The 65,062-nt window shown below is 42.7% G+C and overlaps 1 protein-coding gene and 1 pseudogene across 1 annotated transcript in view; one reads left to right on the forward strand and one right to left on the reverse strand.

Annotated features, from left to right (window-relative positions):
• The window catches only part of SAGE1 (sarcoma antigen 1), an 18,746-nt gene extending 510 nt beyond the window's left edge, over window positions 1-18,236 (reverse strand). The window contains exons 1-10 of the mRNA XM_064384244.1: window positions 18,150-18,236; window positions 14,027-14,157; window positions 11,587-11,673; window positions 10,754-10,902; window positions 9,971-10,111; window positions 8,797-8,937; window positions 6,832-6,972; window positions 1,006-1,146; window positions 384-758; window positions 1-20 (exon numbers count right to left, since the gene is read on the reverse strand). The exon at window positions 1-20 is cut by the window's left edge and continues 74 nt beyond it. Coding sequence (XP_064240314.1) covers window positions 1-20; window positions 384-758; window positions 1,006-1,146; window positions 6,832-6,972; window positions 8,797-8,937; window positions 9,971-10,111; window positions 10,754-10,902; window positions 11,587-11,673; window positions 14,027-14,157; window positions 18,150-18,236 — 1,413 coding nt within the window. The remainder of the gene's footprint in view (window positions 21-383; window positions 759-1,005; window positions 1,147-6,831; window positions 6,973-8,796; window positions 8,938-9,970; window positions 10,112-10,753; window positions 10,903-11,586; window positions 11,674-14,026; window positions 14,158-18,149) is intronic.
• A 21,643-nt stretch (window positions 18,237-39,879) lies between these two features.
• On the forward strand, window positions 39,880-53,613 carry LOC105713790 (sarcoma antigen 1-like; annotated as a pseudogene).
• The last annotated feature ends 11,449 nt before the right edge of the window (window positions 53,614-65,062 follow it).

Consider the following 65,062-nt stretch of genomic DNA (forward strand, 5'->3'; position numbering starts at 1 on the left):
AATCAAAATTCTTTCATAATCTGAAGATATTTAAAAAATTTTTATTTCTACAATTATAAAAATGAAATATACCTCAACCTTAGTGCATCTACTACCACAGTATACATTTTTAATGGGCTACAATGTTACATAGTGTTTGTGTTTTGCATGTTTAAATCACAGCATCTGTATATGACTAAGGAAACTATCATGAACACTAACAAAAAAAACACTTAAGCAGATGTATTAGAAATTTTCAGTGAAATTAAGGAGAAGCCATGCTAACCTATATACAGATCCAATTCAGCCAAACAATGAGCTCAAGAGGCAGCATAATTGTGTTCTAAATCATAGAATGAGAGACGTCTCAGGCTTTCATTGATAGACATTCTTGCACTGCTTACCTTGCCCAAACCTTTGAACTTCTTTCATTAATTGATGTTTTATATCATCATTAATTTTCTTTGCCATGTCAGGAGATATTTGTGGCGTATTTGGCACAGTTTCCACTGAAGACATTGCTGTGACTGGTGAGTCACCTGCAGAGACACTGTTGTTTTGGGTTCCTACCACAAATTTGTTACTATCAGGTTTGTAAAGCAGCTTATTTTTGCTGAGACTAGTGAAGTTGTAAGATAAAGAATCCAATGGGTTGGGTGGCATACGATCTCCTGTCATATTTATAAGTTCTGGTGGAGCAGAATCTGACAGGAAGCCACCAGGCGGGGTCTGACCATTTTCTATCTCCTCCTTCTGGATATCGTGAATGACAGTAGCATCTGAAATCCAAATGGAAAAATTGAGCTGCGAGGTAAGTGCATTATGTCACTCCCACAGGTATATCCCTCTGATGCTCAGTTTCGAAGAAGTTATGTCAGAAAGCAGGAGGATATACAAGGTGGTGATACCAGACCCCTCAGACTAAGCTCAAAAGAGACATTACAACAGAACCACCTGCTTCCCTGCCGGACACTATGCATGCATACAGAAACCAAGTAGAACAGTACAACCAATACACAAACATACACAGATCCCTGGTACTCCTGGATGAAGTACCAGCTCCTGACAGATTACTACGCCCTGGTGGAACCGCTGACGAGGAGTTATCAGGTGCTTCTTGGCCATTATTCATCTTCTTCTCATGGACATTGTGAGAGGTGGTGGCATCTGGAAAAAAAATGAAGAGGTCGAGCTGTGAGGTCAGTGCATAATGACAACCCCACAGGTATATCCCGCTGATGCTCAGTTTCTAGAAAATTATCCCATAAAGCATGAGGATATACCAGGTGGCAACCAGGGAACCCTGGAATTGAGGCAAGAAAAGATAATACCGCAAAACCACCTTCTTCCCTTGATGACACTATGCCCGCATATGGAAATCAAGTAGGACAGAACAACTTATAAGGAAACATACACAGATCCCTGGTACTCATAGCTGGAATGCTAGCCCCTGTCATATTAATAAGTCCTGATGGAAGAGTTGACAAGAACTTTTGAGTTGCTGGTTGGCCGCTTTTTATCTTCTCTCCATGGACATTGTGAGTGATGGAAGCATCTGGAAACCAAATGAACAGGTTGAGCTGTGAGGCAAGGGCATTATGTCAACCCCCAGGTATATTCCACTGAGGCTAAGTTTCAAGGATATTATACCATAAAGCAAGAGATGGTGTGCCAGGTGACGATCTGAAAACCCTCAAACTGAGCTGACAAAAGATAATACAACAAAACCATCTTCTTCCCTTTATGACACTATGCATTCATATGGAAACCAAGTAGGACAGTATAACTAGTAAACAGATCCCTCGTAGTCATGGCTGTAATACCAGGTCCTGCCAAATTATTAAGCCCTGGTGTAACAGTGGGCAGGAAGTTATCAGGTGCTAGTTGGCTGTTTTTTATCTTCTTTTCAGCAACATTGTGAGTGATGGTAGCATGTGGAAACCAAATGAAGAGGTTGAGTTGTGAGGAAAATACATGATGTCAATCCTGCAGATATATTCCCCTGATGCTCAGTTTCTAGGAAATCATTGCACAAAGCAAGAGGACATGACAGGTGGTGTTCTGAAAACTCTAAATTCAGGTCACAAAAGATAATACAACAAAACTGCCTCCTCCCTTTCATGACACCATGCATGCATATGGAAACCAAGGAGGACAATCCAACTTCTAAGTTAACATACACAGATCATTGGTACTCATGGTTGGAATACCAGCTTTTGCCATGTTAATAAGCCCTGGTGGAACAGCTGACAAGATGTTATCAGGTGCTTCTTGGCCATTTTCCATCTTCTCTTCATGGACATTATGAGTGACAGTAGATCTGTGAGGTCAGTGCATTACAACAACCCTGCGGGTATATCCCTCTGATGCTCAGTTTTTAGGACATTATCTCATTAAGCAGAAGGATATAACAGGTGGCGAACTGAGACCTCCCAAAATGAGCTCACAAAAGATAATACAATAAAACGACTTTGTTTGATGTATGACCCTGTATGAATATGGAAACCAAGTAGGAAACCAAGTAGAAACAACTAGGAAACATACACTGAGCCCTGGTACTCGTGGGTGGAATACCAGCTCCTGATACATTAATAAGCCCTGGTGTAATGGATAACAAGAAGTTATCAGGTGCACTTTGACCATTGTCCATCTCTCCATGGACAATGTGAGTGACTGCAGAATCTGGAAACCAAATGAAGAGGTTGAGCTGTAAGGTAAGTGTATTATGTTAACCCTACAGGTATATCCCTCTGATGCTCAGTTTCTAGGAAAATATTTCATGCAGCAGGAGAGGATATGCTGGGTGGCGATATGAGAACACTCAAATTGAGCTCACGAAAGAAGGTACAACTCAACAACCTTCTTCCCTTGATGACACTGTGCATACATATGAAAACCAAGTGAGACAATCCAACTTATAAACAAACATACACAGATCGTTGGTACTCATGGCTGGAATACCAGCTGCTGCCATGTTAACACGCCCTGGTGGAAAAGTTAACAAGATGTTACTAAACTGCAGTTGGGCATTTTCCATCCTCTAATCATAGACGTTGTGAGTCGTGGTAGAATCTGGAAACAAAATGACGAGGTCAAGCTGTGAAATAAATGCCTTATTTAAACCCACAGGTATACTCCTATGATGCAGAGCTTCTAGTAAATTATTGCATGGATCAGGAGGACATGATGGCAGTGTTCTGAGACCCCTCAAATTGCGCATAAGGAAGATAATACAACAAAACCACTTTCTCCCCTTTATGACACTATGAGTGCATACGGAAACCAAGTAGGAAAATCCAACTAATAAGAGAAGATACAGAGATATATGGTACTCATGGCCAGAATACCAGCTCCTGCCATATTAAAAAGCCCTGAAGGAATATTTGACAAGAGGCTATGCAGTTGTGGATTCGCCATTTTCCATCCTCTCCTCATGGACATTGTGATTGACTACAGCATTTCAAAACCAAATGAAGAGGCTGAGCTGTGAGGTAAGTGCATTACATCAACCCCACAGATATATCCCTCTGGTGCTGAGTTTCTAGGAAATTATCAAAGAAAGAAGGGGTGGATATGACAAGTAGACATCTGATACCCCTCAAATTGAGGCTAGGAAACTATATACAACAAAATTAACTACAACCATTCATCAAACTATGCCTGCACAGGGAAACCAAGTAGCACAGTACAAACAAGAAGCACACATACACAGATCTCTGGTCCTCCTGGATGAAATTCCAGCTGCTGCCATATTACCAAGCCCTGGTGGAGCAGCTGACAAGACGTTATCAGGTGCCGGTGGGCCGATATTTATCTTCTCTTCAAGGACGTTATGAGTAACTGCAGCATCTGAAAACCAAATGAAGTGGTTGAGCTGTGAGGTAAGTGCATTACGTCAACCCCACAGGTATAATATCCCTCTGATGCTCAGTTTTGAGGAAATTATCAAAGAAAGCATGGGTGAATATGTCAAGTGGACATCTGATGCCCCTCAAGTTGAGGCTAGGAAAGCATATGCAACAAAATTAACTTCAACCATTCATCGAACTATGCCTGCACAGGGAAACCAAGTAGCACCGTACAACCAAGAAGCACACATACACAGATCTCTGGTCCTCCTGGATGAAATTCCAGCTGCTGCCATATTACCAAGCCCTGGTGGAGCAGCTGAGAAGACGTTATCAGGTGCCGGTGGGCCGATATTTATCTTCTCTTCAAGGACGTTATGAGTAACTCCAGCATCTGAAAACCAAATGAAGTGGTTGAGCTGTGAGGTAAGTGCATTACGTCAACCCCACAGGTATAATATCCCTCTGATGCTCAGTTTTGAGGAAATTATCAAAGAAAGCATGGGTGAATATGTCAAGTGGACATCTGATGCCCCTCAAGTTGAGGCTAGGAAAGCATATGCAACAAAATTAACTTCAACCATTCATCGAACTATGCCTGCACAGGGAAACCAAGTAGCACCGTACAACCAAGAAGCACACATACACAGATCTCTGGTCCTCCTGGATGAAATTCCAGCTGCTGCCATATTACCAAGCCCTGGTGGAGCAGCTGAGAAGACGTTATCAGGTGCCGGTTGGCCGATATTTATCTTCTCTTCAAGGACGTTATGAGTAACTGCAGCATCTGAAAACCAAATGAAGTGGTTGAGCTGTGAGGTAAGTGCATTACGTCAACCGCACAGGTATAATATCCCTCTGATGCTCAGTTTTGAGGAAATTATCAAAGAAAGCATGGGTGAATATGTCAAGTGGACATCTGATGCCCCTCAAGTTGAGGCTAGGAAAGTATATGCAACAAAATTAACTTCAACCATTCATCGAACTATGCCTGCACAGGGAAACCAAGTAGCACAGTACAAACAAGAAGCAGACATACACAGATCTCTGGTCCTCCTGGATGAAATTCCAGCTGCTGCCATATTAACAAGCCCTGGTGGAGCAGCTGACAAGACGTTATCAGGTGCCGGTGGGCCGATATTTATCTTCTCTTCAAGGACGTTATGAGTAACTGCAGCATCTGAAAACCAAATGAAGTGGTTGAGCTGTGAGGTAAGTGCATTACGTCAACCCCACAGGTATAATATCCCTCTGATGCTCAGTTTTGAGGAAATTATCAAAGAAAGCATGGGTGAATATGTCAAGTGGACATCTGATGCCCCTCAAGTTGAGGCTAGGAAAGCATATGCAACAAAATTAACTTCAACCATTCATCGAACTATGCCTGCACAGGGAAACCAAGTAGCACAGTACAACCAAGAAGCACACATACACAGATCTCTGGTCCTCCTGGATGAAATTCCAGCTGCTGCCATATTACCAAGCCCTGGTGGAGCAGCTGACAAGACGTTATCAGGTGCCGGTGGGCCGATATTTATCTTCTCTTCAAGGACGTTATGAGTAACTGCAGCATCTGAAAACCAAATGAAGTGGTTGAGCTGTGAGGTAAGTGCATTACGTCAACCCCACAGGTATAATATCCCTCTGATGCTCAGTTTTGAGGAAATTATCAAAGAAAGCATGGGTGAATATGTCAAGTGGACATCTGATGCCCCTCAAGTTGAGGCTAGGAAAGCATATGCAACAAAATTAACTTCAACCATTCATCGAACTATGCCTGCACAGGGAAACCAAGTAGCACAGTACAAACAAGAAGCACACATACACAGATCTCTGGTCCTCCTGGATGAAATTCCAGCTGCTGCCATATTACCAAGCCCTGGTGGAGCAGCTGACAAGACGTTATCAGGTGCCGGTTGGCCGTTGTTTGTCTTCTCTTCAAGGACGTTATGAGTAACTGCAGCATCTGAAAACCAAATGAAGTGGTTGAGCTGTGAGGTAAGTGCATTACGTCAACCCCACAGGTATAATATCCCTCTGATGCTCAGTTTTGAGGAAATTATCAAAGAAATCATGGGTGAATATGTCAAGTGGACATCTGATGCCCCTCAAGTTGAGGCTAGGAAAGCATATGCAACAAAATTAACTTCAACCATTCATCGAACTATGCCTGCGCAGGGAAACCAAGTAGCACCGTACAACCAAGAAGCACACATACACAGATCTCTGGTCCTCCTGGATGAAATTCCAGCTGCTGCCATATTACCGAGCCCTGGTGGAGCAGCTGACAAGACGTTATCAGGTGCCGGTTGGCCGTTATTTATCTTCGCCTCACAGACATTGTGAGTGACTGCAGCATCTGAAAACCAAATGAAGTGTTTGAGCGGTGAGGTAAGTGCATTATGTCAACCCCACAGGTATAATATCCCTCTGATGTTCAGTTCTGAGGAAATTATCAAAGAAAGCATGGGTGAATATGTCAAGTGAACATCTGATGCCCCTCAAGTTGAGGCTAGGAAAGCATATGCAACAAAATTAACTTCAACCATTCATCGAACTATGCCTGCACAGGGAAACCAAGTAGCACAGTACAACCAAGAAGCACACATACACAGATCTCTGGTCCTCCTGGATGAAATTCCAGCTGCTGCCATATTACCAAGCCCTGGTGGAGCAGCTGACAAGACGTTATCAGGTGCCGGTGGGCCGATATTTATCTTCTCTTCAAGGACGTTATGAGTAACTGCAGCATCTGAAAACCAAATGAAGTGGTTGAGCTGTGAGGTAAGTGCATTACGTCAACCCCACAGGTATAATATCCCTCTGATGCTCAGTTTTGAGGAAATTATCAAAGAAAGCATGGGTGAATATGTCAAGTGGACATCTGATGCCCCTCAAGTTGAGGCTAGGAAAGCATATGCAACAAAATTAACTTCAACCATTCATCGAACTATGCCTGCACAGGGAAACCAAGTAGCACAGTACAAACAAGAAGCACACATACACAGATCTCTGGTCCTCCTGGATGAAATTCCAGCTGCTGCCATATTACCAAGCCCTGGTGGAGCAGCTGACAAGACGTTATCAGGTGCCGGTTGGCCGTTGTTTGTCTTCTCTTCAAGGACGTTATGAGTAACTGCAGCATCTGAAAACCAAATGAAGTGGTTGAGCTGTGAGGTAAGTGCATTACGTCAACCCCACAGGTATAATATCCCTCTGATGCTCAGTTTTGAGGAAATTATCAAAGAAAGCATGGGTGAATATGTCAAGTGGACATCTGATGCCCCTCAAGTTGAGGCTAGGAAAGCATATGCAACAAAATTAACTTCAACCATTCATCGAACTATGCCTGCACAGGGAAACCAAGTAGCACAGTACAAACAAGAAGCAGACATACACAGATCTCTGGTCCTCCTGGATGAAATTCCAGCTGCTGCCATATTAACAAGCCCTGGTGGAGCAGCTGACAAGACGTTATCAGGTGCCGGTGGGCCGATATTTATCTTCTCTTCAAGGACGTTATGAGTAACTGCAGCATCTGAAAACCAAATGAAGTGGTTGAGCTGTGAGGTAAGTGCATTACGTCAACCCCACAGGTATAATATCCCTCTGATGCTCAGTTTTGAGGAAATTATCAAAGAAAGCATGGGTGAATATGTCAAGTGGACATCTGATGCCCCTCAAGTTGAGGCTAGGAAAGCATATGCAACAAAATTAACTTCAACCATTCATCGAACTATGCCTGCGCAGGGAAACCAAGTAGCACCGTACAACCAAGAAGCACACATACACAGATCTCTGGTCCTCCTGGATGAAATTCCAGCTGCTGCCATATTACCGAGCCCTGGTGGAGCAGCTGACAAGACGTTATCAGGTGCCGGTGGGCCGATATTTATCTTCTCTTCAAGGACGTTATGAGTAACTCCAGCATCTGAAAACCAAATGAAGTGGTTGAGCTGTGAGGTAAGTGCATTACGTCCACCCCACAGGTATAATATCCCTCTGATGCTCAGTTTTGAGGAAATTATCAAAGAAAGCATGGGTGAATATGTCAAGTGGACATCTGATGCCCCTCAAGTTGAGGCTAGGAAAGCATATACAACAAAATTAACTTCAACCATTCATCGAACTATGCCTGCACAGGGAAACCAAGTAGCACCGTACAACCAAGAAGCACACATACACAGATCTCTGGTCCTTCTGGATGAAATTCCAGCTGCTGCCATATTACCGAGCCCTGGTGGAGCAGCTGACAAGACGTTATCAGGTGCCGGTTGGCCGTTATTTATCTTCGCCTCACAGACATTGTGAGTGACTGCAGCATCTGAAAACCAAATGAAGTGGTTGAGCTGTGAGGTAAGTGCATTACGTCAATCCCACAGGTATAATATCCCTCTGATGCTCAGTTTTGAGGAAATTATCAAAGAAAGCATGGGTGAATATGTCAAGTGGACATCTGATGCCCCTCAAGTTGAGGCTAGGAAAGCATATGCAACAAAATTAACTTCAACCATTCATCGAACTATGCCTGCACAGGGAAACCAAGTAGCACAGTACAACCAAGAAGCACACATACACAGATCTCTGGTCCTCCTGGATGAAATTCCAGCTGCTGCCATATTACCAAGCCCTGGTGGAGCAGCTGACAAGACGTTATCAGGTGCCGGTGGGCCGATATTTATCTTCTCTTCAAGGACGTTACGAGTAACTCCAGCATCTGAAAACCAAATGAAGTGGTTGAGCTGTGAGGTAAGTGCATTACGTCAACCCCACAGGTATAATATCCCTCTGATGCTCAGTTTTGAGGAAATTATCAAAGAAAGCATGGGTGAATATGTCAAGTGGACATCTGATGCCCCTCAAGTTGAGGCTAGGAAAGCATATGCAACAAAATTAACTTCAACCATTCATCGAACTATGCCTGCACAGGGAAACCAAGTAGCACAGTACAACCAAGAAGCACACATACACAGATCTCTGGTCCTCCTGGATGAAATTCCAGCTGCTGCCATATTACCAAGCCCTGGTGGAGCAGCTGACAAGACGTTATCAGGTGCCGGTTGGCCGTTATTTATCTTCTCTTCAAGGACGTTATGAGTAACTCCAGCATCTGAAAACCAAATGAAGTGTTTGAGCGGTGAGGTAAGTGCATTATGTCAACCCCACAGGTATAATATCCCTCTGATGTTCAGTTCTGAGGAAATTATCAAAGAAAGCATGGGTGAATATGTCAAGTGAACATCTGATGCCCCTCAAGTTGAGGCTAGGAAAGCATATGCAACAAAATTAACTTCAACCATTCATCGAACTATGCCTGCACAGGGAAACCAAGTAGCACAGTACAACCAAGAAGCACACATACACAGATCTCTGGTCCTCCTGGATGAAATTCCAGCTGCTGCCATATTACCAAGCCCTGGTGGAGCAGCTGACAAGACGTTATCAGGTGCCGGTGGGCTGATATTTATCTTCTCTTCAAGGACGTTATGAGTAACTCCAGCATCTGAAAACCAAATGAAGTGGTTGAGCTGTGAGGTAAGTGCATTACGTCAACCCCACAGGTATAATATCCCTCTGATGCTCAGTTTTGAGGAAATTATCAAAGAAAGCATGGGTGAATATGTCAAGTGGACATCTGATGCCCCTCAAGTTGAGGCTAGGAAAGCATATGCAACAAAATTAACTTCAACCATTCATCGAACTATGCCTGCACAGGGAAACCAAGTAGCACAGTACAAACAAGAAGCAGACATACACAGATCTCTGGTCCTCCTGGATGAAATTCCAGCTGCTGCCATATTACCAAGTCCTGGTGGAGCAGCTGACAAGATGTTATCAGGTGCCGGTTGGCCGTTATTTATCTTCGCTTCACGGACATTGTGAGTGACTGCAGCATCTGGAAACCAATAGAAGCGGCTGAGCTGTGAGATAAGTGCATTATGTCAACCGCACAGGTATACCCCTCTGATGCTCCGTATCCCGGAAATTATCTCATAAAGAAGAGGGATATACCAAGTAGCAGTCTGAGAACCTTAAGACTGAGGCCAGGAAAGATAGTACAACAAAACTGCATTCTTCCCTCATGACGCTATGCATGCATATGGAAACCTAGTCGGATAGTATAAATGAATAAGCAAACATACACTGATCCCTAATCCTCATGGCTCGGAGACCAGCTCTAGCCAAGTAAGTAAGATCTGGTAGAAATGTTGACAAGACGTAATTAGGTGTTGGTTGCTTCTTTCCCATCATCTCTTTGCAGAAATCTTGAGTGACAGTAGCAGCTGAAAACCAAACGAAGAGGTTGAGCTGTGAGGTAAGTGCATTATGTCAACCCCAGAGATACATCTCTCTGATTCTCAGTTTCGAGGAAATTATCAAAGAAAGCAGGAGCGAATATGCCAAGTGGCCATCTGATATCTCTCAAATTGAGGCTAGAAAAGCATATACAACAAAATTAACTTCAACCATTCATCGAACTATGCCTGCACAGGGAAACCAAGTAGCACAGTACAAACAAGAAGCACACATACACAGATCTCTGGTCCTCCTGGATGAAATTCCAGCTGCTGCCGTATTACCAAGCCCTGGTGGAGCAGCTGACAAGACGTTATCAGGTGCCGGTGGGCCGATATTTATCTTCTCTTCAAGGATGTTATGAGTAACTGCAGCATCTGAAAACCAAATGAAGTGGTTGAGCTGTGAGGTAAGTGCATTACGTCAACCCCACAGGTATAATATCCCTCTGATGCTCAGTTTTGAGGAAATTATCAAAGAAAGCATGGGTGAATATGTCAAGTGGACATCTGATGCCCCTCAAGTTGAGGCTAGGAAAGCATATGCAACAAAATTAATTTCAACCATTCATCGAACTATGCCTGCACAGGGAAACCAAGTAGCACAGTACAAACAAGAAGCACACATACACAGATCTCTGGTCCTCCTGGATGAAATTCCAGCTGCTGCCATATTACCAAGCCCTGGTGGAGCAGCTGACAAGATGTTATCAGGTGCCGGTTGGCCGTTATTTATCTTCGCTTCACGGACATTGTGAGTGACTGCAGCATCTGGAAACCAATAGAAGCGGCTGAGCTGTGAGGTAAGTGCATTATGTCAACCGCACAGGTATACCCCTCTGATGCTCCGTATCCCGGAAATTATCTCATAAAGAAGAGGGATATACCAAGTAGCAGTCTGAGAACCTTAAGACTGAGGCCAGGAAAGATAGTACAACAAAACTGCATTCTTCCCTCATGACGCTATGCATGCATATGGAAACCTAGTAGGATAGTAAACCAATTGCACAAAGGTACACTGATCCCTGGTACTCTTGGATGACACAACAGCTGCTGCCATATTAATAAGTGCTGGGGGAACAGTTGGGAATATTTTATCAGGTACTGCTTCGGCATTTTTGATCTTCTCCTCACAGACATTGTGAGTGATCGTAGCATCTGGAAATGAAGTGAAGGGGTCAGTTTTGAGTTATGTGCATTATGTTAACCCCACAGGTATATCCTCCTGATGCTCACTTTCTAGAAAACTATTTCATAAAGCCGGAGGGGATATTGCAGATGGCCATCTGAGAACACTCAAATGCAGCTCACGAAAGACAATACAAAAAAATGACCTTCTCCCATTCAGGACACCAGGAATCCCTATGAAAACCAAGGAGGATAGTACAAATGAATAAGCAAACATACACTGATCCCTGGTACTCATGGCTGGGAGACCAGTTGTTGCCGAATAAGTAAGTCCTGGGAGAACAGTTGACAAGACGTTATCAGGTGCTGGTTGGCCGTTATTTATCTTCGCTTCAGAGACATTGTGAGTGACGCTAGCATCTGGAAAACAAATGAAGAGCCTCAGTTCCAAGACAGGTGTGTTTTGTCCCATCATCCCACAGAGAGACAGCTATGTATTAATCAGTTTCTATGGAATTACTTATTTCATGAAACAGAAGGATTTACCACGTGGAAAGAGATATCAGGTCAGATTACACAATAAAACTACCTATGTATCTCTTGGCACAATGATTGTATGCAGTAAGTACGACAGTAGAATAAACATTCACAGATTTCTTGCACTCATCATTTTGTATCATCTTGCTGCCCTTTACAATTCTCATTTGATATCATTTTTATAGTTCACCTATAAATGCCATGCTGTGCGCAGCACGAAAGCCAGATTAAGTGAGCCCTCATTAACCTGCCTCCTTTCTACCTCAAATATTCTGAGAAAATAGAGGTGGCTATTGGATTTGAACACTCTTATCTCCACTCCATCGTCACACATCCCTGGTTTTTATGTGATTCTACAGATCCTCCCCTTTTGTCTAGAAAAAGTAACATTCTTTTTACTCCACGTCTACCACCTCTTTCATTTATTCATCTTCTGTGGTAGACAGCATGTCAGGAGCTGGGGATCAGCAGTAAAGAGGACAGAGAGCAACAGTCCCTGCCCTTGTGGAACTCATATCCCCATGGGGCAGTCAGACAGGACATACACAATGAGCAAATGAAACAAGCAGCATTGAGCTGGTGTTGGGGAAGTAGTCCACAGGCCTGAGGGAGACAGCAGCAGAGGGAGCCTCAGGGGCTCTGGCTCCTCGGGCAGAGCCATCTGAAGAGGTACCATTGGACAGGGCTTGGAGGAAGAAGCAGAGCCTCCTGTGCAGAGGCAGAGGGAGAGTTCCAGACTGCGGTGAGACCAAGGGTAGGGGCTGGAGTGGGAATGGATCGGGCACTACAGGGTGTTAGACAGAGGCAGAGAGAGCCGGGAGGAAATGGATGGGACCCGTGTTAGGAGAGGGTGACAGAGGCCAGGCCGTGCAGAGGCTCGCAGTCCAAACCTGGTTCACGGTCTGTTCTGAGTGCTTAGGAGACTTGAGGATGGGTTTTCAGGAGGGACATGGCATGATGTGATTTACTTGCTCATATAATTAGCTACAGGGTTAGAGAGTATGCTACAGAAGAGGGAAGATTAGAAACACAGAGCTAAGAAGATATTGTACTACCTTGGTCAGTGATCACGGCAGTGTGCACTGGAGGGATAGAGGGAAATGGTGGGATGCAGAGTTTATACTGGGCATCGACTGCTGGACTTGATAAGAGATTGGAAATGAGAGAATAATAAAAGAATCATAAGAGAAATCATAAGTGACTTTAAGTATTTTGAGGTGAAGTACTAAGTAAAAGTACACCAGGGGTGTTCAGGAGGTGTTAGGCAACCGACTATAGGAGCTGAGTGCTGCCAACTCTTCCTGATTCTGGTTCAGTGACCTTATGTCGACAGCTTGAACTAGGCCATGGTGGGATTATTTGTACTGTGGACAGCTGAAAACTCTAAAACCAGGACTTCTGAATCCCCCATACCTGTGAACAGCTGCTTCTTACACCTTTGTGGATGTTTCACCTAATGGACAGTGTCTTTAACTGAAATAGTGAAGGCTGCAAGTAAAGTATTTTTGGAGAGAGGGAGGTCAGAAATTTGAACATGCAGAGCTGGTTGAAATTTAGATGCCTATTAGACACCCTATAGAGATACCACACATGCAGTTGTTTATGAGTTTGGATTTCAGGAGCAAGTCGTAGTCTAGAAGTATAATGGTGACAGTTCTTGTAGTGTGAATCATTTAAAATTCTAAGACAGCATGGCATCACCTAAGGAGATAGTATATTGAAGAGAAGAGAGGCTAGGATCAAGCTTTGGTGTCCTGAAATATTTAGAAATGGGAAGGAAGAGGAGAAAAACAAAAAGGAAAAGGAAAATGAGCCCTTAGTAACAGAGTGAGAAATCCGGGTGTCTGGGGACCCAAGAAGTTTTCCATGCAGGAGGGCATATAACTGTGTCACATTATGCTGAGAAATTGATGTCAAAGTGCAGCAAACACGGTGACCTTGATGGCAGTATTTTCATTGGAGTAGACTAAGAAGAAGCCATACTGCACTGGGTTAAAGAGGAATGTGAGGACAGGCAGAAAGTGAGCAGACCCATGCTCTTGCTGTGCCCACCACCTCCTTCTGCCTCAGGAACCTGCTTTATTCATCTCACGCTTGCAGCAACTCCAAATTGTTGCACTTAATTAGAACCTTGCCCTTCCACTTGCAAATGTGCTCATAACTGTTCATCCCTCAAGGACAAGACTACAAACGTCCTTTGACATGATTGAAGTCCAAAGATTGGATTCTCCCTTAGCTTCCTGTTGGTGTAACCACAGGGACGTACTCTGCCTTCTGTTAGAAGAAGAGTGTCTCTTGGATTTTCTGGAATGTTTCTTTTTCCTTCGATGCCCTGTTGCAACCTGATTTACTTTGTCACTCCTCGTTTGCTGAAAAACATCATTGAACATATTCCATTAAAGACAAATACAACCATTGCAAAGTCACAGTCTTCATATGCATACACAGCCATGCATGTAGATCATTAAGTTTTAGCCAAAGGTCAAAGATTCATCATCACACACGATGCTCGCAGAAAAGGCAAGCCAACTATAATGTAGTCTCAGTGAAACAAGGGAAGGCAAAATATAAGGTGTTATCCAAAGTCAAACATGGTACAGTCATGATTAATCAGAGTGCTTGGGGAATGAGTGGCTTTCATCAACCAAAGCAAGAAACGTGGTTATCTCTCTAATATAGTACACGTAATTGTCTCTCAGCCCTTGTTAGGGGACAAAAAAAACAAATACCATTTTTATTTTTTAGTTGTTTAAAGTTACTTATTAACAAATACTGATTCATACTTTATTAGATAATATATGTAGACAGTGAAAGGTAGGATAGATTGAAAAGGTAAATTTTCCCACCTCCAACCTTATGGAGACTCAAATATGTTCACCTTGGAGCCAGGCAGCGGTAGGAGGTGCTTTGAAATATTGGTGGTAGATAAAACATGAAACTGAAGGATATACTAGTTTAACTAAAAGGTCCTGTCATCAAAGGATAACCCAAGAATATGCTCCTGCCTACTTAAAAAGTACTATTTGGTACTATTTCTACTGAAACTATACCAAAAAATTGAAAAGGAGGGACTCCTACTACATTTTAGGAGACCAGCATCATCCTGATACCAAAATCTGGCAGAGATACAGCAACAACAACAACAACAACAACAACAAACACTTCAGGCTGGTGTTCCTGATGAACATCGATGCAAAAATCCTTAATAAAATACTGGCAAACTGAATCGAGCAGCACATCAAAAAGCTTATCCACCATGATCAAGTTGGCTTCATCGCCAGGACTCAAGGTCAGTTTAGAATAGGTAAATCAATAAATGTAATTCATCACATAAGTAGAACTAAAGGCAAAAACCACATGATTATCTCAATGGATGCAGAAAAGGCCTTTGATAAAATTCAACATCCCCTTATATTAAAAGCTCTCAATAAACCAGGTATTGAATGAACACATCTCAAAACAATAAGAGCCATATACGACAAATTCAAAGCCAATATCATACTGAATGGGAAAAAGCTGGAAGCATTCCTCTTGAAACTTGCACAAGACAAGGATGCCCTTCCTCACCAGTCCTATCCAATATAGTATCAGATGTTCTAGCCAGGGCAATCAGGCAAGACAAAGAAATAAAGGGTATTCAAATAGGGAAAGAGGATGTGAAATTATCTTTGTTTGCAGATGACATGGCCCCATATATAGAAAATCCCATCATCTCAGTCCAAAAGTTTCTGAAGATGATAAGCAACTTCAGCAAACTCTCACGATATAAAATTCATGTGCAAAAATTGCTAGCATCCCTATACACCAAAAACAGGCAAGCAGAGAGCCAAATCATGAATGAATGAACTCCCATTCACAATTGCTACAAAAAGAATAAAATACTTATGAATACAGCTAACAAGGGAAGTGAAGGACTTCTTCAGAGAGAACTTCAAACCACTGCTCAAAGAAATCAAAGAGGACACAGACAAATGGAAAAACATTCCATGCTCATGGATAGGAAGAATCAATTTTGTGAAAATGGCCATACTGCCCAAAGTAATTGAGAGATTCAATGCTATTCCCATTAAACTACCATTGACATTCTTCACAGAAGTAGAAGAAACTATTTTAAATTTCATATGGAACAAAAAAAAAAAAAAAAAAAAAGAGCCAGAATAGCCAAGACAATCCTAAGCAAAAAGGAGAAAGCTGCAGGCATCATGCTACCTAACTTCAAACTATACTATGGGGCTACAGTAACCAAGACAGCATGGTACTGGTAGAAAAACAGATACATGGACCAATGGAACAGAATAGAGAACTCAGAAGTAAGATCACACAACGATAACCATCTGATCTTGACAAACCTGACAAAAATAAGCAATGGAGACAGGATTCCCTATTTAATTAATGGTACTGGGAGAACTGGCTAGCCATATACAAAAATTGAAACTGGGCCCCTTTCTTATGCCTTATACAAAAATTAACTCAAGATGGATTATACATTTCAATGTAACATCCAAAACTACATAAACCCTATAAGAAAATCAAGGTAATATTATTCAGGACATAAGCTCAGGCAAAGATTTCATGACAAAAATGCCAAAAGCCATGGCAACAAAATAAAAATTTGACAAATGGGATCTAATGAAGCTAAAAGGCTTCTGCAGAGCAAAATGAACTATCTTCAGAGTGAACAGACAACCCACAGAATGGGAGAAAACTTTTGCAATCTGTCTATCTGACAAAGGTCTAATATCCAGAGTCTACAAGAAACTTAAACAAATTTACAAAAGAAAACTAAACAACCCCATTAAAAAGTGGGCAAAGGACATGAACAGACACTTCTCAAAAGAAGATATTCATGTGGCCAACAAACATATGAAGAAAAGCTCAACATCACTGATCATTAGAGAAATGCAAATCAAAACCACAATAAGATACCATCTCACGCTAGTCAGAATGGCGATTATTAAAACGTCAAAAAACTACAGATGCTGGCAAAGTTGCGGAGAAAAAGGAACACTTTTACACTGTTGGTGGGAATGTAAATTACTTCAACCATGTGGAAGACAGTGTGGTGATTCCCAAAAGATCTAGAGGCAGAAATATAACTTGATCCACCAATCCCATTACTGAGTAGATACCCAAGGAAATAGAAATCATTCTATTATAAAGATACATGCACACATATGTTCATTGCAGCACTATTCACAATAGCAAAGATGTGGAATCAACCCAAATGGCCATCAATGATAGACTGGATCAAGAAAATGTAGTACATATACACCAGGGAAACACTATGCAGCCATAAAAAGGAATGAGATCATGTCCTTTGCAGAAACATTGATGGAGCTGGAAGCCATTATCCTCAGCAAACTAATGCAGAGAAAGAAAACCAAACAGTGCATGTTCTCACTTATAAGTGGGAGGTGAATGATGAGAACACACAGACACATCAGGTAGGGTAACACACACTGGGTCCTTTCGGGAGAGGGGTTGGGGGAGAGAGTGCATCAGGAAGAATAGCTAATGGATGCTGGGCTTAATACCAAGATGATGGGTTGACAGGTGCAGCAAACCACTGTGCCACACATTTACCTACTTAACAAACCTGCATATCCTGCACATGTACCCCAGAACTTAAAATAATAGGTGAAGTGAAAAAGAATATGCTCCTGCATTAAATAGGAAAGAGTATCAGCATATATTTAATGAAATATGCATAATATATATATATAATGTAATACACAAAATGTATATAATCTATAATTTTGATTTAAAAATTTTCCAAAGCATTTTCACATCCTATAAAAGAGGAGCTGAGAATGTGTGAAAACATTTTTACTGAACATTTACTACTCTCCAGGTACTGTTCAAAATGCTTTACAAGTATTAACTCAATACTTGGCCAATCCCTATAAGTGAGGTGTGATTCTTGTCTCTGGTGTTATAAAAGAGAAATAACTGCACGGAAAATTAAGGAAGAGTCTAATTAATTGAGGAGTGGGAGAGAATATAGACTCTGGAGTCAGAAAGATATGCGTTCAAACCCTGGCTCTATCTCCTATCATGTGTCACATGGGGCAAGCCATTTGACCACTGTTAGCCTTGATTTCTCATTAAAGGGGAGATAGTAATACACATCTACAGAACAACTATCATTAAATGTGATAAGTAAAAACATCAGCTCCTAGTACAATGAATCCACTCTTGAACCAAAAAGTTCCCATTTTACGTTCACATGAGAATTCCTGTGTCATATTCTTACCTTTTAAATCAAGAGAATTAACACATATAGTTTATATTCATCTTTCCAATGAGAAAATAATTATACTAAGAATGTCACAATTAGGGCAGAAATAGAAAGTTATCTTACCTGGCCATCATTTGTAAGCACATAGACAACAGTATGAAGTTTTTCAGGTGGAGTTGGCTGACTCGTTTGAAGTGGAGAAACCAGCATCTGCAGATATTCCTGATAATTACCTATGTGTGTTACTAGAACACTTTGATTTATACCTGGAACATAACTGGCACATAAATTGGCACTATACAGCTGAAATATATGATCCTCCTGAGAGCAAATGATCACAGACTGTCTTAGCAATGGGTGCCTTGGTACCAAACAGAGTTTAGAATCTCCTATCTAGAATCTATATCATGTTCCGTGATCTATAAATCTCACTTTATCTAAGTGATGACTCAGTCCACCATCACTACTTCCTGCAGGTTCACATCACTAGGTTAAACAACTCCCTTAGGCCTCCAGCTCAGTTTGAGAACAGACTGACCTTCCTTATGCCACCATCCTGACTAAAAATCTATAATTCTAAATATTAATACTTAAATATTTAGAATGCCACTTTTCACAATTCCACAAGTTCATCTTTTCAGGCATAAAGGAGAAGTATGTATTAATGAGCACATACACTTTCCTAGTTGTCCTACCTGCCCATCATTTGTAAACCCATAGCCAACTGTATGAAGTTCTTCAGGTGAAGTTGGCTGACTCATTTAAAGTGGGAGGAACCAGCATCTGCAGATATGCATCATAGCTAACCATGTGTGTGTGACTGGAACACTCTCATTAAAAACTGGAACATAACTGGCAAAGAAATCGACATTATTCTCCCCATTGGAAGGGTGTAGGCTTCATGGCATTCTCTTATCATCCAGGGAACGCTGAGTAGTGGGACTAACCCTCTTTGGATGACTTGCTTAAATCTGTAGATATTTTTCCCTGGAAAAGCATACTTACACACAGACTTGGTGTACAATTTCAGAACTGTGACCAGCCTAAGATTTGATTAGATTAGTGGACAGGTGACCCCACACAAAATCACCAAATTAGGAGTAAAGAGAGTTTGTAAACTGCTGCCAATTATCCTGGATACTATCAGTTTTGTGATTTCCATATAAACAAGGAATTCTCTGCCAAACTCACAGCAGTAAGCAGTGTGATATAGTATTTGTGTGTGCAATCTATGTAATCTGACATACCTAGATTCTGTCACTTTTCCAACTGGTTAAACCTGAAAGAGCTACTTAAATGCGCACCCTAAGATTCTATTTCCATAAAATGGGCATAAAACAGTACCTAACTCATGGTGCTCTTATAAGGATTACCAGAGATAAAGCACAAAGGGGATAGTGTATGTACTGGTTGATACATACTTTTAAGCTTGAAAAAAAAATAAATTTGTGGGATATAGTGAAAATGGGAATTCTAAATATTAAAATATTAAAAAACAAACTGCTCATGCATAAACACCTTCTTACCAACTAGACTTCATATTTTTAAAATTAATAAAACCTGGTACAAAAAACTTGTCTGGTTTCAGCATACCAAATTTCCTTCTGGTTAACTGGTCGAAATGACTACTACTTGCAATATCATAAGCATTTCTATATGTTTAAGGTTTCAAATCCTCCTTTATGAAGCAAACCATTTGTTATTCCTGAAGTTTTAAATTGATGTATTTAATACAAGCAAGCAGAAAGAGGGGAATGATGAAAATTAGAGAAGAAAATCAGTGAAATAAAAAAAATCAATGAAATCAAATACTGATTCACAGAATAGTTGAAAAAAAAAAAAAAAACAACTAACTATCTTTTAGCTTGACTGACCAAGAATAAAAGAAAAGACTACACAGATTACTAAAATCAAGAATGAAAGAGGGGTTATGAATACTGACCTTACAGAAATTAAAAGGGACCAGGCACGGTGGCTCACTCCCGTAATCCGAGCACTTTGGGAGGCCGAGACCGGCAGATCACCTGAGGTCAGGAGTTTGAGACCAGCCTGGCCAACATGGTGAAACCCTGACTCTACTAAAATACAAAAAATTAGCCAGGCGTGATGGTGCCACCTGTAATCCCAGCTACTCAGGAGACTGAGGCAGAAGAAGCGCTTGAACCAGGAAGGCGGAAGTTGCAATGAGCCCAGATCGCGCCACAGCACTCCATCCTCAGCGACAGAGCGAGACTCCATCTCACGTGCACACACACACACACGCGCGCGCGCGCACACACACACACACACAAAGAAAGCAAGAAATTTAAAGGAATACATTATGAACACCTTTATGCCAACAAATTAAACAACGTAGGTAAAATAGAAAAATTCCTAGAAAACAAATTACTGACTCAAAAAGAAATAGAAATTTGCAATAGGACTGTAGCATGAAAAGGTATTTAATTAGTAATTTACAATCTCCCCACAAATGGAAGACAAGCCAAGGTGGTTTCGCGTGTAAATTCTATCAAACTTTTTTTTTTTTTTTTTTTTTGAGATGGAGTTTCGCTCTTGTTACCCAGGCTGGAGTGCAATGGCGGGATCTCGGCTCACCGCAACCTCCGCCTCCTGGGTTCAGGCAATTCTCCTTCCTCAGCCTCCTGAGTAGCTGGGATTACAGGCGTGCGCCACCATGCCCAGCTAATTTTTTGTATTTTTAGTAGAGACAGGGTTTCGCCATGTTGACCAGGATGGTCTCAATCTCTTGACCTCGTGATCCGCCATGTTGACCAGGATGGTCTCAATCTCTTGACCTCGTGATCCACCCGCCTCGGCCTCCCATAGTGCTGGGATTACAGGCGTGAGCCACCGCGCCCGGCCCTCAAACATTTAAGGAAGAAGTCAGATCAATACTTAGCAAAGGATTCCAAAAAAATAACAGAGGAAGGAACACTAATTCATTCTATGAGGCCAATATTACCCTGATATCAAGGCTAGACAAACATATTATAAGATATATTTTCCCGTCAGCTCCAAATTCACCCTTTTATCCCATTGTGTGAGGTTCCGCGTTCCTCTGCCTGTGTCCGCCATACAGTTGATACCGAAGGCTGCGGGTAGAGAGGGTCAGAGTGAGCGAAGTGAGGAGAACGCCGCGCTTCCTGGTTCTTCCGGTTGGCGCCTGCAGTCTCGCAGTGCGCGAGGCTTCACCTCGGGACTCTAGCGCCCCCAGCGGGTTCCCAGTGTTCGACTGGGGCGCGGCTTCCCTTCCTTCTGTATCCCTCCAGCCTTACCAGATTGCTGCTTCTGGTGGGATGCCTCCAAATGAGCATCACTCCCAGGAATCAGAGGGGGCGCACTTCCCATAACTCCCAGAGGGCAAGTTTCTAGAAAGTTCCAGCAGTGGGGAGGCGCCACAACTTCTCTGCCATTTTGTGAAGTGCCGCTGCTGCTCCTCCGGCAAGGTCAAGACTTAAGGACTTTACGTAAGTGGGCAGTTTTTCCCTGGATGCTTTAATTTTTCCCCAGAAGGTGTCCTTTTTCCTGGGAAAGCCTCTTTTCTGGGGTGTTCTTTGTCCGGCGAGTGGTACGGCTCCCTGGGTGATGTGGCTCTGCTCTGTGGACACCACCGTGGGCGACTGTGTCAGCCGTCGGGGAGTCTTTTCTTTGGGCACCCTGTCTCGGTTATGTTGTGGTGCTGGGGAGCTTTTCTTGGGGACTCCCTCTCGGTGACGTGAGGGACTTTTCCTGCTGCAATGACCTGAACCCAGGGGTGGGGACCCTACCTTGGTCACCTGTGTCAGCTTCGGGTGTGGCGGTGTTTCTTCCCCACTAGGCCACGACCCTGCGGGGAGACTCTGCCTTAGGGACTCTGTCTGTGCTGGGGTCAGGATGGCTGTTCTGTGGACACATGATTGCCGCCCTGTGGGGTCACTCTCTGTCACAGGCTTTATCTCAGCCCGCGAGAGACTCTTCGTTGGGTGCTGATGTTGGCCATGGGGCACATTTGTCCTTGGATGTTGCTCACATTTATCCCCTATGGGGACGCCTACCGGATGCTTTCTCTTGGTGCTGGGTTTTTAAATTATTATCTCTGGGTGTTGTCTCTCGGTGCCGCGAGGGAGTGAGGTGCTGTTTCTTGGATTATCTAAGCCTGTGGTGGGACTCTCAGAGCTCTGTGTCAGCCATGAGGGAGGCCACCTGACCTTGGGAGCTCTATCTTGCCCCGGGTTGGGGTGCTTTTCTTCCCTTGGTTCTCAGTCCTGAAGGAACTCTTCCCCCGGGAACTATCTGACCTTTGAGCCATACCCATCGGGTGTCTGTGTGGGAAACATTTCTGTCCAGAAATGTTTGAAGGTTCCAGATGCGCACACTCGGTGTGCAATTAATCTTTCATTCCAGCCACTCTGATGGGTGTGCAGTGATCTCTCCTTATGTCTACATTTGCAGTTTTGTGCTCATTAATGAGATTGAGGACCTGTTTTTTTTTAAGTGTTTATTTATTGAGTTTTGATTGTTTTTTGAGATGAGGTCTTGCTCTGTTACCCAGGCTGCAGTGCAGTGGCACCATCTCGGCTCACTGCAACCTCGACCTCCCAGGCCTTATCCATTCTCGTGCCTCAGCCTCCCGAGTTGCTGGGACTACAAGTGCCACCAAGTCTGGCTAATCTTTGTATTTTTTGGTAGAGACGGCGTTTTGCCAAGTTGCCCAGGCTGGTCTCGAACCCCTGGGCTCAAGTGGCCTCTGCCTGCCTCAGCCTCCCAAGGTGCTGGGATTACAGGTGTGAGCCACCGTGCCCAGCTATTTATTGATTATTTTTAGAGCACTTTTTAAATGTGTTTATTCGTCATTTAAATATGTCTTTTACGAAGTCCCTTTGCAGGTCTTTTCCTCCAAATTTTATTGAGATGTTTGTATTTCAAAAATGGATTTGTGGTTTACATATATGTTCTGGGTTTCAGTTACACACATACACACAGGCATATATGTACATGTATTAAAATACACATACAATTTTAGTATCTTCTACAAATCTGTTTTGCTTTTACACTATCTCAATATTGTGTTTTCACAGATTCTCTTAATTGTATTAATCAGTCTCTTGTTTAGGGCCGGTGCTTTCTATTATTTTAAGAATAATCTTTGCCTCGCCCAATGCCATGATCATAATATTCTAAGCTGTCTTCTAGATCTCCCATTCATCTCAAACAAATTTTCATGGAATGGAGTAAGGTCATAGTCTGGGTATATTTTATGTGATTATTAAAGTCATATTTGAGTATGACTCTTATGAATGAGTACTCAGCTGTTTCCCGCACATTTTATTGCAATGTTTATTTTTTAAAATTGATTTGTAGTTCTGGTTATATTCTGGATTCCACTCATTTTTTTGTCAGATATATACATATATATGATTAATGTATATTTTTATATATAACCTATCCTATATATTATATAATATGTAATCTACAGATATGCTTTGCTTTTTCACTCTCAAGACTGTCTTTTGAGGAATAGAAGTTTTACATTTAATTATGTCTAATTAAACAACGTATTCTTTATTGTTAGTGCCTTTTTATCCTAATCAAAAATACCTTGGCGTATTCTAAAGCTGTAACGCTAATATCTTATGTTTTTTACTGGATTTACTATCCATCTTTAGTAATGTTTTCTGGAGTGGGATGGGGTAAGAGTCAAAGTTTGTATTTTCCCTGCATTTATGAAGTGCATTTATTAAAAGCACTAGTCTTTCCACAGTGTTTTAGAGGAGCTCTTCTGTGGTAAATCTAGCTGTTTTCCATTTCCAGATTATTTCTGGCCTCTGTGTCCCCTTTAGTGTATTTGCCTGTCATTGCTCCAATACCATACTGTTTTAATTACTCTACCCTTATAGTAAATCTCATGTTTAGTAGTGTATGTCTACAAACTTAGTTCTTTTTCTTAAATATCGTCTTAGCTTTCCCAAATATATATATTTTGAGACAGAGTCTCGCTCTGTTGCCAGGCTGGAGTGCAGTGGCACAATCTCAGCTCACTGCGACCTCCGCCTCCCTGGTTCAATCGATTCTCAGGTCTCAGCCTCCAGAGTAGCTGAGACTACAGGCACGCACCACCACACCCAGATAATTTTGTATTTTTAGTAGAGATGGGGTTTCACCATGTTGGCCAGGATGGTCTTGACTTCTGGACCTTGTGATCTCTAGATCTCTACACCTCAGCCCCCCAAAGTGCTGCGATTACATGCGTGAGCCACTGCCTCTGGCCAGCTTTCCCAAATCTTTAATTTGCATAAACTTAAGACAATTATCTGTTTGTCAATTTTTAGAAAAATTTTTGTTAGCATGGTGGAATTTTAAATATGATTGCTATGTCATTCTGAAAGAATTAACAATAATGCCTCTTAATACTGTCTTTGATTCCATGGAAAGAATATTTTTCTCCATTTACTGCAGTCTTGAATTTCTCTCAGTGATGTGTTATAATTTTTGTGTAGTGCTCTAGCACATCCTGATTAGATTTATTTCTAAGTATTCGATGTTTTTTTACTGTTGTAATGACATTTGAAATTTTATATTCTAATTATTTGTTGCTATTAATTATAAAGAAATACCATTGATTTTTATTATGTCCAGTGACTTGAGTAAATTTGCTTATTAACCATAATGATTTTATACTTTTACATTTTCTATGTACAGAACAATGTCATCTCTAAATAATGACAGTTTTATTTCTTTTCAGATTTTAAACCTATTCATATTTTCCTGATGTTACTGCACTTTTTAGAACCTCCAGTAAATTGTTGAATGGATAGTGGACATATTTGTCTTGTTTTCAAACTCAGGAAGAAAATCCTGATATTTCGCTATGAAGTATGGCATTTACTATTTTTTGTGTGTGTGCATATGCTTACCAAAATAAGAAAGTAGCCCTTTTTTTCTAAGATGCTGATCGTTTTTATCATGAATAGATTTTAAACATTGACCCATCTATAATAATGATCATGTGATGTTTCCCTGTATTTTTGTTGTTTTAATGTGGCACATTACATTTATTGATTTTCAAATGCTAAATCATTCTTGCCTTTATACAGTATACTCCACCACGGCTGATGGAGTTCTTTTTAAGTACTATTGCATTTTATTTGCTAACCTTTAGTTTAGAATTTGGGAGTCTGGGTTCAGGGGTGATCTTAGCTTGTAGTTTTGGCTTGATCTTGTAGTTTTTCTTTCTTCTGATGTCCTTGTCAAATGTTATCAGGTTTGTATCAATCTCCTAGAATGAGGACAAAGATAAGGAATTATTTTTCCTAGCAAGTGTTGATGCAGATTAGTTTATCCATCTTCAAAGAGGTAATAACATTTTTATCTACTTTTGTTCGATGAGAGCTGCTTATTCCACGAGCATTCTGATTGATTCTGGTTGTACCATTTTTCTTCTTTTTCTTTCTTTTTTTTAATTGTATTTAGGCTCTGGGGTACATGTGCACATCCTGCATCCTGCAGGATAGTTGCATAGGTATATATATGCCATGGTGGTTTCCTGTCTCCATCACTCCGCCCCCCATGTCGCCTAGATCAGGCATGTCTCCTGGTGTTATCCCTCCCCATCCACCCCTCCCCCTTCGCTGTCCCTCCCCTCCCCTCCACCCCCTCACCTAGCCCTGTGAGTGTTGTTCCCTTCCCTGTGCCCAAGTGTGCTTATTGTTCATCACCCACCTGTGAGTGAAAACATGCGGTGTTTGGTTTTCTGTTCTTGTGTCAGTTTGCTGAAAATTGTGGTTTCTAGATTCATCCATGTCTCTAACAAGGACACAAACTTGTCGTTTTTTATGGCTGCATGGTATTAGATGGTGTATATGTGCTACATTTTTTTTTTGTCCAGTCTATCTTCGATGGGCATTTGGGTTGGTTCCAGGTCTTTGCTATTGTAAACAGCACCACAACGAACATACCTGTGCATGTGTCTTTATGATAGAATGATTTATAATCCTTCGGGTATATACCCAGTAATGGGATTGCTGGGTCAAGTGGAATTTCTATTTCTAGATCCTTGACGAATTGCCACACTGTCTTCCATAATGTTTGAACTAATTTACACTCCCACCAACAGTATAGAAGTGTTCCTTTTTCTCCACATCCTCTCTGGCATCTGTTGTCCGCAGATTTTTTGATGATTGCCATTCTAACTGGCGTGAGATGGTATCTCAATGTGGTTTTGATTTGCATTTCTCTAATGACCAATGATGATGAGCATTTTTTTCATATGTTTGTGGGCCGCATATTTGCCTTCTTTTGAAAAGTGTCTGTTCATATCCTTTGCCCACTTTTGAATGGGTTTGTTTGTTTTTTTCTTGTAAATCTGCTTTAGATTTGTCTGACGGGTAGATTGCAGAAATTTTTTCCCATTCTGTTGGTTGCCACTTTACTCTAATGATTGTTTCTTTTCCTGTGCAGAAACTCTTAAGTTTAATTGGATCCCATTTGTCTATTTTGGCTTTTGTTGCCATTGCTTTTGATGTTTTAGTCATGAAGTCCTTGCTGTGCCCTATGTCCTGAATGGTGTTGCCTAGGTTTTCTTCTAGGGTTTTTATGGTGTTAGTTCTTATGTTTAAATCTTTAATCCATCTGGGGTTAATTTTTGTATAAGGTGGAAGGAAGGGGTCCAGTTTCAGCTTCCTGCATATGGCTAGCATGTAATCAAATGGAATTTCCCAACAGTTTTCCCAACACCATTTATTAAACAGGGAATCCTTTCCCCATTGCTTGTTTTTGTCTGGTTCATCAAAGATCAGATGGTTGTAGATGTGTGGTGTTGCTTCTGAGGCCTCTGTTCTGTTCCATTGGTCTATATCTCTGTTTTGGTATCAGTAGCATGCTGTTTTGGTTACTGTAGCCTTCTAGTATAGTTTGAAGTCAGGTAGCGTGATGCCTCCCGCTTTGTTCTTTTTGCTTAGGTTTGTCTTGGCTATGCGGGCTGTCTTTTGATTCCATATGAAGTTAAAGTGGTTTTTCCCAGTTCTGTGAAGAAGATCAATGGTAGCCTGATGGGGATAGCATTGAATCTGTACATTACTTTGGGCAGTATGGCCATTTTCACAATATTGAGTCTTCCTAACCATGAGCATGGAATGTTTTTCCATCTGTTTGTGTCCTCTCTTATTTCCTTGATTTGGTTTGTAGTTCTCCTTGAATACATCTTTTACATCCTTTGTTAGTTGTATTCCTAGGTATTTTATTCTCTTTGTAGCAACTATAAATGGGAGTTCACTCATGATTTGGCTCTGTGTCTGTTATTGGTGTATAGAAATGCTTGTGATTTCTACACATCGATTTTGTATCCTGAGACTCTGCTGAAGTTGCTTATCAGCCTAAGGAGGTTTCGGGCTGAGATGATGGGTTCTTCTAAATATATGATCATGTCATCTGCAAATAGGGACAATTTGACTTCTTCTTTTCCTAATTGAATGCCCTTTATTTCTTTTTCTTGCCTAATTTTTCTGGCTAGAATTTCCAATACTATATTGAATAGGAGTGGTGAGAGAGGGCATCCTTGTCTAGTACCAGTTTTTAAAGGGAATGCTTCTAGTTTTTGCTCATTCAGTATGATATTGGCTGTGGGTTTCTCCTATATAGCTTTTATTGTTTTGAGGTACGTTCCTTCGATACCTAGTTTATTGAGAGTCTTTAGCATAAAGAGCTGTTGAATTTTGTCAAAGGCCTTCTCTGCATCTATTGAGATAATCATGTGTTTTTTATTTTTGGTTCTGTCTATGTGGTGAATTGCATTTATAAATGTGCCTATGTTGAACCAGCCTTGCATCCCAGGATGAAGTCTGCTTGATCATGGCGGATAAGCTTTTTGATGTGCTGTTGGATTTGGTTTGCCAGTAATTTATTGAAGATTTTTGCATCAATGTTCATCATGGATATTGGTCTGTAGTTTTCTTTCTTTCTTTCTTTTTCTTTCTTTTTACTTAGCATGCATTAAAATTAGGTTTCTTTTCCTGAAAACAGAGTGTTTGTTGAGACTTGGTAAATCTTGGCTCACTATTAAAAGTCAAACTAATGATTGAAGTTCTTGATTGTATTGATATATGCAGACTGTTTGCCATTTTCTGATTGTTAGATTTTTGTCATGAATGGAAAATGTTCATTGATGTTTTTCAGGACACAATGATGGATTAAAGCAGAGAAGTTTGCTGCAGAACCTCAAAATGCATTTAAACATCCCAGGGAATGTGAGAGTTCTTTATCCCAGAAAAGGCAGAAGATGGCCCTGTTGGTAAGGAAATGAAGAGTAGGAGATGGTCTTTTTGGAGGCTCTGCCATGTCTAAAGAAAAGAGTAAGTAAGCCTGTCCTCACGTCTTCTTCATGCTATATCCAGTGCAGTCGGTCTCCTGCCTGTTCCCCTCCACTGAAACCATGCTTGTCAAGGTCAACAGTCTTGCCTGGCATTGCCATTAATTTCTCAGCAGCATTTGAGAGTCGTTCACTGCTTCTTCATGGAAAGTTTCTAGGATTTCCATTTTCCACAATCTTCTTTTAAAATTTCTTGTCCTTATTGGTGAATCCCTATTTTTTTTTTTTAAGATGGAGGTTCTCTCTTGTAGGCCAGGCTGGAGTGCAGTGGTGCCATCTTGGGTCACTGCAACCTCCGTCTCCGGGGTTCAACTGATTCACCTGTCTGAGCCTCTCGAGTAGCTAGGATTATAGGCACCAGCCACCACGCCCAGCCAATTCTTATATTTTTAGTAAAGATGGGGTTTTGCCATGGCAGCCAGACTGATCTCAGACTCCTCACCTCAGGTGATCCACCCACGTCAACCTCCCAAAGTGCTGGGATTACAGGCATGAGCTACTGCACCCCATCACTCTGTTTTTCTACCTTTCTTTTTCTTCTCTTCTGTAAATACTGCAAAAATTTCTGAATCCCAGCATTTCTCTCCTTCTTTTCCACTGTGCCATGATCAGTCACTGAGCTACTGTGACATCTCCATGTTTCCCATTATTGCCCCCATCTAACACACACCCTCCAACCCTGCATCGTGTTGGCATGTAAATGACATCGTGTCATGTCACTCCTGAAAACCCATCCTCAACTCCCCTAAGCACTCAGAACAGACTGTAAACCAGCTTTGGTCTGCGAGGTTCTACGTGGCCTGACCTCCATCACCCTCTCCTAACACGAGTCCCATCCATCTCCTGGCTCTCTCTGCTTCTGTCCTTCACCCCATAATGCCCAGTCTATCCCCACTCCAGCCCCTACCCTTGTACTCACTGCAGCCTGGAAATCCCCCTCTGCCTCTGCACAGGCTGCCCCACTTCTTCCTCCAATCCCTGCCCAAGGGCACCTCCTCAGAAGGCCCTGCCCAACCAGCAGCAGCCCCTGTGGCTCCCTCTGGTGCTGTCTCCCACAGGCCTGTGGACGGCTTCCCCACCATCAGCCCAATGCTGTTAGTTTCATTCGCTCATTGGGCACGTACTGTCTGACTGCCCCATGAGGATGTGAGCTCCACAAGAGCAGGAAATGTTGCTCTCTGGCAGTTTACTGCTGATCCCCAGCTTCTGGCATGCTGCCTACCACAGACGATGAATAAATGAAAGAGGTGACAGATCTAGAGTGAAAAGAACGTAACGTTTTTGAGACAAAAAAGAAGGATGAGGAAGATCATACACTAAAATGGATTTTTGGTGATGGAGTGCATATAGAACTTTCAGCACTAATGGCTGCCTCTATTTTCTCAGAACATATTTGATGTAGAGAGGAGGCAGGTTGAGATGTATCCAAGTTGTCTGGCTTCCAGCTCAGTAAAGCATGGCAGGTTGTATGTCAATTTGAGAAGTCATGATGTCAACTGAGACTTGCTGCTTTCGCCTAGTAAAGCATAACAAGCTGACACTAACCCATGAGTACCAGGGACCTGTGAATGTGTGTTAGAGTTGTACTGTCTTACTTGGTTTCCGTATGCATTCATAGGGCCAGAAAATAAGAGGTCGTTTTATTGTATTATGTGTCCTGGCCTCAGTTCGTCAGACCTGGGGTTTCCCCCGGTACATCCTCCCAATTATAAAATAAATAGTTCCCTAGAAACTGAGAAGCACATAGATGTACCCAGAGGGCTGATGAAACACACATATCCCACAGCTCGACTTCTCAGTTTGGTTTCCAGATCTGTCATTCATGATGTCTATGTGGAGGGTAAAGAACGTGGTGAAACTCCAACTGATGACTGTTTGTCAAAATTTGTTTCACCAGAGCTTAAGACAGGAGTTGGTATTCCACCCAGCCAATTGAATTCTCGGATTGATGACTTCACTGGCTTCAGCAAAGATGGGCTGATGCAGAAACCTGGTAAAAATGCACCTGTAGGAGTCATTGTTACCAGCAGTTTCTCTGGAGATGACCTAAAAGTCACAGAAATACTCCCTTTTTCAAGAATCCAAAAAAAAATTAATGCTGGAATAAAAGGCAAATTAATGAATGAAATTCTACATTAGTTTGGATGAAGTAAGTAATATAAGAATGTCTGTTTCCAAAAAAAAAAAGAAACTCTAGGAAGTCTCTCTTTTTATGATTTAGAAGATGTGCATGTTATCTGCTGAGGCTCAGTCTTTGCCAGAGTTGAGATTGCATATAATTTACAGTGGTTTTTCTTTTCTTTGACTAAAATATAGTACACCTTCTCTTTTTCTTTTCTTTCTTGGTTATTGTTTACAAGAGTTTCATTCCTATGTATATGCAGGTGTTTTTTATTTTTTATTTAGTTTTTGTATGAGCTGGCATCTTTATTTAAGCATTTAAAACATTTAGCCTATGAAGCATGATTGCTGAGGTATAGTTTAACCAAGATTCACTTCTATTCTTCCTTATAATACTGAAGTTTTTTTTTTAACATCTTCAGAACGTGAAAAAACAAAACAAAACAAAAAAAACCGTGAAATCGCCTGAAGGACTGCAAGCGCCTGTAGAAGTCAAGGGACGCTATTTTGAATCCATCATCAAGGAAGCAGTAAGGTGGGTAGAACTAGGAACTGCTCAATTTCTTTAAGTACTTGTGCCCAACACAGAACTGGGCATGAGCATGGGAGAACAGCCCGTGCCTCAAATTTCTCAAACCCTGGCCTTCACTCATAGTTACGGCTGTCTCCACAGTTAGGTAGGTTAATGTTATCTGAATCTAACTCATTCTCCCAAGCCTATGGAGACTTCCCTTCTCACCATAGTCTGAGATGGGCATTGTCCCTCAATTGACATCCTTTGTATTTGCTATATTACCTCTTTTTAAAAAAAATTGTGTAGGTATGTAGCAGATGCATATATTTCTGGGGTATATGACATATTGTGATACAGACCACAATGTGTAATATTTAAACACATCAAGGTAAATGGGGTATCTATCACCTCAAGCATTTATCCTTCATGCTACAGATAATCCAGTTATACACTTTTCATTATTTTTTAACGTACAATTAAATTATTACTAACTACAGTCACCCTGTTGTGCTATGACATACTGCATCTTATTTATTCTATTTATCTACCTATTTGTCATCCTTACTTTTCCCCACCCACACTAACCTTCCCAGCCTCTGGTAACCATCATTCTACTCTCTATCTCCATTAGTTCAGTTGTTTTAAATTTCTGCTCCCACCAATAAGTGAGAACATGTAAAGTTTGTCTTTTTGTGCCTGGCTTATTCCACTTAACATAATGACCTTCAGTTCCATCCATATTACTGCAAATGACTGAATCTCATTTTTTTTTTATGGCCGAACAGCACTCCATTGTGTATATGTACCACATTTTCTTTATCCATTCATCTGTTGGTGGACACTTAGGTTGCTTCCAGATCTTGGCTACTGTGGACGGTGCTGCAACAAACACGGGAGTGCAGTTATCTCTTCGGTTTACTGTCTTCCTTTCTCTTGGGAGTATACCCAGCAGGAGGATTTCTGGATCACATGATAGCTCCATTTTCAGGTTTTCGAGGAAACTCCAAACTGTTCTTCATCGTTGTTGTAGTAATTTATATTCCCACCAACAGTGTATGAAGGTTCCCTTTTCTCCACACCCTCGCCAGCATTTGCTATTGCCTGGCTGGACTACCTCTTACCATGCAGATACATTTCTGTCTCCATGCTGACTGTTACTTCATCCTTCTATCTCCCACAGTGCTTCCTACAGCATAGGTTCTTTGGCTCTCTTTTGGTTAATGACACATCTCTTTCTTTTCAGTTATGTGAGACGAGATTTAATTCAGCACCTTGAGAAGAAACTGGAAGAAATGATTTCTGGCTACTTTTCAAAGGAGGGTCATCACACCCCAAATGCATGATCTCATTAATGACTGAGGAGAAAAAGGGATCAGATTGCTGTTTTCTACAATGGTGGAGGATATTGCTGAAGCCTCCTAGCGTGTATTGGTGAATAAAATTGCCTTCCAGAAGGTAAAATATTTCTATTAGTAAAAGTTGGTCTTTTTCCCTAAGCATTTCATTTGAAAGGATAAATTGTTAGTTGGTTGATTTTCCCACCCATGCTGGTAGATACTGTAAGGCCGGTTGCCTTGCCAGGAGCATGAACACACACCCCGCCCCCTCGCTGGGAGCTCGAACGCTCCCTCCTGCCTCGCCAGGAGCTCGGACACATCCCCTTCCCTCGCGGGGAGCTCGGACACAACCCCCCTTCACTGGGAGCCCAGAAAAAAAGCCCTGCCAGGACCTGCCCGATACCATTTTGTCCCATCCGGGCCCCACTCCCTGCCTACCATTTTGTCCTATCTGGGCCCCACTCCCTGCCTACCATTTTGTCCTATCTGGGCCCCACTCCCTGACATTTTGTTCCATTCGGGCCCCACTCCCTGCCTACCATTTTGTCCTATCTGGGCCCCACTCCCTGCCATTTTGTTCCATCCGGGCCCCACTCCCCACCATTTTGTCCCACTCACCTTGGGCACAACCAATCAAGTGCCTCCACTCCCTATAAAACCCCACGTCTTGAGAGGAGTCCGCGCAACTTCTCCAGCCCCTCCTGACGGACTGCAGAACCTCGTCCCGGAGCCTGAATAAATTCCTTCACATCAGATCTTCTTGTGCTGGCCCCAGTTTCTTCTCTTTAAGCTTGGCAAGAACAGACCTTACAGATACTGTTAACCCATTTGGTAAATACTATTACAGTCATGGTTTCTGCAGCAGCCCACATTGTTGTAGCTGGTATTTATAACTGCCTTCTTTCACTAGCCATTTCTCATTCCCTTTGCCCTGGGGAAAGCATGTCAGCTGGTCATGGTGCCTGCCTGGCAGGATGACTCAAACCTTCATTACTGAAGAGTCTGAACAATTAGATGTCCTGCCTGGATGGGGTTGCTGTAATTTTCCATAAACTCTAATCACAAAACACGGGAGAATTAAGAAGCTGTCTAGACATATAAGACACGCTCTTTCTTAGCCCCTAGTGTAGTAGGAGCCCCATCTCCCTTGATTGTCAGTTTCCATCACTCCAGCCAGTAGTGGACCTCCTCCTTTGTCTTTTGGTTGAGAGGAATGAACAGTCCAAAGTGGTCAGCTTGCAGACACGACTTTTATTTGTTGTTGTTGTTGTTTTGTTTTGATTTTGAGATGGAATATCCCTCTATCACCCAGGCTGGAGTTCAGGAGTGCAGTGGCGCAATCTCAGCTCATGGCAGCCTCTGCCTCCCAGTTTCAAGCGTTTTTCCACCCTCAGCCTCCCGAGTGGCTGGGACTACAGGCATGCACCACTCTGTCTGGCTAATTTTTGTATTTTTATTAGAGACGGGGTTTCATCATGTTTGGCAGGCTGGTCTCCAACTCCTGACCTGAGGTGATCTGCCCACCTTGGTCTCCCAAAGTGCTGGGATTACAGGTGTGAGCCACTGTGCCTGGCCAGACACAACTTTGATTTCAATGGAATCACTTTTGGTTCCCATGCTGAAAAAAAGTCTCAATGTGTAAAATGTTCTCTAGTCCAGCAGAGCCAAAAGTTTTCTTCTTTACAGCAAATTTTGCTTCTTGAGCATAAGAGGCAACATTTTGCTGCTAGATACCCAGGAGTAATAGTGAGAGGAGGCCTGCATATTGCCTCCTTCATTCTTGAAGTCATAGATGTGGCTGTGGGAGAAAGAGTTCTATATATTTGATGCTGGAATTCAGCTTTGTCACTTTCTAGATTGTCAGCCAAGGCCCACAAGGCCCTGTCACAAAGCTGCAACTACAACTCAGGCTCTGAAAGGTCCTCCAATATTCTATTGAGCCAGCCACTTCAGGATGGTGAAGAACATCAGGAGATGAGTGAAATCCATTAGCATGACCCCATTGCCATACTTCATTTCCTGTAAAGTGGATTTCATGTTTAAAACTGGTAAAGTGTGGGATACCACGATGGTGGATACAGCCTTTCCTAATACCACAGTGTTGGTTTTCTTGAAGTACCATGGGTAGGAATGAAAATCCATATCCAGAAGAAGTGTCTATTTGAGCAAGATCAAAGTGATGCTCCTTCAATTGTGGAAGCAGACCCAAGTAATCACAGTGCCACCTGGAAGCTGACTGACTACTCTGGGACATGGTGCCATATTGGGTAATCATTGTTGGTCTCTGCAGCTAGCAGGTTGAATAGTCAGCAGTTACTGTAGTGACATGGACCTGGTAAATGAAAGTTCATGTTACCAAGCCCGTGAATAACCTCTATCTCAGCCACCATAATCATGATGCACCATTACTGCTTAGAAGATAGAGGGGTGCACCTAAGAAGGTATGGAAGTGGCTCAGGTAGCTTAGAGTGGCCTCAGCAAAGACTGCAAGTATATGGTTACCTCAGTTCTATAACTTTAAGAAGTTAGACCTGCCAGTAACCTAAATGAGCTTGAAGACAGTTTGTCTCTGAGTCTTCAGTCAGCAGCCTGGTTGATACTTTGACTTTGATTTTGTGAGATCCTAAGCAGAGAAACAAATCTGGATTTCTGATCTACAGAACTGCTTATATATTTGTGTTATTTTAAGCTGCTAAATTGGGGATAATTTGTTTTTCAGTAGTAACTAACTAATACATGTGCTGCCTGCATATTCTGAAGTAACAAATGAAAATGAGGCATAATGTATTTTTTTTTTCTAGTCAGCTGGTCACAGGGAACCCCACGTGAGACCACGTTGCAGGATTAGGGAAGCTTCTCTTTTTCTGGGCACCAATCCATGCTAGCAGGGTTTCAGTCACTTGTCGATGGGTCACGGTACTGAACAACATTGAAGTATGTGCTAAAACAAGCATCTATTATGCAACTCGTTTCTGTGCTCCTTATTTGGTGGTATGAAAGCCAAGATGTAGGAACTTGCTGTTGACCTTATAAGTGCCATCTTGACATGTGGGCCTACTAGATCATTAAACATTTCACCCAGTTACAAGGCCCCTCATTTTGTTTTATCAGCATAAAGTAAAACTACACAACACTATAAGCAGGTGATACGATGAGGCTTAATAAAGGCAGTGGATAGATATACAGATTGATTGATTTGTTAAAAAGAATTGATCTTATGCAATTGTGAAAGGTGGTAACGTGGTCTCTATAAAGCTTTTGTCATCTCTACTGAGGATGGCGGCATAACAAACAGGTTGAAACCCACAAACATGATCTGGAACATTATGAGGGCAGATGGAGGTACATGCTCATTTTTGTTGCCTCTGACCTTGGTGACGAGGGTGTCCTGCAGAAGCCAGGAAGAGCCGTTTGTCACAGAGCTAAACACATACACCTGGCCCAGAAGATAGAGAAGGTGAAAGAGCATCCATGGGAAGGAAGATAAATTGCAGGTCTGGCTGCAGGATCATACCAACAAAGTGAATCAAGAGAGTAGCAACAATGTGTGTGAGTTACAAAGGGCTGCTTTTTCCTATCCACTGCCCTGCACAATGCTCAAAGAACCTCAACGGGGAACACCACATACTTCCCAGAAAGAGGATTGTTGCTAATATAATTCTGCCTAGCCAAGTTGACAAATTGCATGTATACCCTTGTCACTTTAGTATCCATGCGCATCTCCTTATGCCATTCTTAATCTCTAGATAGAGACAATAACAAATCACAATTCTCCCTAACGTGGTACAACTCTCCCACCTGCAACCAAGAAAACACGAGCTCCTCATCAAAAGAGGACACTAAAGTCCTACATTATTCTTAAATCTTGTTCAAACTTCTGCTACCTAATTCACAGTGTGCCTTTAATATCCTGTATCTTAAATACTGAAAAATAAAGTTAATAGCACATCTTGTGCTAGGAGATCAGGGGATGAGATGAAAGGGGGTCAAAACCAAAAATATTTAGTGTATGTATATATACATATATATATAATAAAGCATATATGACACATATTAATATAATGCAAATTAATTCATATAAAATAAGGAAGAGATACTCTTTACTCTGAAACCAAAACAGAAACAAAGACTTATGATAGTCCTTGTTTCTGCCTATGGTCATGTAGTCACTTGTCCCACTACCAATTTCATACTCCCTTTCTCCTCAGCAAGCACCTTCCCTGGTGACAGACATTTTCCTAGTGGGGTGACTCAAACCTCCATTCTTGAGGTTCATGGCCATAGGCAGTCCTGACTGAATTGGGCTGTTGTACTTTCCATTGACTTTCATCACTGGACACAGGAGTACTAAGAGGTGCTCAATAGGATCTTCGGAATTTCAGACATATCCCTCCTTAATCCCATGATGATTGAAGGGTTGTGCCTCAATCAACTTGCAGACTTGACTAGTTTATAGACCTAAAACCTCATGAATTAAGACAAGGCCTCTTGAGGAAGGAGCTTTCTAGACTGAAAAAGTTTTATGAATCATTCTATTATAGCAACATATGCACACGTATGTTTATTGTGGCACTGTTCACAATAGCAAAGACTTGGAACCAACCCAAATGCCCATCAATGATAGACTGGATAAAGAAAATGTGGCACATATACACCATGGAATACTATGCAGCCATAAAAAGGTTGAGTTCATGTCCTTTGCAGGGACATGGATAAAGTTGGACACCATCATTCTCATCAAACTGACACAAGAACAGAAAACCAAACACCACATGTTCTCACTCATAAATGGGTGTTGAACAACGAGGACACATGGACACAGGGAGGGGAATATCACACACCAGGGCCTGTAGGGGTTGGGGGCTAGGGGAGGGATAGCAGAGGATGGGGGGATAAGAGAAGGATAGTATTGGGAGAAATATTTAATGTAGATGACGGGTGATGGATGCAGCAAACCACCATGGCATGTGTATACCTATGTAACAAATGTGCACGCTCTGCACAAGAACCCCAGACTTAAAGTATAATTTAAAAAAAGTTTATACCATTACCCTTTCTCCCATTCTTACTCTAAGAAGACCCGTAGCCCTTTACTAAGGTTAAAGTACATGGGAAAGAGAAATTACCAGATTTCTCAATGATTACAGCACCCCACTTCTGAATTGACACGAATTTCTTGAAGACACAAACATCATTCTGATCCTTTTGAAACATATTTATTAGTGACCCTTGATCATGGATGCCAAATTATAATACTACTTAGAGATGCCTGTCATATCCTAGGTGCTTTCTGACCCACCAAGTTACAGCAATGGGTATGCATAGAAGCACCCCACTATTAAATGGAAGTGGTATGTAGAAGATCAAGCAGGTCCTGAAGGCGAAAGTAAGTTCCATGATGAAGTGGCCAAAATGCCTCATGGATCGTAATCCTGCTACACAGCTTTCTCCATTTACCATTGGGAGAATTCTAAAATGATCCCCATGAATTTCACCCCCTTACTATGTTACATAGCATGACAAAAGCGATTTTGCAGATGTAATTAAGGTTACTTATCTGTTAGCCTAAATATAGAGGAATTCTCTAGGTTGGCCTAACCTACACACATGAGACTTTAAAAGCAGAGCTTTTTCTCCAGCTGGTAGCACAAGAGGATGAGACAGTTATGAAGAATGAGGAGAATTTGACATGCTGATGCTGGCTTGAAGTTAGGGAAGGGACCACATGAAAAGACCTGGTGAGCGTCTTTATGAGTTGAGAGTGAGCCCCAGCTCACAGTCTGCCAGAATCAAGGATTTCGGTTCTGCGCAGCAGCAAGGAATTGGATTCTGTCAATAATCTGAGTGGATTTGGAATTGCATTCCACCCCTTATGTTTTAGATGAGAACAGTGATGCACAAAATTTTGATTTTGGGCTTTTGAGATCTGAAGTAGAGAACAAAGTCAAGACCTCCCAGATTTCTGAACTGCAGAGCTGTGAGATAATAAATAATAATTTGGTGTTGCTTTCAGCCATTAAGTTTGGTGTAGTTTGTTACAGGGCAACAAAACTAATACATTCTCTCAATCTGTACCTACACCTCTATGGGGAGTACACTATAACCAGTTGCTTGAAGAAACAGTACCTCAGGGCTAGTTTTCCAATAGAGGTGAATGATATGCAGGCACCACCTATATTAGTTTTCATACAGAAAAAAAGAGAGAGAACATAAATTAATTACAATATTATTTGTTGGATTTATAGTTAGATTAAAATTTAACATACAGGAAAACACAACTGGAATCATGGAGGGAAGACCAGTGAAAATCCATTCCTTTATTTAAAAAAAAGTATCAAATATTGTCAACATGAAGATTCTTGGAATTCTGGGAATTAACCATAGGCTTCCAACAATCTGAAGAATATTTATTCAAGAAAAATGGCTAAATCACACTACAAACCATAAGCTTTGTGGTGTTTTAACTTGCTCTATTCCCACGTTTCTCCTTTGCTCCATGGTAGCCTTGAAACAAACATCATCACAACTCTGGTAGCTCTGAATACCAGCAAACTATCAGCCACTGCAGGGGGCTACTGGTTGGAGTTCCCCTAAAATCTCTATTTCCAGACAGTCACCACTATTTATACTAATATTGTTATTATTTTGAGACAGGCTCTCCCTCTGTCTCCCAGGCTGAATGGCAGTGGTGCAATCATGGCTCACTCCACCTCGACCTCCTAGGTTCAAGTGATCCTCCCGCCTCATCCTCCTGAGTAGCTTGAACTACAGGCATGAGCCACCACGGCCAGCCTAATCACTATTATTTAGCATGCCACCAAAACTCCCTGAGAAGCACCATTCTCAGAGCTTGTGTTTAATTAAACTCTCTGATAGCTGGCTCTGTGAGAATACCCTATCCACCATCTTCAGGTGTAAGCTAGGAATTCCTGTAGGGCTGTGTTGCACAGAAATGATGGCAGTGGGCAATTCTGTCCTGTTTTGGTTTTACATAGAATATATCTAAGGTTTCTCCCCTAGGAATAATGTGTGCAGTGGATTTCTGATAGACCCACACCTAGTATCATACTGAATGATAGAGACCTTTCTTAAATGTGTTTACATTTTTTTCTCATGAATAGGTTGTTGCATTTTAACACGGTTTCTGCCTTAAAAGCGATGATGACATACATTTCTTCTTTTTTTATTTATATAGTGTGCCAGACATCAACTTGCTGGCTGTCAGCTACAAATTCACCCTATTGTTTTTGAGACAGGGTTTGGCTCTGTCGCCCAAGATGGAGCGCAGTGGGGTGATCTCGGCTCACTACAACTCTGCCTCCTGGGTTCAAGTGATCCTCCCATGTTAACTTCCTGAGTAATTGGGGCCACAGCTGCGTGCCACCACGCCCAGCTAGTTTTTGTGTTTTTCTTTTTCTTTTTGGTTGGCTGGTTGTTTTGTAAAGCCAGGATCTGACTATGTTACCCAAGCGATTTCAACCTGCTGTATGAGAAGGTTCTGCGTTCCTCTCCCTATGATGGCTGTGCGGTTGTTACTGAATGCCGCCTGTAGAGGGCGCCACAGTCAGCGAAGGGGAGGGCTACGCTGCCTGGTTGTCCAGGCTGGTGCACGCGGTCCTGCTGAGCACAACGCTTCACCTCGGGGTTCTGGCGCCCCCAGGTTCCCAGGGTTTGGCTGGGGCAGGGTATACAGTGGCCGGCAGCTTCCCTTCCATCCCCTACTGGATCGGTGCTTCTGGCGAGACGCATCCCATGCGCTTCACTCACAAGTGCCTTAGGGGGCACATCTCCCAGGACTCCCAGAAGGCAGGTTTCTAGAAAGTTCCATCAGGGTGAGGCACCACAACGTCACTGCCATTTTGTGAGGTGCCGCCGCAGCTTCTCCGGCAAGGTCAGTCTTCAGAAAGTGTCTTTTCTGGGGTGCTCTCCATTGGGTGTGTGGTACGGGCTCCCTGGGTGATGTGGTTCTACTCTGGGGACACCGCTGTGGGCGCCTGTGTCAGCCATGGGGGAGTTTTCCCTGGGCACCCCGTCTCAGCTATGTGGTGGGGCCAGGGCCTTTTTTGGGGGCTTCCTCTCGGTAATATGAGGGACTTTTCCTGTTGAAATGATGTGAGCCCGGGGGTGGAGACCCTGCCTTGGTTACCTGTGTCGGCCTCGGGTGCGGCCGGTGTTTCTGTGGTCGCAGCCCTGAGTGGGTACTCTGTCTTGGCGACTCTGTGCTCAGGAGCTGGGTTGGGGGTGGCTGTGCCCCGGATGCATGATTGTCACCCTGTGGGGTCACTCTCAATTGGGGACTTTATCTCAGCCCGTGAGGGACTCTTCTTTGGGTGTTGTTTTTGGCTGTGGGTGCATTTGTCCTTGGTTGTTGCTCGCTCTCAACTAGGATGTGTTGGCTTTTCTATGGATCTGTTTATCCCCAGTAGGGACGCTTGCCGGATGCTTTCTCCTGGTGCTGGGTTTTAAAATTATCTGTGGGTGCTGTCTCCTGGTGCCACGGGGGGACTGGGGTGCTATTCCTTGGATTATCTAAGTCTATGGTGGGACTCGGGGAGCTCTGTGTCAGCCATGAGGGAGGCCACCTGACCTTGGGAGCTCTGCCTCACCCTGGGGTGGGGTGCTTTTCCTCTGTTGGTTGATTTCAGTCCTGAAGGACCTCTTATTTTGGGTTCTGTCTGACCTTTGGGCCACAGCCTTGGGTGTCTGTGTGGAAATCAAAGTCAAATATTCAGAAGTTCCAGCTGTGCCACATTGGCTCAATCCCTGTACAGTTAGTCTTTCTTTCTTGTTCTTTCTTTCCCTTTCTTTCTTTCTTTCTCTTTCACTTTCTTTCTTTCTTCTTTCTTTATGTCTTTCTTTCTCTCTCTCTCTTCTTTTTCTTTCTCTCTCTTTCTTTTTTTTTTTTTTTTTTGAGACGGAGTCTTACTCTGTCGCCCAGGCTGCGGTGCAGTGGTGTGATCTCTGCCCACTACAACCTCAACCTCCCGGGTTCAAGCGATTCCCCTGCCTCAGACTCCGGAGTAGCTGGGACTACAGGCGCAAGCTACAACACTCGGCTAATATTTTGTATTTAATAGACACAGGATTCCACCATGTTGGCCAGGATGGTCTTGATATCCTGACCTCGTGATCCGCCCACCTTGGCCTCCCAAAGTGCTGGGATTACAGGCCTGAGCCACCGCGCCCGGCCAGTTAGTCTTTCATTCCAGCCATTCTATGGGTGTGCAGTGATCTCTCCTTATGTTTACACTTGCATTTCTCTGCTGATTAATGAGATTGAGCACCGTTTAAAAAAAAAAAAAAATTTATTTCTTGATTTTTGTCTTTTGAGACGGGATCTTACTCTTTCGCCCAGGCTGGAGTGCAGTGGCATGATCTCGGCTCACTGCAACCTCAACCTCCTGGGTTCAATCGATTCTATTTTCTCAGTCTCCCAAGTAGCTGGGACTACAAGTGCACGCCACCAAACCCGGCTAATCTTTGTATTTTTTGGTAGAGAGGAGGTTTCGCCAAATTGCCCAGGCTGGTCTCCAACTCCCGGGCTCAAGTGATCCGCCCACCTTAGCCTCCCATAGTGTTGGGGTTACAAGCCTGAACCATGGCGCCCAGCTATTTATTGATTTTTTTGGGGAGTGTCTTTTTATGTGTTCATTGGTCATTTAACTACGTCTTTTCAGAAGTTACTTTTCAGGTCTTTTTCCCCAAATTTTGTTGAGATGTTTGTATTTTAAAAATGAATTTGTAGTTTACATATATTCTGAATTTCAGTTATAAACGGGCACATATGTATATATATACAAATACATATACAATTTTAGTATCTTCTAAAAATCTATTTGGCTTTTAGACTATCTTAATAATGTGTTTTGGATGAACAGATTATCTCTAATTTATTAATCAGTGCATTATTTAGGGCTAGTCCTTTTATTTATTATTTTAAGAACATCTTTGCATCACTCAGTGCCATGATGATAATATTCTAAGTATTCTTCTAGATCTCCCATTCATATCAAATAAATATTGATGGAATGGAGTAAAGTCAGAGTTTGGGTGTATTTGATGTGATATTAAAGTCATATTAGAGTATGACTCTTATGAAGTGCATATTCAGCTTTCCCCCTCAAATTTTATTGGGATGTTGGTTTTTAAAAATTGATTTATAGTTCTGGACATATTCTGGATTCCACTCAGTTGTTGTCCGATATATGTGTATATATATACACACATATATACACATATACACACACATATACATATATGTGTGTATACACATATACAGTGTGTGTGTGAGGGTGTGTGTAGTTAATATATATTTATATGCATAACCTATACTATATACTATATAATAAGTAATCTACAAATATACTTCATTTTTTCATTGTCTTAATAGTGTCTTTTGAGGAATAGAAGTTTTCCATTTAATTACGTTTAATTAAACAATTCATTCTTTACGGCTAGTGTTTTTTTACCCTCATTAAAAACATCCTTTCCTATTCTATACTTGTGGAGATAATATCTTAAGTGTTTACTAGATTGTCTATCCATCTTCAATAAAGTTTTGGAGTGAGATGAGGTAAGATTCAAGGTTTGTATTTTCCCTGCATTTATGAAGTGCATTTATTATAAAGCACTGTCATTTCCACAGTGTTTTACAGGAGCTCTTCTGTGGTAAATCTGGCTATTTTGTATTTCCAGATTGTGTCTGGCTTCTGTGTCCTCTTCCCTTGGTGTATTTGCCAGTCATTGCTCCAATATCACACTGTTTTAGTTACTCTAACTTTATGGGAAATCTCATATTTAATAGGGTATATCTACCAGCATAATTCTATTTTTTTTTTTTTGAGATGGAATTTTGCTCTTGTTGCCCAAGCAGGAGTGCAATGGTGTGATCTCAGCTCACTGCAACCTCTGATTAGATTTATTCCTATGTATTTGATGTTTTTGGTACTGTTTTTAATGACATTTGAAATTTTATATTCTAATTATTTGTTGCTATTAATTATAAAGAAATACCAGTCATTTTTATAGTATCTAGTAACTTGACTAAATTTTCTTATTCACTGTACTGATTTTATTGTTTTACATTTTCTATTTTTCTTATTTATTTATTTATTATACTTTAAGTTCTGGAGTACATGTGCAGATCGTGCAGGTTTGTTGCATAGGTATACACATGCTGTGGTGGTATTTGTTGCATCCATTGCCCCATCATCTACATTAGGTATTTCTCATAATGCTATCCCTCCCCAAACCCCCCCGCCCTGCTATTCATCCCCTAGCCCCCCACACCCTCAGGCCCCAATATGTGATGTTCCTCTCCTTATGTCCATGTGTTCTCGTTGTTCGACACCCACTTATGTGTGAGAACATGTGGTCTTTGGTTTTCTGTTCTTGTGTCAGTTTGCTGAGAATGATGATCTCCAGTTTCATCCATGTCTGTGCAAAGGACATGAACTCATCCTTTTTTATGGTTGCATTGTATTCCATGGTGTATATGTGCCACATTTTCTTTACCCAGTCTATCACTGATGGGCATTTGGGTTTGTACCAATTCTTTGCTATTGTGAACAGTGCCACAATAAACATATGTGTGCATGTGTCTTTATAATAGAGTGATTTAAATCCTTTGGCTATATACCCAGTAATGGGATTGCTGGGTCAAATGGAATTTCTATTTCTAGGTCCTTGAGGAATCACCACACTGTCTTCCACAATGGTTGAACTAATTTATACTCCCACCAACAGTGTAAAAGTGTTCCTATTTCTCCACATCCTCTCCAGCATCTGTTGTCTCCTGATTTTTTAATGATCGCCATTCTAACTGGCATGAGATGGTATCTCAATGTGGTTTTGATTTGCATTTCTCTAATGACCAGTGATGATGAGCTTTTTTTCATATGTTCGTTGGCTGCATAAAAGTCTTCTTTTGAAAAGTGTCTGTTCCTATCCTTTGCCCACTTTTTGATGGGGTTGTTTGGTTTTTTCTTGTAAATTTGTTTAAGTTCTCTTTAGGTTCTGGATGTTAACCCTTTGTCAGATGGCTAGATAGCAAAATTTTTTTCCCATTCTATTGCTTGCTGGTTCAGTCTATTGATAGTTTCTTTTGCTGTGCAGAAGCTCTTATGTTTAATTATATCCCATTTGTCTAATTTGGCTTTTGTTGCCATTGCTTTTGGTGTTTTGATCATGAAGTCCTTGTCCATGCTTATGTCCTGAATGGTATTGCCTAGGTTTTTTTCTAGGGATTTTATGGTGTTAGGCCTCATGTTTACATCTTTAATCCATCTAGAGTTAATTTTTGTATAAGGTGTAAGGAAGGTATCCAGTTTCAACTTTCTGCATAAGGCTAGCCAGTTTTCCTAACACCGTTCATTAAATAGGGAGTCCTTTCCCCATTGCTTGTTTCTGTCTGGTTTGTCAAAGATCAGATGGTTGTAGTTGTGTAGCATTGTTTCTAACCTCTGTTCTGTTCCATTGGTCTATATCTCTGTTTTGGTACCAGTACCGTGCTGTTTTAAGTACAGTTGCCTTGTAATATAGTTTGAAGTCAGATAGCGTGATGCCTCCAGCTTTTTTTTTTTTTTCGTTTAGGATTGTCTTAGCTATGTGGGCTCTTTTTTAGTTCCATATGAAGTTTAAGGTGGTTTTTTCCAATTCTGTAAAGAAAGTCATTGGTAGCTTGATGGGGATAGCATTGAATCTATACATTACTTTGGGCAGTATGGTGATTTTCACAATATTGATTCTTCCTAACCATGAGCATGGAATGTTTCGCCATCTGTTTGTGTCCTCTCTTATTTCCTTGAGCAGTGGTTTGTAGTTCTCCTTGAAGAGGTCCTTCACATCCCTTGTTAGTTGTATTCCTAGGTATTTCATTCTCTTCGTAGCAATTGTGAATGAGAGTTCACCCGTGATTTGGCTCTCTGTTTGTTATTGGTGTATAGGAATGCTTGCGAATTTTGCACATTTATTTTGTATCCTGAGACTTTACTGAAGTTGCTTATCAGCTTAAGAAGATTTGGGGCTGAGACAATGGGTCTTCTAAATATACAATCATGTCATCTGCAAACAGGGACAATTTGACATCCTCTCCTCCTATTTAAATACCCTTTATTTCTTTTTCTTGCCTGACGGCCCTAGCCAAAACTTCCAATACTATGTTGAATAGGAATGGTGAGAGAGGGCATTCTTGTCTTGTGCCGATTTTCCAAGGGAATGCTTCCAGTTGTTGCCCATTCAGTATGATATTGGCTGTGGGTTTGTCATAAATAGCTCTGATTATTTTGAGATATGATCCATCGATGTCTGGTTTATTGAGAGTTTTTAGCATAAAGGGCCATTGAATATTGTTGAAGGCCTTCTCTGCATCTATTGAGATAAGCATGTGGTTTTTGTCTTTGGTTCTGTTTATGTGATGGATTACGTTTATAGATTTGCAGATGTTGAACCAGCCTTCCATCCCTGGGATGAAGCCAACTTGATCATGATGGGTAAGCTTTTTGATGTGCTGTTGGATTTGGTTTGCCAGTATTTTATTGAAGATTTCTGCATCAATATTCCTCACGTATATTGGCCTGAAATTTTCTTTTTTAGTTGTATCTCTGCCAGGTTTTGATATCATGATGATGGTCTCATAAAATGAGTTAGGGCGGATTCCCTCTTTTTATATGGTTTGGAATAGTTTCAGAAGGAATGGTACCAGCTCCTCTTTGTACCTCTGGTAGAATTCGGCTGTGAACCCATCAGGCCTGGACATATTTTAATTGGTAGGCTATTAATTGCTGCCTCAACTTCAGACCTTGTTATTGGTCTATTCAGGAATTCAACTTCTTCCTGGTTTAGTGTTGGGAAGGTGTAAGTGTCCAGGAATCTAACCATTTCTTTTAGATTTACTGGTTTATGTGCATACAGGTGTTTGTAGTAACCTATGATGGTAGTTTGTATTTCTGTGGGATCAGTGGTGATATTCCCTTTATCATTTTTTATTGAATCTATTTGAATCTTATCTCTTTTCTTTTTTATTAGTCTGGTTAGCCGACTATCTATTTTGTTGATCTTTTCAAAAAACCAGCTCCTGGATTTATTCTTGTTTTGAAGGATTTTTTGTGTCTCTCTCCTTCAGTTATGCTTTGATCTTAGTTATTTCTTGCCTTCTGCTAGCTTTTGAATTTGTTTGATCTTGCTCCTCTAGTTCTTTTAATCGTGACGTTAGGGTGTTGATTTTATATCTTTCCTCGCTTCTCTGGTGGGCATTTAGTGATATAAATTGCCCTCTAGACACTACTTTAAATGTATTCCAGAGATTCTGGAATGTTCTGTCTTCTTTCTCACTGGTTTTGAAGAACATCTTTATTTCTGCCTTCATTTCATTATTTATCCAGTAGTCATTCAGGAGCAGGTTGTTTAGTTTCCATGTAGTTGTGCAGTTTTGAGTGAGTTTCTTAAGTCTGAGTTCTAATTTGATTGCACTGTGGTCTGACAGACTGTTTGTTATGATTTCCATTCTTTTGCATTTGCTGAGGAGTGTTTTACTTACGATTATATGGTCAATTTTAGAATAAGTGCGATGAGGTGCTGAGAAGAATGTATATTCTGTGGTTTTGGGGTGGAGAGTTCTGTAGATGTCTATTAGGTCTGCTTAGTCCAGCTCTGAGTTCAAGTCCTGGATATCCTTGTTAATTTTCTGTCTCATTGATCTGTCTAGTATTGACAGTGGTGTGTTAAGGTCTCCCACTATTATTGTGTGGGAGTCTAAGTCTCTTTGTAGATCATTAAAACTTGCTTTATGTATCTGGGTGCTCCTGTATTGGGTGCATATATATTTTAGGATAGTTAGCTCTTCTTGTTGCATTAATCCCTTGACCATTATGTAATGCCCTTCTTTGTCTCTTTTGATCTTTGTTGGTTTAAAGTCTGTTTTATCAGAGACTAGGATTGCAACCCTCGCTTTTTTTTTGCTCTCCATTTGCTTGGTAAATCTTCCTCCATCCCTTTATTTCGAGCCTATGTGTGTCTTTGCACATGAGATGGGTTTCCTGAATACAGCACACTGATGGGTCTTGACTTTTTATCCAATTTGCCAGTCTGTGTCTTTTGATTGGGGCAGTTAGCCCATTTATATTTAAGGTTAATATTGCTGTGTGTGAATTTGATCTTGCTATTCTGATGCTAGCTGGTTGTTTTGCCCATTAGTTGACGCAGTTTCTTCATAGTATCAATGGTCTTTACAGTTTGGTATGCTTTTGCAATGGCTAGTACTGGTTGTTCCTTTCCATGTTTAGTGCTTCCTTCAGGAGCTCTTGTAGAGCAGGCCTGTTGGTGATGAAATCTGTCAACATTTGCTTGTCCATAAAGGATTTTATTTCTCCTTCACTTGTGAAGCTTAGTTTGGCTGGATATGAAATTCTGGGTTGAAAATTCTTTTCTTTTAGGATGTTGAATATTGGCCCCCACTGTCTTCTGGCTTGTAGGGTTTCTGCTGAGAAATCTGCTGTGAGTCTGATGGGCTTCCTTTTGTGGGTAACCTGACCTTTCCTCTCTGGCTGCCCTTAGCATTTTTTCCTTCATTTTAACCCTGGTGAATCTGACGATTATGTGCCTTGGAGTTGCTCTTCTCGAGTAATACCTTTGTGCTGTTCTCTGTATTTCCTGTATTTGAATGTTGGCCTGCCTTGTTAGGCTGGGGAAGTTCTCCTGGATAATATCCTGAAGAGTGTTTTCCAGCTTGGTTTTGTTCTCCCCATCACTTTCAGGCACACTGATCAAACGTAGATTTGGTCTTTTCACATAATCCCATATTTCTTGCAGGCTTTGTTCATTTCTTTTCACTCTTTTTTCTCTAATCTTGCCTTCTCACTTTATTTCATTGAGTTGATCTTCGATCTCTGGTATTCTTTCTTCTGCTTGATCGATTCAGCTATTGAAACTTGTGTGTGCTTCATGAAGTTCTCGTGCTGTGTTTTTCAGCTCCATCATGTCGTTTATGTTCTTTTCAATGCTGGTTATTCTTGTTAGCATTTCATCTAACCTTTTTTCAAGATCGTTAGTTTCCTTACATTGGGTTAGAACATCCTCCTTTAGCTCAGAGAAGTTTGTTATTACCTACCTTCTGAAGCCTGCTTCTGTCAGTTCATCACACTCATTCTCCATCCAATTTAGTTCCCTTGCTGGTGAGGGGTGGTGATCCCTTGGAGGAGAAGAGGCATTCTGGCTTTTGGTGATTTCAGCCTTTTTGTGTTGGTTCCTTCCTATCTTTGTGGATTTATCTACCTTTGGTCTTTGAAGTTGGTGACTTTTGGATAGGGTTTCTGAGTGGATGCCCTTTCTGTTTATGTTGAAGCTATTTCTTTTTGTTTGTTAGTTTTCCTTCTAACAGTCAGGCCCCTCTGCTGCAGGTCTGCTGGAGTTTGCTGGAGGTCCACTCCAGACCGTGCTTGCCTAGGAGTCACCAGCGGGGTCTGCAGAACAGCAAATGTTGCTGCCTGTTCTGTCTTCTGGTAGCTTTGTCTCAAAACAGTACCTGCCAGATGTCAGCCAGAGCTCTCCTATATGACGTGTCTCCCAGATAGGATACACGGGGGGTCAGGGAGCCACTTGAGGAGGCAGGCTGTCCCTTAACAGAGCTCAAGCACTGTGCTGGGGGATCTGTTACTCCCTTCAGGGCTGCCGGGCAGGGATGTTTAAGTCTGCTGAAGTTGAACCCACAACCACCCCTTTTCCCAGGTGTTCTATCCCAGGCAGCTGGGGGCTTTGTAAGTCCCTGACGATCTGCTCTCTTGTTTTTTCTGAGATGCCCTGCCCAGCAAGAAGGGAATCTGCTTGACAGTCTGCCTACAGAGAGGCCTTGCTGAGCTGCCATGCTGGGCTCTGCCCAGCTGCTGCATAAACTTCCCGGTGACTTTGTTTACACAGCAATATTGAAACCTCTTACTGGAGTGTCAGCAATGGCGGGTGCCCCTCCCCCTACCAAGCTCAAACATCCCAGGTCAACCTCAGACTGCTGTACTGGCTGCGAGAATTTCAAGCCAATGGATTTTAGCTTGCTGGTATTCGTAGGAATGGGACCTGCTGAGCCAGCTCACTTGGCTCCCTGGCTTCAGCCCCCTTTTTCAGGGGGAATGAGCAGTTGTGTCTCGTTGGCATTCCAGGTGCCACTAGACTAAAATGGTCGTCTAGTTTCATGCTGGAAACCTGGGCGCTGGCATTGTAGGTGCCAGAGGGAATCTCCTGGTCTGCAGGTTGTGTAGACTGTGGGAAAAGTGCAGTATCTGAGCCAGAGTACTGAAGTGTCCAGAAAAGTCCCTAATGTCTTCCCTTGGCTGGGAGAGAGAGTACTCTGGCCCCTTGTGCCTCTCAGGTGAGGCAATGCCCCACCCTGCTTCGGCTTGCCCACCTTGGGCTGTTCCTACTGTCTCACCAGTCCCAATGAGATGAACTTCGTATCTCAGTTGGAAATGCAGAGATCATTCATCTTCTGTCGCTCTCTCACTGGGAACTGCAGACTGGAGCTGTTCCCATTCGTCCATCTTAGAGGAAGTCCAGCCTGTTTTACATTTTCTATGTACAGAACAATATCATCTGTGACTAATGATGGTTTTATTTCTTTCCAAATTTTAAACCTATTATATTTTCCTGATGCTACTGTCACTCATAAAGTCCGTGAAGATAAGATGCAAAATGGCCGACCAGTACCTGATAACGTCTTGTAAACAGTTCTACCTGGGATTGTTAATATGGAAGCCGATGGTATTTCATCCGTGAGTACCAGGTATCTGTGTATATTTGCTTGTAAGTTGAATTGTCCTACTTGGTTTTCATATGTATGCATAGTGTCATCAAGGGAAGAAGGTAGCTTGGTTGTACTTTCTTTTGTGAGCTCAATTTGAGTGATCTCAGATTGCCACCTGGCATATCCTCTCCTTATTTATGAAATAATTTCTTAGAAACTGAGCATCAGAGGGATATACCTGTGGGGTTGATATAATGCGTGTACCTCACGGCTCAACCTTTTCATTTGATTTTCAGATGCTACAGTCACTCACAATGTCTGTGATGAGAAGATAAATAATAGCCATCCAGCACCTGGTAACTTTTTGCCAACCATTACATGAGTGCTTATTAATCTGTCAGGAGCTGGCATTCCACCCACGAGTACCAGGGATCAGTGTATGTTTGTTTACTAGTTGTTTCTACTTGGTTTCCATATGCATGCAGTGTCATAAGTTGAAGAAGGTGGTTTTAATTGTATTATCTTTTGTGAGCTCAATCTGAGGGGTCTCGGATCGCCACCTGGAATATCCTTCTGCTTTATGAGATAATGTCCTAAAAACTGAGCATGAGAGGCATTCATACATGTTGTTGACATAATGCAGTTACCTCACAGCTTGACTTGTTGTTTTGGTTTCTAGACTCTACTGTCACTCACAATGTCCATGAAGAGAAGATGGAAGAATGCCAACCAGCACCTGATAACATCTTGTCAGCTATTCTGCCAGGGCTTATTAATATGGCAAGAGCTGGTATTCCAGCCATGAGTACCAATGATCTCTGTATGTTCGCTTGTAAGTTGGATTGTCCTCCTTGGTTTCCATATGCATGCATAATGTCATGAAGGGGGGAAGGTGGTTTGTTTTATTATCTTTAGTGAGCTCAATTTAAGGGGTTTCAGGTTGCCACCTGGCATGTCCTCTTGCTTTGTGCAGTAATTTCCTAGAAACTCAGCATCAGAGGGATATACCAGTGGGGTGGACATAATGCACTTTCCTCACAGCGCAATCTGTTCATTAGATTTGCAGATGCTACCATCACTCACAATGTCGGCAAAAAGACTATAAAAACAGCCAACCAGCACCGGATAACTTGCTGTCCACTCTTACACCAGGGCTTATTAATTTGGCAGGAGCTGGTATTCCAGCCATGAGTCCCAGGAATCTGTGTACGTCTGTTTACTAGTTGTACTGTCCTAGTTGGTTTCCATATGAATGCATAGTGTCATAAGGGGAAGAAGATGGTTTTGTTGTATTATCTTTTGTCAGCTCAGTTTGAGGGTTTTCAGATCGTCACCTGGCACACCATCTCTTGCTTTATGGTATAATATCCTTGAAACTTAGCCTCAGTGGAATATACCTGGGGGTTGACATAATGCCCTTGCCTCACAGCTCAACCTGTTCATTTGGTTTCCAGATGCTTCCATCACTCACAATGTCCATGGAGAGAAGATAAAAAGCGGCCAACCAGCAACTCAAAAGTTCTTGTCAACTCTTCCATCAGGACTTATTAATATGACAGGGGCTAGCATTCCAGCTATGAGTACCAGGGATCTGTGTATGTTTCCTTATAAGTTGTTCTGTCCTACTTGATTTCCATATGCGGGCATAGTGTCATCAAGGGAAGAAGGTGGTTTTGCGGTATTATCTTTTCTTGCCTCAATTCCAGGGTTCCCTGGTTGCCACCTGGTATATCCTCATGCTTTATGGGATAATTTTCTAGAAACTGAGCATCAGCGGGATATACCTGTGGGGTTGTCATTATGCACTGACCTCACAGCTCGACCTCTTCATTTTTTTTCCAGATGCCACCACCTCTCACAATGTCCATGAGAAGAAGATGAATAATGGCCAAGAAGCACCTGATAACTCCTCGTCAGCGGTTCCACCAGGGCGTAGTAATCTGTCAGGAGCTGGTACTTCATCCAGGAGTACCAGGGATCTGTGTATGTTTGTGTATTGGTTGTACTGTTCTACTTGGTTTCTGTATGCATGCATAGTGTCCGGCAGGGAAGCAGGTGGTTCTGTTGTAATGTCTCTTTTGAGCTTAGTCTGAGGGGTCTGGTATCACCACCTTGTATATCCTCCTGCTTTCTGACATAACTTCTTCGAAACTGAGCATCAGAGGGATATACCTGTGGGAGTGACATAATGCACTTACCTCGCAGCTCAATTTTTCCATTTGGATTTCAGATGCTACTGTCATTCACGATATCCAGAAGGAGGAGATAGAAAATGGTCAGACCCCGCCTGGTGGCTTCCTGTCAGATTCTGCTCCACCAGAACTTATAAATATGACAGGAGATCGTATGCCACCCAACCCATTGGATTCTTTATCTTACAACTTCACTAGTCTCAGCAAAAATAAGCTGCTTTACAAACCTGATAGTAACAAATTTGTGGTAGGAACCCAAAACAACAGTGTCTCTGCAGGTGACTCACCAGTCACAGCAATGTCTTCAGTGGAAACTGTGCCAAATACGCCACAAATATCTCCTGACATGGCAAAGAAAATTAATGATGATATAAAACATCAATTAATGAAAGAAGTTCAAAGGTTTGGGCAAGGTAAGCAGTGCAAGAATGTCTATCAATGAAAGCCTGAGACGTCTCTCATTCTATGATTTAGAACACAATTATGCTGCCTCTTGAGCTCATTGTTTGGCTGAATTGGATCTGTATATAGGTTAGCATGGCTTCTCCTTAATTTCACTGAAAATTTCTAATACATCTGCTTAAGTGTTTTTTTTGTTAGTGTTCATGATAGTTTCCTTAGTCATATACAGATGCTGTGATTTAAACATGCAAAACACAAACACTATGTAACATTGTAGCCCATTAAAAATGTATACTGTGGTAGTAGATGCACTAAGGTTGAGGTATATTTCATTTTTATAATTGTAGAAATAAAAATTTTTTAAATATCTTCAGATTATGAAAGAATTTTGATTTTGCTTGAAGAAGTACAAGGATCTCTGAAAGTCAAGAGACAATTTGTTGAATTTACCATCAAGGAAGCAGCAAGGTAGGCGCAAAAGGAAACTCTTCTATTGTTTTAAGCACTTGTACCCAATCTGGGACAGGAGCAGGAACAAATCATGCCTTGTTCTTCCTAATCCCTAGCCCTCAATCATAGTTCATGCTATTTCCACAGGCATGTAGGTTGATATTGTCTTATTCTAACACTTCCTTCTAATGCCATGGAGCCTTCCAAATTTATCATAATCTGGGAGTGGGTGTGGGCCCTCAATTGACTCATTTGGTCTTTTTCTAGTTCGTATTTTTCCATGAGGATGCATTTTCTATTTGCATGTAGATTGTAAAGTCTGTTTTGTATCCACTACTACCTCTTACATATCACAGATGCTGTGGGTATCCTCCGGTTAATGGAATACCTCTTTAATTTCAGGTTTAAAAATATTGCCTTAATTCAGCAACTCAAGAAGGTGCTAAAAAAATAGATGCCCACTGCCATCTCAGCAAAGTTAAGCACATGAGAAAAAAATAATTGTGTTAATGCAAAGACCAAGGAGAAACAAGGACATGTGCTATACAATGGACTAGGTCATTGCTGAAGCTCCCTGTAGTTTGAAGTGAAGAGAATTCCCTTCCTGAAGCTAAGAAAAAAAAAAGATGGAGATTTTGAAATTTAATAAATGTCTGTTAGTCAAAGCTAGACTTTTGTAGTTTGTTGGTTTGTTTTTCTACCTGAGGAGGGATATGAGTTGATAAATCACCAATGTATTTAGTATTACAGTCATGGTTTCTACATTGTTGTAGCTGGTATTTATAACTGCCTTCGTTCACTACCCGTTTCTCATTCCCTTTGCCCTGAGATAGCGTGTCATCTGGTCATGGTGCTTGGACTGGCAGGATAACTCAAACCTTCATCATTGAACAGTCTGAAGGACTATTAGATATCTGCCTGGATTGGGTTGCCGTAATTTTCCATTAAGGGTAATCAGAAAACATGGGAGGACTAAAAAGCTCTCTAGACACAGCAGACATACTCCATTTTAGCCCCTGGTGTAGTGCAATTAATACCCCTTTGATGGTCAGGTTCATCACCCCAAGCCAGTAGACGACCGCCTCCTTTGCCTCTAGATGAAAAGTGATGAAGAGACCAAAATGGTCAGCTGGCAGTATGAATCTTTTTTCAGTGGAATCACTATTGTGTCCCTTGGCAAAAGCATTTCTTCCTTTAGAAATAAGACTTCTAGTTCAGCAGAACCTAAAGTCAGGAGAATAGGAAATGTTTTTGCTAGTGGGTCACTGGGGTATAGAGTGAGTAGAGACACTTCCAGTTATACCCCTTGAATCTAGGACCCATGAATCCTGACTATGGGAGAGAAAGCAAAGTATGTTGGATGCAGACATACAGCAAACACTGCTTCCTAAGAGTGATTTCTCAGATCTGCAAGACATTGCCACCTAGCTAGCACTATAACCGAGTTCCGCAAGTCCATTGCACAGTTCTGTTGATCCAGTCACCTTAAGATAATGAGGGACAGTTCGGTAGCCTGATTTGGAGTCCAAGGCCAATGTGGGTAAGACAGTATCACCTCTAAAAAAAAAAAGCTGATGGAGGATAAGGGAATATAAATATTAAGACCAGTGAATTACTATGAGCATGGGCCCATCACTACACTTTATTATCTGTGAGTGCCTTGTGTGGAATACCATGGTGGTAAATAAGGCATTTTTTCTAACTGCACAAATGTTGATTTTCTCAAATTACTGTGGGTGGAAATGAAGATCCATAGTCAGTATAAGTGTCTATTTGAGTAAGAACACAGCCCTGTCCCTTCCATAGTGGAAGTCGTCCAATGTAACCACCTGCCATCTGGTAGCTAGCTGATCACCCTGGAGACAGGTGCCATATAAGAGACTCGGTGTTGCTCTCTGTTTCTGGCAGATTGTACACTCAGCAATGACTATGTTACAGAATTTTGTTCCTTAGTTCAGCTGAAACCGAGTTCTTGTCACATGACCAGGAAAGATTAGGTTCGTGGACACATTGAAGGGTGAGGAGGGGAATGTACTAGTTGAAAAGGAAAATTAGGAAGGAAAGAAATCTCTCAGCAAAGCGAGAGGGAATCCTGCTAACAGGCGCCCACCTCCCAGATTGTTTCTGTGCCACCACACAGGAACCAAAGAGACCAGGCTCCCCATTGCCACCCCTGCACAAGGCACAACCTTCCCGTGGCTCCGCCCCCTTCCCCCAGTTACCCGTCAGCATTACTGAGAAAGAATCAGTTGGGAAAGGGCAAGCAAACAATGACAATTCTTCTTCTGGGTCGTGGGTTTCATTCAGGACCAGCAGTCTGGTTTTTCAACCTTCAGGCCGTTTTAGGCTAGAAAGTGGAGTTTCGCCAGGGACTCTCGTCTGTCTCGTGTCTCTATCAACTGTAGCCAGGTTGGCCTTGGTGAGTGGAAGTCGGTGCTTCTGAAGCATAATCTCTATCCCTGTCACCTTGGCCACTTTGTGAGCTCATGAGGCTATGACACAAGTGTTGGGGAGAGAGGCTGATTAATATCTAGATAATAGGTACCTTATCCTTCAGATTATTAAACTTCTGCTCTGCTGAGGTTACCCTTTGCTGAGAACTCTCCTGAGACCCAAATATCTTCACATTGTATGTCTGTTTGGGCTAGTTTTTTGCCACATATTTTTCCCCAGACCTCCTTGTCACAAATTTTCAATCATGTGTCCACAAAGTTCCTGATCGTACACCCAACAAATGAGACACAGCGTACACAAGGATACATACTTATAGGTCTGGCCATCTCTCTGCCACACAGGAGCACTGCTGAAAGTTCTTCCCTCTTGGAAGGTTTCCCTTCACCACTGTCCTTCAGGGCTATCCCAGTTGGTCCTGTCATAATGCTGCTGTCCACTTCTGGCTTGTGTGGTAGGCAGGCATTATGAACGGACTGAATATGTGTGACCTCTGAGAACTCATACGATGAAACCCTAAATCCCAATGGGATGATATTTGGAGGTAGACTGTTTGGGAGGTAATTAGGTTTAGATGTGGTCATGATGGTTGGGTCCCTGTGATGAGATTAACGTCCTTCTAATTAGAGAAAAGAGAATTTGTTCTTCCATGCCTCTTCAACATGTGAGGATATAGCAAGGTGGCTGACTGCAAGCCAGGAAGAGGACCCCCACCAGAATTTGAGCATGCTGGCACCCTGATCTTGGACTTATAACCTCCAGAACTGTGAGAAAGAAATGCCTGGTGATGAAGCCACCCAGTCTGTGGTATTCTGTGATAGCAGCTGGAGCTGACTGAGACAGCTGTAGCCTGATGCCCCAGATTCCCATCTCCTGTATACTCAATCACTAATCCTAATACTGCTATGGTGGGATTTTGCCGGAGAATTAAGGTCTCAAGTCACTTAACCTTGAGACATGAATGTGCTGTGGGTGGGCCAGACCTGGCAGGGGAATCTTTGAAAAGCAGAGCATTTTCCTCACCCAGGATCAGAAGAAGAGCTAAGAGAGTCAAAGCACAAGAAGGATGTGACACAGCAGGCCCTCTTTGAGGATAAAGCAGTGCTCCCGAGAAGGTACAGTGTGGCTCTAGGCATTTAGAGCAGTCCCTGGATGACAGCCAGCCAAAAAATGGGAACCGCGCTCCTACCACCTTAAGGAACTAGATCTAAATGAGCAATAACCTGAATAAGCTCAGAAGTGGATTATTCTACAGTCTCCACATTAGCACCCAGCCGGCCCGTTTTGAGTTGGCCTTGGGAGACACTCAGCAGAGAGGCCGGTTGAGCCTTCCTGGTCTTGACTTGCAGAACTGTGGATAATACACGTGTGTCGTTTTAGGCCCCTCATGGGATGTAGCGTGTAGGCAAGTGAGCATGCGAACTGGCCGGCTGCTTTGGCACTGGCGAAAGCAAACTCCGTGCAGGCGATGTGGCAGCATCCAGGTAGGAGTGCCTGTGACCCCAAGGCCCCAGATGGCATGTTGCAATGCTTTCTTAGCTCCACCATCCACAGAGAGCAGTGTGTTGTCAGCTCAGTGGGACCTTTGCCTCATTGTGTGAGGTGGTTGCCCTCTGTCAGCAAGGGCAAAGGGCCAGTGTGACAGCCTTGGTGGGTCCCAAATTCTTGTCTGGTGCCCAAGAAGAATGAGATCACGCAATGAATTGAAGGATGGTGAGTGCAAAGAGTTTTATTGTGTGATGAAAGCAGCTCTCAGCAGAGAGGGGAGCTGGAAAGGGGCCGGGAAGGGCAGGTCGCACTCCCCTGAAGTCAAGTTGCCTCTCTGCCTTTCTCCTCTGAAGTCGAGTTGCTTCTCCCCAACGTCCAGCCGACATCTGAAGACAAGTCACCTCTCCCTTATGTCCAGCTGCTTCTCCTCTCTACTGGCGGTATGTGGGGTGTTTATAGGCATGGGATGGAGGGCTGGGCAGGCCGTAGGTAGTTTTGGAAAAGGCACCATTCGACTGGTAAAAAGACATTACTTAGAAAGAATCAATTGGCAGAGAGTGGCCAAACTGGGATAGAAGTTCTCACTTCAGGGTTTTCAGCTTGAAGGTGGGGTTTCACCGAGGAACTACCCTTGTCTGCCTAGAGCTTCTCTGCCTCCTGCCTCTATCACGTGGAGATTTGATATAAGCTGAGGTAGGAAGTGTAAGGTTGGTTGCGTCTCCGAGACCTCGGACACACCCCCCCTCCCCCTCAGGGAGCTCGGACACCCCCCCCTCGCGGGGAGCTCAGACACACCCCCTCCCCTCGCCAGGAGCTTGGACACACCTCCTTCCCTTGCCGGGAGTTCAGACACAGCCCCGCACCAGGAGCCCGGGAAAAAAAGCCTCACCAGGACCTACCTGATACCATTTTGTCCTATCCAGGCCCCACTCCATGCCTGCCATTTTGTCTTCCTGTTTACCATTTTGTCCTATCTGGGCCCCGCTCCCCGCCATTTTGTTCCATCTGAGCCCCACTCCCCGCCATTTTGTCTCACTCACCTTGGGCACAACCAATCAAACGCCTCCACTCCCTATAAAACCCCACATCTGAGAGGAGTCCGCGCGACTTCTCCGGCCCTTCTTGTCGGACCGCAGAACCTCACCCGGGAGCCTGAATAAATTCCCTCGCATTGGATTATTTTCGTGCTGGCCTCAGTTTCTTCATCTTACACTCGGTGAGAACGGGCCTTACAGGAAGGCCCCAAGAATGGGTTCTGCTGACCTTGCCAGCTGAAAGCAGACAGTTCCTCATGATCTTTAAAAAAACATGTATACAGAAAAAGGCATTCACATCATCTTACACACACATATATACATGTGTGTGTGTATATATGCATATATGTAATGTGTGTATATATGCATATATGATGAGGCCCCAAGAAGGGATAGACCCATCCCAGGTCATAGGCGGCTAGGGCTGGAACAGAGTCTAAGAAGCCAAATATCCAACCTACAGTGTCAGGGCTGCTCCTTGCCCAGACCCAGGAGCCTCAGGTATTTTGGGTGAGAGCCTCTCTGCTTACTGAGGGCGGTATTTCGGCAAACGCACCCTCACTGGGTGCTTCCACTCTATTCCTCTAGCTATAGTGTTCTAGATATAGTCTTCTAGATATAATGTTAAATACCTATCTAATTTTAAACATCTATCTGCATAAAAGGGAGTTGTCACGTAGAATTGGTGTGATAGAGTATTGTTACATGACTATTCTGTCTCTATAAGGCTCTTCTCTCACATATAATACCCGACAAGGGGGCAAATATTTCCGGACTTGCCCAACCCCAGCACGTTGGGAAGCTGAGGCGGGAGGATCACTTAAGCTCAGGAATATGAGACTAGCCTGGGCAACGTGGCGAGAACCCATCTCTACAAAAGATAGAAAAAATAGCCGGCTTTGGTGGTGCACACCTGTAGTCCCAGCTACACAGGAGGCTGAGGTGGGAGGATCGTTTGAGCTCAGGAGATCGAGGTTGCAGTGAGCTGTGATCCCACCGGCATGCTCCAGCGTGGGTGACAGCACCAGTACCCATCTCAAAGCAAACAAACAAACAAACAAAAAACAAAGACATATAAGAAACACGCTAACAGAGAGTGGATTCATCCTGACTGGATCGTTTATTCCAAACAATGTTTGTCTTTATCTGGTTCTCCGCGAATACGTTTTAGCAGTAATGTGACAGAATCAGATGTTTGAAACTCAATGAAGGGGGTTCAAAGGTTGGAAGAATTAAAGTAGAGTTTGGAAGCAGAATGTCGTGTTCCCCATGATGCGTTTCCAAATGTATTATGGTATGTATATGCAGACACATAGCTTAATAGACGATGGTTTGCAGAAGGTGATTAAATCAACCAAAGTGGTAGTGGTAGAATATTTGGAGTGTGTTTGCTGGCTGTTCTGTGACATCCATTCTTGTTTTCTTAGCTTAAAAGAATTTAAACAAGAGGCACGTAGCAAAGGAGATGCAGCATAGAGTAACTTATTGCAAAGGAAAAATAATATTTTGAAAGTTAGGTGTAGAATAGACAGTACAGCCTGGGAGAGACAGACGGGATTCAGGGCTGGCTGCTCCTAAGGATGAGACAGCATGGATTATTACCTGGGAAACTCCCTTTCTGGGAGTCTTACATGATTATTCATAGGGAGGTGGGAAGAGGTGTTACTAGTGAGCATGTTCTGGGTGGTCCTCTTGTGCTCATGCCCAGTAGCTACCCATGCTTGTTAATAATTCACATGTCACATTAGCATCTTAAATCTCCACCCAGGGGTGTGTTTTCTACTATGATAATGAGCAAAGGGTCAGTTTGAGGACAGGTAAAATCAAAGTACACATGCTCTCTGCAGAGGAAAGTCCCTACTGAAGACAGCCTTGCTTGAATGAGCTTAACTGCAATGTGAATGCTGAGGCTTATTGTGTTGGTTGTACGGTCCCCACGGTTGCTGCGTGCCAAGGACATGGTCACTTCCTTGACTACCTCTCCTGCTTGATTACCCTCTAAGAGATCTTAGGGCCTAGAATCATGTGGGAGGTTGAGGGGCCAGGTCATTTCTTCTGAAGCTCCTTCCTGCTGAGTGGGGCATTCTCCCTGCCCAGCCTGGGCCCTAAAGTCTCTTCCTGCCTGATCCAACGGGGTGTGAACCACGTTGTTCACAGGACTGGTGGGCAGGACATGAGATAGCTCATTAGCAGCCCAAGGTTGGAAGCCTTGCAAAACCATCAATCATATGGACCTGGAGAAACTGTGAGCAAGAGAGTAAGAGATCAGCATTTTAAACACAGTCAGACCAAAAGTCAAAGCTAAAAGTATGTTAACGACTGGCAATGTTAAAGGGAGCAGAGCAGACAATAGCTAATGCTTCCAGTTCCCATGGAACTTCCTAAAGTGTTAATTTCGTTTGCCTGGGTGATGACATTTCTGATATTTTCTTGGACTAAACCAGACCGATTGATGTAAAAAGAACATTCATCCTTCAGATACAAACATGTTTCTCTTTGACCGGCTGTGAGAAGATTGAAGGCTTTTCAGTTTTGTAGGACTCTAATGGCTAGGGAGTCCAGCTGCTGTTGAAGTGTAGCGAGGCCCTCTGCCGTTTGTGGGAGGGCCACCGTCGTCTCCTAAAACGGATTATGCTGGATGTCGAGGCTCTACCTCCCGTAGCTGACCATGATAATCCCAGTAGAGAGGGCAGTAGTAAACTTAAGGGAATACAGGGTCTTGCTGGGAGCTGTATCTTGCTATGCTGGTACATGGGGAAAGGGAGAGATGTGTTAGCCCACGTGAAAGTTAGATAAGGGAAACGTAAGCGATAGAGCATCGCCCCTTCCATAGTGGGTAATTGTAGATATGCTGAAGATCCGCAAACCACAAAAATGACTTGTGATGCTGAAATTTCTGCTGCAAAAGTATTTTGCATTAAAGTGGTGAAAGCAGTGGAGGGCCTATAAAAGGGGTCTCCTGTTTTGTGGCCTATAAGCGAAAGGTTATGTGCAACCAAGTTGGCAGTGGTTACTGGGTCCATTAGTGAATGCTAGAGTTGGGCCGTGGCATTACTAAGTTCTTTAATTAAAGCTCCTTCTTTAGGGTTCAACCACAAGGCATAGTTGTCTTTTGATAGGATATGTTGACAGTCCCTGGAAGATATATTGAGATGGGGTGAATAAGGGCTTTCTGTGAGAGGATGGCCTCAGCAAAACCTAGAGGTTGTAGCTTTGTTGATAGGAAATAGAGGTGGTACCAGTCCAGGGACATCATAGAGCAAAGAATTGGTTTCCTGGGTGAGGTGTCCCCTTATTAGTTTAGTTCCTGCAGAGGTATTGACTCAGATAGGCGACCCAGTGACAAAGTATCAGCTACACTGTCTCTCCTGGAGTTCTACGAAAGTGACAGCACTAGCATAATTATTGTAAAGGCAGAAAGGGAATTGCTGTGAATAAAAGTTATGTAAGAAAGCATTCTTTTTTCTGTTTGGGACATTTGAACTGCTGTTGATAAGGAACTCAGGACCTGACCCAATAAAATCCCTTTGCATTGACCATTGGGCCTGACATCCCCATTCTTTGGCCCAGTGCGTTTGCCCATGGAGATGTGCTGGGATGCCAGGCCAGTCTTCTAAGGGCCCAGGTCTGGCATATCCCCAACTTTTGGTAGTTACGCAAAGTCAACAAGGTTAAGTTCATTTTTTCAAAATTTTATTTTTGAGATGTAATTTTGCTCTTGTTGCCAAGGCTGGAGTGCAGTGGTACAAACTTGCCGCATTGCAATCTCTGCCTCCTGGGTTCAAGTGATTCTCCTACCTCAGCCTCTGAAGTAGCTGGGATTACAGGCATGCACCACCACGCCTGGCTAATTTTGTGTTTTTAGTAGAGACGGCGTTTCACCATGTTGGTCAGGCTGGTGTCAAAACTCCTGACCTCAGGTGATCCACCTGCCTCAGCCTCCCCAAGTGCTGGGATTATGGGGCGAGCCACTGCACCCAGGGGTGAGTTAAGTTTAATAGACTAACACTATGGTTAATTACTTCCCCAGCACACAGGCCAGTGTCTCTAAAAGCCATTAGAGTATGGCAGGCACGTGCCAAGAAAACAAAGATGTTGCTTGTCTTCCAGCCTGGCTTTATCTGGAATTGTGCTCTTGAATAGAAGCTTTAGAGCCTCTACGGGCTGGCAGCTGTAATTAGTAGCTTCCTCTGGTTCCTGTAAAGGCTTATTGCAAAGTTTAATTCTGGTCGTGCGAACCTCACTGGCTGTTCCTTGCAGCTTGACAGCCACTGAGGTGGTTAGTAGTACTTACTAAGGTCCCTTCCATTTAGGAAGAAGTTGATCTGCTGGGGAGCCTTTCTTTCAAGTTGTTAATAGGACCCTGTCTCCAGGTAGGATTTGGGGGATGTTTTTCACTTGTCCAGGTGAGGGCAGCACTGTGTTGCTGTATTCCTGGATTGCCTGTTGTACAGGGCTTAAGTGTTTTTCGTGTTGTTGTTGTTGTTGCTTTTATTTGTTTGTTTCCAGCAGAGTGTCCCTCTGTGGCCCAGGCTGGAGTGCAGAGGTGCGATCTCAGCTCACTGTAAACTCCGTCTCCCAGGTTCAAGCGATTCTCCTGCCTCAGCCATCCGAGTAGCTGGGATTTAAGGCCCGTGCCACCACACCCGGGTCACTTTCGTATCACAGGGGTTTTACCATGTTGCCCAGTCTGGTCTTGAACTTCTGACCTCATGTGAACTGCCCCCTCGTCTCCCAAAGTGATGAGAGTGTGGCTGTGAATCACCGCGCCTGACCCCTGGCTTAGATTTTGAATATATTGTATATTAGACTGGGTTTCTGGTTTGATTAACAGGTCTAAGGTAAGGAAGGGTCTCCCAGAAGTCTTTTCAAAAGGACGAAGTTTTGTCTTTTCTTTGGGTGCCACTTGTATTCTCATGAGGGCTTTAGGCAATAGAGTGTACCAAGATCCAGAAGTTCCCTGGCACAGTTTCGCCAGGGACTGCCTTAAAGTTTGATTAGTCCTATTAACCTTGCGTGAGGAGTGTGGCCTCCATGAGGATTGGAGATGAAATTTAATTTCCAAAGCTTGGGCTATCTATTGGGTCATAGTTACAAGAAAACGGGGCCCTCTGTCGCTCTGGAAGGAGCAGAGGAGGCCAAATCCTGTTAGGAACTCTTTTGGCAGTGGCTTGGCCACTCCCGTAGCTTTCTCTGTTCTGGTGGGGAAAGCTTCTACCCATTCCGTAAAGGTGTCTACAGAAACTAAAAGGTATTTAAAAACCTGGAAGGAGGGCCTTTGGGTGCAGTGAATTTGCCAGTCCTCACCAGGATAGGTTCCTCACCACTGGACTGAGGTTAATAAAGGAGGGGACCCTTGTTTTGTTTGCCCCCATTGTGGGTAACCCCCCATATAGGCACCGAGGAAAGAGACCTAAGCAGAACCCTGGCACAGTTAGGGCTTGAAGAATATCTCAGTTTATAGTGTTACTACCCAGCTATTTCCTTTTACATAATCCTTTATGTAATCATATATTAGTTTGTAGAATTAGGGCTTGAAGAATCCCTTTATATAATCCTCTCTACATAATCATATAATAGTTGATAGTATGAGTGCCTAAAGAGTATTTCCCTACATATATAATTATATCTTAGTTCATAATCAGAGGGATGCCTAGAGTAGACACAGTACAGAGCATGAATTAAGGAATAAGCAGCTTATAATCGGAGGAGTGCCTAGAGCACTCAGACACAGTGCAGAGCATGATTTAAGGGAAAAACAGTTATACCAGGACAAGAATCCATGGCCCAGGCGGCAGCATTCAGTATCGTAAAGATACCCACTGTATGGCAGGCTTGGGGCAAGAGCCACTCCTCCTGATAAAGGAGTTGTAGGACCTTGCTCCAGTTCCTGTGGAAGGCTGCCCTCAGACCGGCAATCCCCCTTGGTGACTGTGAACTTTATCAGCTCTTGCTACTGTGCTGCTCGAAAAGCGTCTTCCCATAGAACGCATTGGAAGCTGCCAGCAGGTGGCGGTAACCTGACACCTCTGTCACTCCTGCGTAACTTAAAGCATCCCCCCATAAATCTTCTTAGAAGTAGTTTGCCCATAGGTAGAAGTATTGCACACTGCACCCTCTTACTGCACACAGCCCTTGCCTTGATGAGAATGGGCCCCTTGCTGTGCACTGTCCACCTCCTAGCCTAGGTGACCTAATGGAGGTGGACCCCTTGTTTTATTGCTCACGACCCTATCATTATCCTTAAAGATGATTTCACTCACTGCCCTGCCGCCTAACCTATACACAATAAATACTCACGCTTCTGGACATTCGTGGCCCCTCGAGCCCAGCTGCGTTTCCTTGTACTTCTGTTTCCTGTCTCTTTATTTCTCGGATCCTGCGCCTCAGCACAGCATAAGGCACACCCCGCGACCCTGTGGGGCCTTCAGCCCTACACCGCGTGGTAATTTTGAGAGCAAAGTTCACAGTCCTGAGTGACCTTTTTATTGTGGTTGCCAGGCCTTTACCTCTAAACACGTGGTCCGTCCAGGTGGTCATAGTGTCCTGCCCCATATGGATGGAATTATGTAAATTTTTAACAATTTTTCATGGGTGGGACTAACAAGAGCTTTTCACCTATGAGCCTCCAACCCTCAGGTGTTAGGATCCCCTGATTTTCATCTCAAAAGAATGAGGTCGGGCACGGTAGCTCACATCTGTATGTAATTCAGAACTTTGAGAGGCTGAGGTGGGTGGATCACTTGAGGTCAGGAGTTCAAGACCAGCCTGGCCAACATGGCGAAACCCTGTCTCTACTGAAAATACAAAAATTAACCAGGTGTGGTGGCATGAGCCTGTAATCCCAACTACTTGGGAGGCTGAGGCAGGAGAATTGCTTGAGCCAGAGAGCTGCAGGTTGCAGTGAGCCGAGATTGGGCCACTGCACTCCAGTCTAAGCAACAGAGCAAGACTCCATCTCAAAAATAAATAAATAA

Source organism: Aotus nancymaae, unplaced genomic scaffold (assembly GCF_030222135.1).
Source record: "Aotus nancymaae isolate 86718 unplaced genomic scaffold, 86718_ANA_hifiasm-v0.15.2.pri h1tg000004l, whole genome shotgun sequence".
Taxonomy (NCBI): Eukaryota; Metazoa; Chordata; class Mammalia; order Primates; family Aotidae; genus Aotus; species Aotus nancymaae.